The sequence below is a fragment of the Sciurus vulgaris genome, assembly GCF_902686455.1.
Source record: "Sciurus vulgaris genome assembly, chromosome: 13".
Classification (NCBI taxonomy): Eukaryota; Metazoa; Chordata; class Mammalia; order Rodentia; family Sciuridae; genus Sciurus; species Sciurus vulgaris.
The window spans coordinates 960,614-1,022,283 of record NC_136474.1 but is presented as its reverse complement, the minus strand read 5'-3'; the positions used below and the strand labels follow the sequence as shown (position 1 = coordinate 1,022,283).

General features: G+C 36.3%; 1 pseudogene across 1 annotated transcript; it reads left to right on the top strand.

Moving 5' to 3' along the window:
• Nucleotides 1-16,652: 16,652 nt before the first annotated feature.
• Nucleotides 16,653-27,033, top strand: LOC306643303 (5'-AMP-activated protein kinase subunit beta-2-like; annotated as a pseudogene). The gene is made up of 7 exons: nt 16,653-16,770; nt 17,223-17,379; nt 21,525-21,691; nt 22,497-22,591; nt 22,820-22,934; nt 26,123-26,256; nt 26,917-27,033. The product of its transcript is annotated as a 5'-AMP-activated protein kinase subunit beta-2-like (transcript).
• The last annotated feature ends 34,637 nt before the right edge of the window (nt 27,034-61,670 follow it).

Below are 61,670 nucleotides of genomic sequence, written 5' to 3'. Positions count from 1 at the left end.
ATTATGATACCACAGACTGTTAGTATTACTTAAGAAACCACATATGCATTCCTCAAATAAGACTCTTCTTCCTTCACTTCTCCAGTACTTTCCTCTTTCGATGACTTCTAGGGTTCAGCTTTTGCCCTGAAAAGTTGCTGTAAAGTAGAACTGGTATAAAGTAGAACTTTTCCAAATTTCATTGGTAGACCGAGTGGAAGCCATTGACATTGTTTAACCACCTCCACCAAAGCAAAAATTTACTTATATGATTTATTTCTCTCTTTCCCCTTCTTTCCCTCTCTCTTGGTCACTCTCATTTCTCCTCTTCATACAGCTCTGAGCCAGAATCCAACAGTAAATGATGATCTGCCAAATATATAATTTCTGGCTTGGTAACAGTGAAAGGAAATGTGAAGGAATCCACAAAGAGAGCTGTCATATTTGAGGATGGCCCCAGGGAGGATGACATTGATGCTGTTATCTTTGCCACAGGCTGTAGGTTTGCCTTTTTTTATCTTGAAGATTACATCAAAGTGGTCAAAAACAAGATATCCCCATAGAAAAAGGTCTTCTCCCAACCTAGAAAAGTCAATTCTTGCTATCATAGGCCTTACTCAACCTTTAGGAGCCATTCTGTCCATTGCAGAGCTCCAAGGGTGCTGGGCCACTCATGTATTTAGAGGTAAGTGACTGTACAAATTTACTACTTAAATACTTGATGATGTTTAATTGTGTTTATGTACTTGCTTTTAAATAGCAGCATGTATGACTGAAATCATGAGGGTTGCATAATATCTGGCATAAAGTTATTACTAGAACATTTACTTTTAAGTGACTCTAAAGTAGTAATTTATAACCATAAACATATATTAGAATCACCTGGGATATTTTCCAAACTTAGAGATACTTTCATCTCATTCCTGGTGATGATTATTCAGTACTTCTGGGTGGGACAGGCATAAGATTTTAGACAAAATTGTTCCCCAGATGATTCCACTCATCTAAATTTTGGACAACTGCCATGTATTTGTGAAGTAAAAGAACGCCATCTTTCATTATATAGAATGTCAAATATAGAAATGGTGTGACTTGATTTCAGACAGCAAGATAACACCTGGTAGGACACTAGTCCAGAATGTAGAATATTCAATTTTCAAATGCTCACACCCCCTTTACATCCTTCTTTCAGTTTTGGCTAGGAGTACTAGAAAAAAACTTTGAGGTTTGAGATAGTAGGCTCAATATGAGTCAGCAGAGGATAAGGATTCTAAAAGGCATGATTAAATCTACCATCATAAATAAATATTATGTCCCAGAACACATAATTGTTCTCTAAATTGATCAGACTACCACCTGAAAACATTAAAAAAGTGAAACTGGAATTCATTGAATAAGGAGAGAGACAAGAATGATTTAAGAAATGTGAAAACATATCATTTGAAATACAGATGAATTTGCTGGAGAAGTTGAGGCAAAAGAAGTTAAGATCTGGGGGACATCTGAGAGTTCCCTTCAAATATTAGAAGGAATAACCTACTTAGTAGGGCAAAGAGACAAACTAGAACCAATGAGTGAAATCTTGAGGGTTGCATAATATCAGCTTAACATTAAAAAATAAAAAAGACAAGACCTTTTCCTTTTTTGTCCATATAAATTGTTTTTTTCTTAATTTGTTGTTTTTAGATATACATGACAGTAAGGTGTATTTTGACATATTATACATACATGGAGTGCAACCCATTCCAATTTGAATCCCATTCTTGTGGTTGAACATGATGTGGAGTTACACTGGTCTTGTATTCATATATAAGCATAGGAATGTTATATCTAATTCATTCTACTGTATTTCCCATTCTCATCCCTCCTCCTTTCCTCTCATTCCCAGTGAACATCCATACTTTTCCTCCCTACCCTCTCCTGTTATGAGTTATCATCCACATATCAGAGAGTACTTTGGCCTTTTATTACTTGGAACTAGTTAGTCTCTTTTTCTAATTTTTTTTGGTGTAGATGGACATAATATCTTTATATTATTCATTTTTTATGCAGTGTTGAGGATTAAACACAGGACCTCACACATGCTAACCAAGCACTCAAACATTGAGCCATAACCCTAATCTTGATTTATTTCACTTAGCATGATATTCTCTAGTTAAATCCATTTACTGGCAAATGCCATAATTTCATTCTACTTTATGGCTGAATAATATTCCATTGTTTATATATACCACTTTTCTTTATCTATTCATCTGTTGAAGGGCACCTAGGTTGGTTCCATAGCTTTGCTCTCAGAAATTGAGTGCTATAATCATTGATGTGGCTGTGTCACTGTAGTCTGCTGATTTTAATTCCTTTGAGTATAAACCAAGGGGTGGGATAACTGGGTCAAATGGTGGTTCCATTCCAAGTTTTCTGAGGAATCTCCATACTGCTTTCTACAGTGTTTGCACCAGTTTGCAGTACACCAACAATGTATAAGTGAACGTTTTCCCCTACATCCTTGCCAACATTTATTGTTACCTGTATTCTTGATATATTTGTGACTGAGATTAACTCTCAGTATAGTTTTAATTTGCATTTCTTTTATTACTAGAGGTGTTGACCATTTTTTCATATTTTTTGACCATTTGCATTTATTCTGTGAGGTGCCTGTTTGGTTCCTTTGCCCATTTATTGATTGAGTTTTTGGGGATTTTTGGTATTAAGTTTTTTGCGTTCTTTGTATATCCTGGAGATTAATGCTCTGAGGTGTAGATGGTAAAGATTTTATACCATTCTGGGAGCTCTTTTGATTGTTTTATTTGCTGCAAAGAAGCTTTTAATTTGATACCATTGATTCTTGATTTTATTTCTGCTTTAGAAGTCTTAAGGAGGATGTCAGTTCCTGTGCTGTCATGTCAGTGAGTTGGGCCTACTTTTTCTTCTAATAGGGGTAGAGGTTTTATTCTATTGCCTAGATCAACAAGACCTTTACTTGGGCAGCTTCTGAAATTGTGAGAAATCAAACATAATAGCAAAAGAATGTCACATGGCTAGATGGCCATTTGAACAGAGGTGAATGGAGGAGAGTTAAGCCTCAGAATAGAGAGAAGCCAGATGACTTTGAAGTTTCTTTCAAAAGAAGAAATTCTTTGATCCTATAATTATTATAATAAAATTTGTTATTATTACTAGTATTTAATTAAAACTATTCAGTGTTTTCATTGGAATTAAAGCTTACTCTTTACTAGTGAGATCCTCATGATGTCAGAGGGAAAAAATATAGTGCTATAAAGTTAATAGGTAAAAAACATCTTTCCAAATGCCTGACATTTCTTAATTTCTTACATTCTATGCAGTAGTTCATGTACTATTTAAAAGCCCTGGACCACCAAATGCAAGTAACCCATGGTTGGCTTAATTCTAGTCATAGTAAATGGAGATTTTAATTAGCTCAATTAAGTAAGGGGAGCAATTTTTTAACATAGGCCAGAGCATCTTAGTATGCTTGAAGCACATGGGACTTTTATTCCATGCCTAAGTAACTTGCTAAGAGAAATTGGAAACATGAGTATTTGGAAAAATCTGTATTATGGGTATGAGAGTAGGTGATTAGAAGAAAAACGTACAAAAATTTTAGCTTCTTATGGTAGCAGAAGCCTAGCACACATTCTTCCAGCTTTTGCAAAGAAGAAATCTTCAGAAGAATCCCTATGACTTTACCAAACTTCCAACAGGAACCCAGGAACCCTGAGTTTTTTATTCTAGCCATGGCTTACACGTCTACCTACCAAATTCTTGTCTTTCTCATCCTTGAATTTTATCTTCACTAGTTCATCTTTGACCTAGTTTCTCCTATTCTTTCAAGCCTGCCTAGCTCAGTCTGCCCTCTTCTTTGGTCTGTCTTCCCGCTACCAAGTCCCATTTTTCTTCTTCCTTCATTCTCTGGAATTATTGCCCTCTTGTCAAGGGAAATATTCCACCCTTCTCTATAACACTGAACCCACCTTCTTGCCATGAATGAAATCAAGTTTCTTTGTTCTTTGCCTGTTTTGCCAATCTCACAAGGGTTCTTTCATTCAGCAACTTTCTTTCCTTGAAAACCATATCAAGTTATACCAATTCTTTGTATTACCAGAAGGTATAATGTCATAGGGTAATATTTAGGTTCCACCACAGATTGGTATAACCTGCTTTTTCAGTTTCATTTTTTACTAGTCTTTACCACACATCAAGGCTTCTAAAATCACTGAATGACTTACTCACTAAGCAACAATATATCAGATATCATTGTACCCAGAGTTTTTGTTTATGATGTACTCTTCTTAGTATGCCCTCCCTTTACTTTCTGTTTATACAGGACAAACCTTTGAATATTTACTCCCTCCTTTATCAATATATTGAAAGCTCTTTAAATAATCATGTTTATTTACCTTTCTATTTCAAGGCTAGTTGAATGCCTAGCACATAAAAGATATCTTATAAATGTCACTTGTAATGAATACAGTATGGCCTTCAAGCAAATGAAGTTCTGAATTCTGTAGTATAAACTTCATAAGATCTCAGCTTATCAAGTGCCTTGGCCAATTTCTCTTCATGTTAAAAGGCTGAACTGGTCTGGAAGACCAGTACGGCAGCCATATCTCTTTCCTCTTGTAACCTTATACCACAATGTGCAGGGCAAACCAGGATTTCAGAAAGTCAGGATTACACAAATACATCATACCTTACTCCTGAGAGTAGATCTTGAAAGACCCATTACCATGGAGCTTAATTTAAGCTCGCTTCATTTCCACATTGTCTTGGGACCCTGGGAAAATAAACTTCAATTCCTCACTATTCTTCAACAACATCGTTCAGCAAACATTTACTGATATCTCAGTATACAGAATCTCCTAGGTACAAAAACAAAAACAAACAAACAAACAAAAAAAAAACAGAAAAACAGAAAATCCCTATTTTCATGGAACTCAGAGTCATAGAAGGAAAATAGAAACAAACATTTAATGTGTTCATATACATCAAAAAAATCCTTCTTAATTCCAGAAATCAAATAGATCACAACAAAATAATACTAGGTTATTTTAACACACCTCCCTCACCACTGGATAGTAGATCTTCCAAACAAAAATTGAATAAAGAAACCATAGATCTCAATAACACAATCAACAATTTAGACCTAATGGACATATATAGAATATGCCATCCAACCAAGAGTGAATACACTTTCTTCTCAGAAGCACATGGATCCTTCTCTAAAATAGACCATATATTATGCCACAAAGCTAATGTTAGCAAATACAAGAAGATAGAAACATTACCTTGTATTCTGTGAGATCATAATGGATTGAAATTAGAAATAAATGAAAGAGTAAAAAACAGAAACTACTCCAACACCTGGAGATTAAACAATATGCTGTTATATGATGAATGGATAACAAGATATTAGGAAGGAAATTAAAAAAATCTTAGAGGTAAATGAGAACAAAGAAAAATCATATCAAAATCAAAGGGACACTATGAAAGCAGTATTGAGAGGAAAATTTATTTCATGGAGCACATTCAATAAAAGAAGTAAAAAACAAATAAATGACCTAACACTACAGCTCAAAGCACCAGAAAAAGAAGAACACACCAACACAAAAAGTACTAGAAGACAAGAAATATTTAAACTCAGAGCTGAAAAAATGAAACTGAAACAAAGGAAAAAATACAAAAAATTGAGAATATAGTTGGTTCTTTGAAAAATAAACAAAACTGAAAAACCTTTAGTCACATTAACAAAGAGAAGATGAGAGAAAACCCAAATCACTAAAATTTGGAATGAACAAGGAAATATCACAACAGAAATGAGTGAAATATGAAACATTATTAGAACCTATTTTGAAAATCTTTACTCAAACAAAATAGAAATTTCGAAGACATCAACAGGTATCTAGAGACATATGAATTGCCTAAACTGAATGAGGAGGACATAGACAATTTAAATAGTCCAATTCCAAGTAATGAAATAGAAGTCATCAAAAAAAAAAAAAAAAAAAAAAAAAAAAAAAAACCTACCAAAAGAAAAGTAACGGACCAGAGGGGTTCTCAGCCGAGTTCTAGAAAACTTTTAAAGAAGAGCTCATTCCAATACTTCTCAAAATATTCCATGAAATAGAAGAGGAGGGAACCCCCCCAAACTCATTCTATGAAGCCAATATTACCCTGATACCTAAACCAGACAGAGACACATTGAGGAGAGAAAATTTCAAACCAATATCCTTAATGAACATTGACACAAAAAATCTCAACAAAATTTAAGCAAATCACATACAAAAACATATTAAAAAGATAATGCACCATGATCAAGTGGGTTTCATTCCAGGGATGCAAGGTTGGTTCAACATCAGTAATCAATAAATTTAATTCACCATATCAATAGACTTAAAGTTAACAATCACATGATTATTTCAATAGATGCAGAAAAAGCATTTGATAAAGTACAGCACCCCTTCATGCTCAAAACACTAGAAAAAATAGGGATAGTGGGAACATTCCTTAATATTGTAAAGCCCATCTATGTTAAGCCCATGGCTAATTTCATTTTATTTATTTATTTATTTTTGGATTTCTGTCATTTAGTTTCTTTTTTTTATTGTAAACAAATGGGATACATGTTGTTTCTCTGTTTGTACATGGCATAAAGGCATACCATTTGTGTAATCATAAATTTCATACAGTAATGTTGTTTGATTCATAATGTTATTTTTTCCCTTCCCCCCACCCCTCCCACCCCTCTTTACCCTCTATACAGTAGTTCCTTCCTCCATACTTGCCCCGCTCCCTAACCCTAACTCTAACCCTAACCCTCTCTTTGTTAATGTGGCTAAAGGTTTATCAATTTTGTTTATTTTTTCGAAGAACCAACTATTTATTTTGTCAATTTTTTCTATTGTTTCTTTTGTTTCAATTTCATTGATTTCAGCTCTGAGTTTAACTATTTCCTGTCTTCGACTACTTTTGGGGCTGTTCTGTTCTTCTTTTTCTAGGGCTTTGAGCTGTAATGTTAGGTCGTTTATTTGTTGAGTTTTACTTCTTTTATTAAATACGCTCCATGAAATAAATTTTCCTCTAAGTACTGCTTTCATAGTGTCCCAGAGATTTTGATATGATGTTTCTTTGTTCTTATTTACCTCTAAGAATTTTTAATTTCCTTCCTAATATCTTCTGTTATCCATTCATCATATAATAGCATATTGTTTAATCTCCAGATGTTGGAATAGTTTCTGTGTTTTACTCTTTCATTTATTTCTAACTTTAATCCATTATGATCTGATAGAATACGTGCTAGTGTCTCTATCTTCTTGTATTTGCTAACATTAGCTTTGTGGCATAATATATGGTCTATTGTAGAGAAGGATCCATGTGCTGCTGAGAAGAAAGTGTATTCGCTCTTGGTTGGATGGTATATCCTATAAATGTCCGTTAAGTCTAAATTATTGATTGTGTTATTGAGATCTATGGTTTCTTTGTTCAATTTTTGTCTGGAAGATCTGTCCAGTGGTGAGAGAGGCATGTTAAAATCACCTAGTATTATTGTGTTATGGTCTATTTGGTTTCTGAAATTGAGAAGGATTTGTTTGACATACATGGATGAGCCACTGTTTGGGGCATAGATGTTTATGATTGCTATATCTTGCTGGATTATGCTTCCCTTAAGCAGTATGAAATGACCTTATTTATCCCTTCTGACTAACTTTGGCTTGAAGTCCACATTATCAGAAATGAGGATGAATACTCCAGCTTTTTTGCTGAGTCCATGTGCATGGTATGTTTTTCCCCATCCTTTCACCTTTAGTCTATGGGTATCTTTTTCTATGAGGTGAGTCTCTTGCAGGCAACATATTGTAGGATCTTTCTTTTTAATCCAATCTGCCAGTCTATGTCTTTTAATTGATGAATTCAGGCCATTAACATTCAGGGTTATTATAGAGAAATGATTTGGTTTCCCGGTCATTTGGTTCATTTTTAAAATTTTGTTTATTTATTTGTTTGACACAACTTGTTTCCTCCTTTATTTGACAATTCCTTTAGGATAATTCCTCCCTTTGCCGATTTGCTTCTTTATTTTTCATCTCTTCCTCATGGAATATTTTGCTGAGAATAGTCTGCAATGCTATCTTTCTTTTTGTAAATTCTTTTAGCTTTTGTTTATCATGGAAGGATTTTATTTCATCGTCAAATTTGAAGGTAAGTTTTGCTGGGTATAAGATTCTTGGTTGGCATCCATTTTCTTTCAGGGCTTGAAAAATGTTGTTCCAGGCCCTTCTAGCTTTTAGGGTCTGGATTGAAAAATCTGCTGATATCCTTATTGGTTTCCCCCTGAATGTAATTTGGTTCTTTTCTCTCACAGCCTTTAAAATTCTGTCTTTATTTTGTATGTTAGGTATTTTCATTATAATGTGCCTTGGTGTGGGTCTGTTGTAATTTTGTGTATTTGGAGTCCTATAAGCCTCTTGAACTTGATTTTCCATTTCATTCTTCAGATTTGGGAAATTTTCTGATATTATTTCATTGAGTAAATTGTTCATTCCTTTGGCTTGTTTCTCTAGGCCTTCGTCAATCCCAATAATTCTTAAATTTGACCTTTTCATGATATCCCATAGTTCTTGTAGATTCTGTTCATGATTTCTTACCATCTTCTCTGTCTGTTCACCTTTGTTTTCAAGGTTAGATATTTTGTCTTCAATGTCTGAGGTTCTGTCTTCCAGGTGTTCTATCCTATTGGATATGCTTTCTATGGAATTCTCAATTTGGTTTATTGTTTTCTTCATGTCAAGGATTTCTGTTTGGTTTTTTTTCAATATCTCCATCTCTTTATTGAAATGATCTTTTGCTTCCTGTATTTGCTCTTTTAACTGTCGATTGGTGCAATCATTCAATGCTTGTATTTGCTCTTTCATCTCATCGTTTGCTTCTCTGATCATTTTAATTATGTACATTCTGAACTCCTTTTCTGTCATTTCTTCTGCCATGCTGTCATTGGGTTTTATTGATGTAACATCTAGATTTGTTTGCAGCATTTTCTTTCCTTCTTTTCTCATATTGTTCAGGAATCAGTGGACCGCTGAGATATTGCAGATTTTCTCTATTGACTTACAATGTCCCTGAAGATTTCTATATATATATCCCCTCTTAGCCTTCAGTAGGCTGAGTCTTGGAGGAAGTTGATAATGTGGTGCTCCACAAGGAAGCTGCTTCTCCAGGAGTGGTGGCCTTCAGGTGGGGTATAATCCGTGCTAGTGGGCAGAGGTGCCTCCACTTGTTGATCAATGGTCATCCAAAGGGGACCTAGGCTGCAGGCTGAGGCAAGGCCTGTTTGAGCCTGAGTCTCTGGTTTTACCATCCTTGTGGGGAACCTCACCTGACAGGGAAGACTCACCCAGTGGGGAGGTCTCGCTGCTCAGTTCCCTCCTAGAGGTTCCCCTCAATTTACAGCCACTGCCTGGGCTGGGCTGCCTTCCTCTGCAAAGTTCCCATGGGACCGGCCCTACCTCCTGGGCCTGGGAGCCTCACCCTTCGCAGATGAATCTCCTTAGGCTGCCCCTCCTCAGAGAATCTGCCCGCAGGCCTGGAACCTTCGCTCCGCCCTAAGCCTGTCTCTGTGCGGCTGTTCCACCCAGAAGCCTCCTAGATCCTGGGACCCTGCTCTGCACCTAATCGCCTGGCTATGCGGCCCCTCCTCTGAGCAGCCACCTGGGGCCCCGAACAATCGCTCTGAGTCCCAGAGACCCGCCACAGGCCTCTTCCTCCAGACAGTCGCCCAGTATTCCGGTGCGGTCACTAGGAGTCCAAGAAACTCACTTCGTGCCTCCTCCTCCCACCAACCACCCGTAGCCCTGGGCAATCAATCACTTCGAGTCGAAGTGACCCTCCCCTTTCCTCCTCCTTCTCCAGATAACCCCCCGGGTGTTCAGGAGTGGTGGCTCTGAGTTGCTCTGAATCCACGTGATCCGCTGCACAGGTCCTCTGGGCAACCCCCCGGAGCTCTGGTGCAGCCACTCAAGACCAAGCGACCCACCATGCTTCTCCTCTAGGCAGCCCCCTGTGTTCAGGAGCTGTCACTTTAAGTCCAAACAACTCACCACTCGCCTTCTCCTCTGAGCATCCGCCTGGAGTGCTAATGCAGTCACTGCGAGTCCTAACGACCTGCCGTGCTCCTCCTCCTCCTACTCCTCCGGGCAGGCCCCGGTGTTCAGAAGTGGTCTGAGTCCAAACAGCTCGCCACACAGCCCCTTCTCTGGCAACCGCCTGTAGCTCTGGTGTAGTCACCCCGAATCCAAGCGGCCGCGCTCCTCTTCCTCCTCCTCGTCCTCAGGGCAGGCCCCAGTGTTCAGAAGGAGTCGTTCTGAGTCCAAACAGCTCGCAGTGGAGCTTCTCCTCTTGCAACCGCCTGTAGCTCTGGTGCAGTCACTACAAATCCAAGTGGCCACGTTCCTCCTCCTCCTCCTCAGGGCAGGCCCCGGTGTTCTGAGTCCACACAACTCTCCTCGCCACTCCTCCCCTGGGCAGCCGCTGGAGCCCCAGTGGTGGCTCCGAGTCCCAGCGCTGTGCCAAGCGGCCTCCTTTACGGCGCTCCCAGTTGTCCGATTTCACTGCTCCAGAGGGGGGAGGGGTGTCTCGCCGGCAGCTCTACTTCACAAAGTTTCCTGCATTCCGGGACCACCGTCCCATCCGGGATGCCTTCCCAACGGGTGAGAGTCACCCGGCTGCTTTGAATTGGTCCCACGTGTCTCAATATCTCCTCTTTTGAATCCTGAGTCCTGGAGCAACATGAAATGAAGCCACCCTCTAGGCTGCCATCTTGAAACCCGTAATTTCATTTTAAATGATGAAAAACGGAAAGCATTCGTCCTAAAAACTGGAACAAGGCAGGGATGCCCTCTTTCATCACTTGTATTCAATATCATCCTTGAAACTCTAGCCAGAGCAATTAGAGAGACCAAAGAAATTAAAGGGATAGGAACAGGAAAATAAGAACTCAAACTATCCCTATTTGCTGATGATATGATTATATACTTAGAGGAAACAGGAAATTCCACCAGAAAACTTTTAGAACTGATAAGTGAAGTCAGTAATGTAACAGGATATAAGATCAATGCACATAAATCTAATGCATTTTTATACATAAGTGATGAATCTTTGGAAAGAATAATTAGGAAAACTACCCTATTCACAATAGCTTTGAAAATAATAAAATACTTGGGAATCAATCACACAAAAGAGGTGAAAGACCTCTACAATTATAACTACAGAACACTAAAGAAAGAAATTAAAGAAAACCTTAGAAGATGGAAAGATCTCCCATGTTCTTGGATAGGCAGAATTAATATTGTCAAAATGGCCATACTACCAAAAGTGCTATACAGATTCAATGCAATTCCAATTAAAATTCCAATTACGTATCTTACATAAATAGAGCAAGCAATTATGAAATTCTTATGGAAGAATAAGAAAACCAGAATAGCTAAAGCAATCCTTAGCAGAAAGAGCAAAGCAGGGGGAATGCAATACTAGATCTCCAACTCTACTACAGAGCAATAGTAATAAAACGGCATGGTATTATTACCAAAATAGTAAAGTAGATCAATGGTTCAGAATAGAGTACATGGAAAGAAACACAAATAAATACAATTTTCTCATACTAGAGAAAGGGGCCATAAATATGTAATGGAGAAAAGATAGCCTCTTCAACAAATGGTGCTGGGTGAATTGGAAATCCATATGCAACAGAATAAAACTAAACCCATATCTCTCACCATGCTTGAAACTAAACTCAAAATGGATTAAGGACCTCAGAATCAGACCAGAGACCCTGCAGATTATAGAAAAAAAATAGGTCCAAATCTTCTACTTGTTGACTTAGGACCAGACATCCTCAACAGGACTCCCATAGCACAAGAAATAAAAGCAAGAATGAATAACTGGGATAGATTCAAACTAAAAAACTTACTCTTAGCAAAGAAAAACTATCAGCAATGCAAAGAAAGAGCCTACAGAGTGGTAGAAAATTTTTGCCAACCATACTTCAGATAGAGCACTAAACTCCAGAATCTATAAAGAATTCAAAAAACTCTACACCAAGAATGCAAATAACCCAATTGACAAATGGGCTAAGGAAATGAACAGACACTTCACAGAAGAAGATCTACAAGCAATCAACAAATATTTGGAAAAAATGTTTAACATCTTTAGTAATAAGAGAAATGCAAATCAAAACCACCCTAAGATTCCATCTCACCCCAATTAGAATGGGGATTATCAAGAATACAAGCAACAACAGTTGTTTATGAGGATGTGGGGAGAAAGGGACACTCACATATTGCTGGTGGGGCTGCAAATTAATGCAGCCACTCTGGAAAGCAGTGTGGAGATTTCTTAGAAAACTTGGAATGGAACCACCATTTGACCCAGCTATCCAACTCCTTGGCCTATACCCAAAGGACTTAAAATTATCATACTACAAAGATACAGTGACATCAATGTTCATAGCTGCTCATTTCACAATAGCTAGGTTGTGGAACCAACCTAGATGTCCTTTAATTGATGATTAGATAAAGAAACTGTGGTATACAGATGTGCAATGGGATATTACTCAGCCATAAAGAATGATAAAATTATGGCATTTGCAGGCAAATGGATAAAATTGGATAATATCATGCTAAAGTGAGATAAACCAATCTCAAAAAACCAAAGGATGAATGATCTTGCTGATAAGTGGATGATGACACATAATGGAGGGTGGGAGTGTTTAGTGTTAGGGTTAGGGAAGAGGGCAAGAATGGAGGAAAGAAGGACTGTATAGAGGGAAAAGAGCGGTGGGAGGAGTGGTGGGAAGGAAAAAAGTAACAGAATGAACCAAACAATATTACCCTATGTAAATTTATGATTACACAAATGGTATGCCTTTACTCCATGCACAGAGAAACATGTATCCCATTTGTTTACAATAAAATAAATAAATAAATACAGAAAAAAGAAATATTCCTGGCCTATTAAAAAAAAACTATTTCAAAATTAAAAATTTCTTTGAATAACGAAATGTATTTATTTGATTCAGAAATTGACCCAGAGCTACAGTATAGTGAAATTTTCTTGGAGGAAGAACATTAACTATTGCATTCATTTATATTACTGTTTTTAACTGATTACTCTCAAATTAAGTTGATCTAATAAAACATAATCTAACTTACCAGAGCGAATTTTGCCTCCTTTGCTGAGTAAGTATTGACTGTAATTGTATTGACTGAGAAATGGTGATAAAACGTCAAAAGACAGTTTCTTCAATGCACGTAGTTAAGATTTCTTGTATCTGAGAACATGAAGCCAGAGGTCCCCTCAAATGACATTTATATTTAGGGCAACTACATACATAACTAAGGTGATATTACTTAATACTTGGCCTGCCTTTTTATTTGTGGCTAATAGTAATTCAGTAATAACCATTCTCTAGACACCTACTTGGAAATTCCCAAAGTGTACGATTTTCCATGCTTCTGTATATTCTTTTTTTGTACTTTCAGAAACTTCTCCAGCTAAATAATACCTCCATCATCTTCAAGATTCAATTCATCTGTTTTCTCTTCTCTGAACCCTAATATGAAATACTGGGCTCCTTAGTGCTTTTACTACACCTCTTGAATATCCTTTTCAAACTATGTGATAACAGTTCTCTCACATGGTTCCTCTTTTAATTAGTAAACTCTTGGGAGGCAGACAGTTTGCAATCAATTTATGTGTTCTTAGTGTCTAATGTAGTGCCTGGAACACAGTGAAGCATCCATAGATTAATTAATTGAATGAATACATGTAACATGGGATATAAAATCGAGTTTTTAGAGACTTGAATAGTGAACAACACTTTAAGAAAACATTAAGGAGATCAGGGGTGCTTAACATTTTGAAATGTCTGTGGGGCAAACGTTCTTTCAGAAGATATCCTGGAATAGATCACTGATCTAAGTCAGTACATAATATTCTGTTGTGGTTTAAAACACAAGTGTCTTTCTGTAACTTATATACTCAATCAAATAGGTCTTTTAAAAACTCAGGATCAACATAAAAAGCAAAGTGGTGTATATGTCTTCTTCATTCTCATGCTGCCTAGAATTCCTCATTGCTGTTTCTCTTTACTTTCTCATATCCTCCTGCTCCTTAGAAGTACTGGCCACTATCTCTCCTCATTGTAGTTATTTCAGACCCATTTACTACTCTTCATTCTGTAAATATTTTAGTATAAAGCTTTGTGCCTTCTTCTGCAAACATAACTACACCTGCAGTTGACTTTAGTATCTTGGTAATAACTTTTATCAATCCAACATATTAGTTAGGATTAGGTTTGGCTATATATAATAGAAAAGCTCCATAAGATGATGTGAATGAGACTGAAGCTTATTTCCCTCTCATATAAAAAAGTCCAGAGGTAGACAGGCCTGCCTGAAACATAACAGCTCCATAGTTCTTTTTTCTGCTGTACTATTCTCAGCTACCTCATAGTCCAAGGTGAGTGCTGGATTTCAGCCATTATATGAAAAGCCACACAGAAGGAGGAGAAATATAAGAGCACATCTTTATTTTAAGGAGATTTAACAGAAGTTCCATATAGAATTTCCACTTAGATCTCACTGGAAGAATATAGTCACATATCTAGCTCCCAGGGAAGCTAAGAAAAGTGTCTTCATACAGAAAGGCAACATACAAAGGTTATTAAAAAGAAAGAGGAAATGAATATTAAAGTGGGCCTTTAGCACTCTCTGTCATCTCATTTTCAGTTGTGTAACCTTATTCCAATTATTTTATGATCCATCTCACCTCACCTACCTACACTTTGGTCATATCTAAGACAGTGCTAATAACTGCAACAGCACTGAAATCTCAATGTCAAACATCCTACTATCCAAACCATCTCTTACCTACTAAGCTCATCCCCTCTGGTACTTACTGCCATCAGCCAGTTCTTTGATTCCACTGGTTCCTCCATCAATCTGCTCTTCATTTCCAGACCAACATGTTTAAAATCCACCACCCAGCATCATAATCCAACCCTGATATGCACTCTCAACTCCTTTGTTCCCTTCTCCATACCTGCTTGGATAAACTTTACCTTTGGTATATACCCACACCCAAAAAGCTAAATATAATAAGACAAAAATACCACTATGGTGGACTGACTTGTTTTAAATTCATAACCACCAACCATACCTAGACCTTCACTACAGTCTGCCACTCACACTTAGGTTTTCTAGTCAATTCTCTATCCTACTATTTTAGTTGATTATTTCACACCTCCTACTTGTTCAAACTTCAAACACTTGTCTCCTCTCCTCAGTCAGCTAAGTGAGTCCTCCTCCTCACTTTGCTGCTGCTTTTCTTCCTTTAAGAGAACAGAAGCAAGGCTCAGGATATAGTTCAGTTGGTAGAGTGCTTGCCTCACATGCATATAAGCCCTGAGTTCAATCCCCATTCAGTCCCCAGGGAAAGACAAAGGAATTGGAGGTGAGGGGGGAAAAAGTAAGGATAAACAAAAGGAGGTACTCAGGCCATCAAGAATGTGGAGGGGTGAGCAAGCAGTTGTGGTAAAATTGCACCTCTTCCCTTAAACTGTTTTTGATCAACAGCAAGAAGATGAGTTCATAAAGAAAGAGAGCAAAGGATGGGGGATGCAGTGTATATTAAGTAGATTTTTCAACTTCATAATACAAGAACTGACTTTACAACAAACTGCCACTCACTCAGAAACCATGGCCTGTATGACTTGGAGTTCCCCAGCTTTGGCTGCCTTCCCTATCACTACGCCTAAGTGGCATATCTTGTTAGAAATGTAGTGAGCAGTATTCCTGTACTCTTCACTCAGCAAATGTTTACTGATATCTTGCTCTCTACACAGTGTGTGCAGAATATGAAAAGGGATCAAATCTGGATTTATGATGTTATCAGCTGTCAAAGCAGTGATTCTCACACTTTAAAATATACTTGTTAAAATGCAGATTCTGGTTCTCTACATGAGGATGGGATCTTGGATCCTGCTTAGATTGTAACAAGCTCCCAGGTGATATGTGAATGCTGCTGGTCTGTATATATCACATATGTTGAGTAATAAAGGTTTCTTGTAGGGAATGATAAGTCCATTATCATAAAATCTTGGACTCCTCTCAACCCTAGAATTATCTGTGACATTTTTACACATTTTGTGTGCCTTCTAATTTTTTTTTTTTATTGCTTTCTCTTGGAGTTTATTTCTTCTGGAGGTAATCATTGCAAAAATGCTATTTCTTAGCTTATAAGAGCATTTTCCTTCTCTCCTTCTAACAATTCACTAATTTGTCAGGGTCTATCTACTATTAGACACTCCATTTTGAATTATTCCCCAGGACCCCAATTCAGGCTAACTAGTCCATCCTGTGGCTCTGCACAGTATCAGCCTCAAACCTTGACCTCTACTTCCCTCTGCCTGGAGATGAAGTCCATGGTATTGTTCCTCTCCAGGTCACCACTTGGAGAAATGTGTCTCATAAAATGTTTCAGCACACTTGTGGGTGAGTGAGGCAGCCATAGAGAAAGCTACACCTGTCCTGTGGCACCGAGCCCCTGACGTCCTCCCAGCTGTCCACTTGCCAGGCAGTGGGGCCCACAGCTCTGGTGCTTCGGGCATGGCGTCCCCACAGGGCGGTCCCTGTCCAATGCCCCTACATGGCACTGGATGCTGTGCACACCCACCATTGAGGCGGCAACAGCTAGAGAGGCGGGCAGGCGGGCAGGGGAGCCAGGGTGCGTGTGGCAGGAGGGTGCAGGAGTGGCCTCACACCACAGGCCTTGTAGCCATTTTTGGAGGAAACCCAGATCCCTGGCCATGGGTGCGGCTTCAATTTCAATAACTTTATTGCTGGCCTTGCCTGCCCGACAGCCAATGTGCCAGTGGTCCCAGGAAGAGGGAACACATTCCTGGAGGTGATGGGGTGCAGAAGTGGGTGAGGTACTGTGGGGGAGTCCCAAGGGCAGGTTTCCAGAGTGGGGGAGGCAGGAGACACAGGGGACTTGCGGGAGTCCCTGTAGGCCGGGAGGTTTGGGACCACGGGGCACAGTTTTCTGAAGCGGGGATTTCCTTTCCAGGTCCCCAGGTGCAGAGGCGGGACTGGGGTGTCCCTGGCTTGGCCACTGGGGTGTTTGTTTCCCACCGATTGTAGCTCTCTGCACCACGTGGCCCCCGAATTGAGCTGCAGCCATAGGAAAAACCACCAGCAACCGGGTGTCTGGGGAGCGTCACGGCACCAAGGCTGCATACTCGGAGGGTGACACGGTCATGCCCCAGGCAAGGAGCACAAGATCATGGTGGGGAGCATCAGCAACCCAGGCATCTTCAGCTTGCTGGACTCCAAGGTACTCGTCTCCATGTCCCCTACCGTGTTGATGCAGCTACTGCTTGGTTTCCGGACTCCTCCTCCTTTCCTTGGCTCCTTTTTATCACACTGAACTGGGTTACAGGATTTTTCTTTTTTTTTTAATTAAAGGAATATTCCAGGGAGGGAGGCGTTGGATCATAAATTCTTCTTGTGGTGCCGCCTAAATATAAGGCAGACATGGCTTTCTTGTTTTCTTGGTGGTTTGACCAAGACTTGAGCCACATATTTATGGCAGGAACCATAGACATTTCCCCCACCCTAACCATCCTTGGTTCTTTTAGCAATTTATAGGTTGTAATCTTTGGTGGAAAACTTGAGGGTGTAGATTGAGCCACTGCTTAAATTTTCCTTGAAATGTCTAAGTGTTTTTTTTTTTTTTTTTTCCTTGAATTTTCTGTTTGGATCCTTTTTGCTCTTTTAGGAACTCTGCACTTTGGGTCCTTTTCCCCTTTGTCATGGCTGTGAGCACCCACCACTTGTTAACTAGAATAGTTATAATATATAAATATTCTATATAATCATCTAGACTTGGAGATCAATAAAGGGCATCATTTAGTTGATTGTTCAGTTTCTGTCCTATATTTTGTAGTTGTGGTGACTGTGCTTTCAGGCCAGCTTCTCAAGTGGGAGGGCCAGTGATCCCCAGATAGCTCCACTCCACAGTTGTCCTTCAAATTTTTTCCTTAGCCTAAAAACAACAATTCATTACTTCCCTGAAAATCTTGCTTTCAATTGAAGGAGTTACAGGAAGAGGTCAATTGTGTTCCCCTCCTAACAGAAAAGACAGATGGAGCTGACAGCAATGCGATTACATTGTTTCTAATAACTTAGAAGTGTCAGGAAAAATACATTTAATTCTTTCTGGTAGGCTGTTCAGGGGTGAAATAGAAAAATGGAGGGATTGAGGCAATTGGCGAATATGTTTGAGGCTCTAGAGAGAAATTAGTTTTGTTTGCCACAGCAGTAGTACATGGAATTTGGATGCTGTGGTTCATTTTTTTGGATCCCAATTGAGAACATCATCAGAGAGGTAGAAATAAGAGTGGTGGAAAGGAGCATTTTATGGGGCTTTTTCTCCATTTTTTTCTTTCTTCTTCCATTTCAGAACTTCTTCCTCATCATGTGGTCTGTCTACCCAGCCATCTACATTTACTTCTTTAAAGCTTTCCCAAGGTGATCAACCTCATTGCATTTTTACCTCTTTCCCTACTTCAATAACTCAGGATTTAAGTACATTGTATTTGTCAAAACATGACTGAAGTCGTTGGTGTCCTGAATTAAAGTCAAATTGTTCTGTGTGAATTGGGGCCTATTGTGGATCATTCTTTCCCTCACTCCAATCTTGCCATTTGGAAAACAAGAAAATGGTTCATATAATTCTTATGGTCCCACCCAAATCTAAGAGTTTTTGAGCTACCCTTTTCTTCCCTCTGTATTTTACTAAAGCCTCTTCAAACTATAATTTTAAATGTTGTTTTGCCTCTTTTATCAGTGGTTCTGCTGTTTTACTTAAAGCAATCAACCTTTATTCTAGTCAGCTGCATTCAATCCTACCACAGAAATGTCATATAATAAATGGAAGGGCTTTGCTTGAAATGTTGGAGCATTAGTAGTTTGTGGCTTTCAGATTCTAAATGAAAAATCCTAAGTTGTAGAATAACTTATAGAAACAATGGAAGTGAACCCTCCATTGGATGCCAGCCTTTTTCAGCAGACTAATTCAATGGTTCTCAATCTTATTTTTGTATTGGAATCACCTGAGATTTGTTTAAATACTTTATGGAAAATTTGAATCATTTACAAAGTAGGGAGAACAGTATAATGAACTGTGTGTGCCTCTCACCAAGTTTACAGATTGATCAAATCATGAATGAATGCATATCATTTATACCCTAATCTACAATTCCTCCACCAACTTTTTTTCCACCAATTTTTTGAAGCAAATTCCAGATGTTATAACAAATTATGATGTACCTCAAAAGATGAGGTTTTTTCTCCATTTTAACATAATCACAGTCTTATCTGGGATGATTTTAAATATAGATTCCCAGGTCCTATGTCTGAATCAGAATCTTAGGTTATTTTTACGCATATCCAAAATTTCCTGTCAAATGCAGCCAGTCACACAGAATGCAATGCTTTTAGAATGTGGATACTAGATTTTCTTTTATGGTAATTCCATGTAATATTGTAAAAGCCTCTTCAGTTTTCTTTTTTCAGATTTTTTCTTTCTTTTAGTTAATTAAGTAATTAATCTGTGCTTCTGGGGCTGGAACCCAAGGCCTCATGCATTCTAGGCAAGTGCTCTATCACTGAGCAACATCCCCAGAACTTGAATTTTATTTTAGATCATGTGCCTGGTTTCTCAGAGTGTAGTTTTGAAGAATAGTGAGAGACAGTATGGAAAGTGGACTTTTCCATTCCCCACAAATGGAAAAAATCATAAGTAAATAAGCTAGTCTTTTTTTTTTAATGCACTTTATTTTGTTTGATAATATCATTACTTAACAGTGTAAAGTCCCTTTTACCTGTTACCAGTTTAAGGCAGGCCTTAGCAAATATTTTCTGTAAGGGACCACATGGTGAATATTTTAGACTATGTGTTAGGGGCAGTTATGGCCCGTCATTAGCTCCTAGAAAAACGCCCCGCAGACATAGGTCTCACACAAGGAACTTTTATTTTATGTGGATGTTTCATGTCTGCTCAGGGGGAAAGGAAAGAAGAAAAGAGAGAACGTGGCGCAAGATTTCTCTCACACATAGGAATTTCGCGGGCTGAGAGGAACCAATCTCGGAGGAGAATTCTTACAGACTGACTGATGAACCAATGACATATTAGAACATAACATAGGAGGCAGGAAGATTAGGCAGCATAAGCCGGAAATTCCTGTAATGTGAGAGGCAGGAAGAACGCAGACTGACAGGTGATGGGGAGGCTGGAAATTCCTGTAAAGGGAGAGGTGGGCGGAACACAGATTGACAGGTGGTTGGGAGGCCAGATTCCTTACACTATGTAGATAATACAGTCTTTCTCAACTGCTTCCATGGTGGTGTGAACACAGGTGTAGATAATAGGCATACACATGAGTGTAGCTATTTTTCAGTTAAAGTTTTATTAACGCACCTGGCTTACTGGCTGCAGTTTGCCAACGACTGGTCTAAAGGGATGGTAATAAAAAAGAACTAAGGAGTTAATATTTTTCAGAATCCTGCAAACTTTTTTTGATTATAAAATTGTTTTTGTTAAAGGAAAATGATTTTATTGTCTTTTGCTGTTTGAGATGCCAAAATTTGCATTCCTATACCTCAAACAGAATAAACCTGTCACAGGTGAGCAAGTATGATTTCATAATCATTTTTTTGTTCTAGTATTGCCTCTCACTAGCTGGACCAAGTCCTCTACCACTAAGCTACATTCCTACCCACTATTACTACATTTTATAAAATCAATGATCTTTTTTTTTAATTTTAATCAATTAACTGATTAATTTGTGGTTCTGGGGCTTGAACCCACGGCCTCACATAGGCTAAGTAAGTGCTCTGGCACTGAGCTAATTCCCCAGATCTTTAACATAAATTTTTTAATGTCCCCTCTTTGTGTAACTTATTAGCTAAAATAGAGTTTTTAATTTTTTATGAAGTTTGGTATCTGTAACTTTCTTTACAGTTGCTGTTTATAGTTGCTTATGAACAATATATACCTGGCTTAATTTTTAAAAATATAGCCACTTTTGTTTCATTTTTTTCCCTCCCTTAAGAGGTACTCAGAAGCATGTTATAATTGCCTGCCTATGAATTAAACTGGCAGTAGGGAGCAGGGTTTTCTTTTTCTTTCTTTTTTTTTTTTTTAAGGTCAATCTTAAGGATCTGAAAGAGTAAGTAATATATGCAAACTCAAAAGTTAGACTTTGATTATGCAGCACTTGAGCATAAGCCACTTGACCATTTGTGGTTCAAGATGAGCTCTTTTCATATGGTTTGTAAAAATCTGATTTATTCTAATTTTAAGGCTTATTTCCTTAGCTGAATCCTACACCCCTCTCTACTCTAAGAAGGACAATGACCTTTTTAAGAATTCTTGGGTCACAATTCATTCTATGGATAACCTATTCCTTCTTACAGCTCCCTGGGTACAAAGAGTTTGTATCATGGCAGCAGGATTTGGATGATTCCATAAAGCCCACCCAGCAGGACCAGCCTACTGTTATCCACTGGTCTGAAGGAGGCAAGGAGGTCTTCATTTCTGGGTCTTTCAACAACTGGAGCACCAAGATTCTACTGATTAAGAGGTGAAGATAAGTGTTTTGGTTGAGACTGCGGGATCCAGGAATACAGCCTGACCTGTTGTCCTTTCTATTAAGAGTGAACAGGCTGGACTTTCCACCTCCACCCACTAGATGCTTTCTTTGGAATATGTCCTATTCTGTAACCACTTAGTATCTATGGCATTGTTTTTTAACCTCATTGGGAGTCAGATGCTTTACCACTTAGAATATCATTACCTCAAGGGAATTAATAATAGCTTTGTTGGTGCATTTTTTAGGATGGTGTGGCACAGGTCTTTTCTATGTTTGGAGGAAGCCTGTAACTGACAGAATCTGTTGCTGTGACTTCTACACTAAAGCAAAATGCACTGTAAAATTTAAGGTGGTATTGTTATGTGGTACTTGCAGAGTAAAGATGAATTAACTGATTATTAGAATGGCCCAGATAACCAGATAGGTCATTTTTCAGTAATTATTCACCAAAATATGGAAAGTACCTTAAGGTCTCCTATATCCTAAATCTGTTAAGGTGCTTATACTTGTGAGGGATCTGTTCTGCTACAGCAAAATAGTTATACCAAGTTGCACCATTTTGGGAGATTATTGACTATTTTTTTTCTAGGCATTGGTTTAAGAAACAAAGTTGTTGGAAGTGTTAGAAACATATGTCCAAGATGATATAGATAAAGAGATTGGATGTATATATTATTTTTTACACAAGGGACACAGTGGCTTAGGATTATGGGAAGTCATTGGTATAATACTATAATTACCACTTCATTTTCTATATTCTGTCTTCTTAAAGAAGACCTTCTGTTTTCTTCTACAGCCATAATGACTTCATTGCCATCTTGGATCACCCTGTGGGGAGAGAACCAAAACAAGTTTTTTGTAGTTGGACAGTGGGTTCATGATCCATCAGAGGTAAGGCTTTGACCTCCAAAGGTCACCATGACTTAGCAGCCTCATTTTAACTATCATTGCTCTCTGAATTGATGGTAGCAGTTCCCTTACACTAAAGGATTTCTCTCAATAAAAGATGGAGATGCTGAGCATGATTATTTGTAACCTTCAGTAGACTCAGAGAGGAGGATGGGTGGAAGAGGATTTGAAAAGGGAATTCAATATTTTTTTTTCTGCTTATTGTTTCAGCCTATGGTTACCAGTCAAGTTGGCATGATTAACAATTTGACTTATGTCAAGAAATCCAATTTTGAGGAGTTTGGTGCTCTAAAACTAGATTCTATGGAAAGTTCTGAGACATGTTGTTGAGATAATTTTATAATATTTCTTCTCTTTTGCCTTGTCTTTCTTGTAACACAGAAGTGGTTTTAAAATTTCCTTCTTGAAAGTAATCTATTAATTTTTTTTTATTTCCATTTCTTCAGAGGAATCTTCTGAATCCTTTATATATGTGCACATATTTCTTATATAAATATTTAGATTCTATTCTTTATACCAAAAAAGTCTTATTCTAGTGTACCTTAACTTTTTAACCAAGTATCTACAGTAAGACATTTATTTTGCATTGCAGACCAATACACACATACACAGATATACAGAAGTGTAATATGTGGTATAATGTTTGCCTTTATTCCATGTGATGTATTATTTTCTGTTTTTTAAAAATATTTATTTATTTTGGTACTGAAATTGAACTCAGAGACCCTCTACCAACTGAGCCATAATCACAACCCCTTTTATTTTGAAACAGGGTCTCACTTAATTGCTGTCTGGCCTTGAACTTGAGATCCTCTTGTGTCAGTCTTTTGGGTCACTGGGATTACAGGCCTGCCACAGCACATGGCTGCTATTGTATATTTACAGCCTATTAGTAGACTATAACCTATTGTTTGAAAACTCTTTCTAGTAATATTTCAAGTTTTCCATTGACCTTTGGTGGTATCACCCAGCAGAGACTAGATGTGCCTTGTTTGTCTTACTAAGATGCCTCAGCCTAGTCTGCCAGTTTGATAAATTGGTTGGCAGTTCTGAGTTTTCTGAGACCCTACAAGTATAGTAGTCATTGGAGAAAAGTCACTTAAAAAACAACAACCACACACACAATATCAGGCAATTCTTTTGCATATAATCAAAATTTTGGAAATTTTTGATTTAAAAATTCTCCTGGTATGGGAAAAGATCTCTATACACACTTGTTTCTTTTTCTTTTTTTTTTTTCTTGCAGTGCTGAGGATTGAACCCAGGGCCTTGTGATAATATAGCTGAGCTATATCCCTAGTCCCTTTTGTTTCCTATAATATTATTTTTTCCAAGACCTTCATCTCTACTTAATTTACTATGTCAGTAATGCAAATATTCTCCAAACCACATTCATAATTACTGTTTTGCTACTTTACAGTAAGAGCTATGCCTGTCTAAGGAAATGTGCACTGTATTTACACTGAGTATTCTTCTTGCTTTGAGTTCAAAACCTACCTCTGCTACTAAGTAGTTTTACCATTGTGGACAAGGCCCTCAATTCTTTTGATTCTGTATGCCATGACAGTAATATCAGCGGTTGGACTCAGTGTTTCTCAGCAATCACAAGTACTGAAGTGGAACATATTAATAATCACAGGGCATAAGAGTGACATGTTGTTTCTAAAACTGCATAGTATAATAATTCTTTAGAAAATTTTGGATAATAATGTTTTTATTACATAAGCCATCAAAGTTAAGCTACACATTCTTTTTGACTAGTGGGCAGAGAATTAAAAGGGTTTAAAGATACCAAATTAATTTATGAGGCCACTGGTAACTGTATTTTTGCATTATATGATTCTGGCAAAGCAACCAATGAATAGTCAATCATAAATATACAGAGAGAATACCAGCATACTTTTGATATTTCTCACTTTCCTCTTTCTCCTAATTTTCCAATCCATTCAGGTAAACCTTAGGATACATTTTTATTAGGTTCTAATTTGCACTAAGTTTAGTGTAGCCAGTTACTTAACCAATTTGTATTGTTTTGGATGATGATGATGATGATAAGGAAATTTTAAAAAGACTATTCTGTGTACTTCCCAGCAGTGTTTTGTGGATTACATGACATAATAATTGGATGTGCTTTGGAAAGCTTTTAAGATATTGTATAATATTTGTATTTATTGTATAATATTGTATTTATTAATTTTGCTGTGCTTCATATATGTTTAACTGAAATCAGTTCTTTAAATGAACTCTTATAATCTTACAGTGGAGACTATAAACCATTTTTAAAAATCTTTAAACAAAATCAGTTTTCTTTATTGTTAAATTTTTCCTTCTATGATGCATTATTTTTTTCCATTTTTGAAATATAATTTACATACCATAAAATTCATCCTTTTAAATTGTACAGTTTCATAAGTTTTAGTATATTCAGAGTTCTGTTAAATTACCACTAGTTCCAGAGCATTTTTATTATCCTCAGAAGAAACCTTGTACCCATTTGCAGTCACTTTCCATTTCTTCCTCTCTCATGCTCCTATCAACCACAAGTCTACTTTCTGTCTTTATGGATTTGTCTATTCATGGTGTTTTTTGCGAGACTCTTTCACTTAGCTTAATGTTTTCAGGGTTAATCCATATTGAAACATGTATCTATTTATGACAATAATATTCCATGGTATGGACATACCATTTTGTTTGTTATTGATAGACATTTGTATTGTTTCTGGTTTTTGGTACTGTAAACATTAACATACAAGTTTTCATGTGGGCACATATATCTTGGATATATGCCTGGGAATGTAATTGTTGGGTCACATGGTAACTTTCTGTTTAACTCTTTGACGAACTACCAAACTGTTTTCCCATGTGACTATGATATTATAGATTCCCACTGGCAATGGGAATACTGTAGTTTGAAAGTTCCAACTTCTTCATCTTTGCCAGTATTTATAAGTTTATCATTTTAATTATAGCCATCCTAGTGAGTATGAAATGGCATCTTATTGTGGTTTTGATTTTCATTTCCCTAATGGTGATTACATAACTCTTGTTCTTATTGCTGCAGTCACTGTAGTATCAGTAATCTTAGAATTTGTAACCTTGTTATGTGTTGCTTGGGTGGGGGGAAAAATGAAATCTAATTTATTCACATTGTTTGAAAGTTTGCAAGGCCTCTTCACATCCATGATCTCTTTAGTTTCCTCAATAACATTGAAAATAGGACAAGGATATTTTTTTATTTTTATGGATGAGGAAACTGAGTGTGGTAAAGGCATTTTCCAAGGTTGTAAAGCTGATAAATAGGGTAGTTCTTTCCTTAGCTCAAGTCTACGGTCCCTCTCCTTTTCATTGAATCTTGTTGCCAGTGACTTTCCTTGCACTACTTGACACTTGTAGACCCAATGGGTTACAAGTTATGATCCATGACTTCTATATTTAATATTAATGGCCATGTGTTTTTCTATGCATTGTCCTAATTTTTGTACTTTTGCTCATATTTGTGGAAATACCTTTTAGATCTTTCCATCTCACCCCCTGGGCCTTATGGTCAAGAAATGTATGTATTTTGATCTGAAGCGAGATTCAAATTCCCACCCATCCTTCTTCCTCACCTACTCTAAGTTATTCTTAACAAGGACACAAATATTTCTGTAAGTTTTCTGAAAATCTTTCTGGAGGATCTGGGAAACTGTAGGATTAATTTGGCCAAAATTCAGTAATCATAGAGGTTGAGATTACTATAAAGGTATATTGAGATTATAAATCATATACATATGAATAAAACTATAAACCCCTTTTATCAAATCTGGTTTGTTAGCTTATTCAGGAACTAAAATCAAAACTTGTAGTAGTCTCTATTCTTGAAAAAAATCAGGACCACAGTGTATTGTAGAACCAATTTCTGAGAATTCCATTCCAACATGAGATAAGGAATACTTATCATTTGGGGATATACAAAAGAGTTACAATTTTTGTTTTGCATATAATTGACTTCTGTGTTTATTCTCATTGATTCTCACTAAGATTATTTTTGCTATTTAATGTAAATCTTTCATAGTTGTTGTAGGTAAGAATTTTCTTTTAGCTCTATTAAGATTAGCAGATCTTGATAGGGTTTCTGCCATGAACTGAGAATTTTCCAAATTCTCTGTAATAAGAATGTATTATTGATACATACTGAAGTAGATACACTAATGAAAGGAGATAAAGATAAGGTGTTCTTAACAGTCCCAGAAAGCTCTGAGAAAGAGTAAGCTGATGGTTTGTTCATAAAACTAATGTTATTCTTTTTAATTTTCTGTGTCTGTTAGTGTGATACAGCCTTACTTCCTGAGCCCACCCATGTTATGCTGAACCATCTCTATGCATTATCTATTGAGGCAAGTGGTGTCCTTGGTTCTTCACATCTCAGCTATATGAAAGATTAGGGGGTAACATGTTGTGTAGTGGTTACTTGTTCAGTTACTTCATTTTACTTAAAGGTGACAGTAATGGTTAAGAAGAACTTACTTTTTAGCCAGTGGGTCACTTGTTTTTAATTTCATTCTCTCTATCTTTGTTCTGGCAAACTGACTTGTCCAGTGATTGAACAGTCTATTTTATTTCTCAGTTTCTTTTTGGGTGGCTAGAACTTTTATACCACTTACTTATTTGAGTTCATAGCAGTAAGACATCTTTTGCAGAAAGTCAGATTTAGCTTCTAATTCAAAGAATACTTGAATGTGATAGTAAGACTTCTTTCTCTCATTTTAAATGAGGAATTCAGCTACTTTTAGGTGCCACTATTGTATACACCCAAATGATTGCTTCTATCCTGTACAGTAGGTAAAGGAGAAATGTGACCAGACTTGCTCTGTCCCCTCTAGCTCTAGAGTCCTCCTTGCTTTCTCTGCTATTTGAGATTCTGGGATGAAAATTTCTGTTCTGTCTATCTCACCGTGTCTGGGGTTACACTGTTAGAATAGAGTTATATAACTCTGTGACTGTCAAACTAAGCTGATGGTCATCAGAATGACCTAGGAAAGTTTGTGAGCATACGGATTCAGTGGCTCCATCTCCAAAGATTTCAAATGAGAGCATCGAGATCCAATCACATCCCCAACACTTTTGTATTATTTTTACTTTGAAACAGGGTCTCACTAAGTTTCTGAGGCTGTCTTTGAACTTGTAAGCATCCTGCCTCAGCCCCCCAAGTCACTGAGATTATAGCCATGCACCACCATGCATGGCACACTGCTTTTATTTCTTAGATGTGTTTAGCTAAGATTAGGGAAATCACTGGTAGAATGACTGTAATAGATTATATGGTAATATAGAAAATTTTAAAGTATATTTTTGAATTTCATTTTTATAATTACCTTGTGAGCTATTATTTTTAATCCCAGTTTTATAGATAAACTAAGGCTCAGAGAAGGTCAAATTTCTAGTAATTAATAGAAAGGACAGAGGCTCAGTCTCCTTATCCTAATGCCTTGTTATATCCTCTGCATCATCATGCCAGGTTTACCAAATATGTCTTTCTTTGACCTCCTTCTCATTTCTAAAAATTTTTGCTGGGATTGTGTGTGCTGGTGTGTTTTACTAGGGTTCAAATCCAGAGAATGTGCATGCTAGGCAAGCACTCTACCCCTGAGCTCCACCTCAGCATTTTTATTTAATTTACAGGCAGGATCTCGCTTAGTTGTCTAGGCTGACCTCGAACCTGCCTTAGCCTCCTGAGTAACTAGTATTACAGGCATACACCACCATGTCCAACTGAAGTTGAATTTTTACTCACCTTCTGTCATAATTAGGCTATGTGTCTGGATACTCTGGTCAAAATGTTAACCTGAGATGCATTTATTATGTATAATACAGTATGGGAGGGAAGATGGGAAAATGTATTGGTTTCTAAATTAGATTGACTTGGGTTCTTTGGCTACTGAAAAACAAAAATAACACCATGATTCCATCAAAGCCAAACTTGAATTGACTTGTGCTTTCTAAAGCATCTTTTTTCTGTACTACTTGACTTGTGGACTTTTGCTTTATCCATTCTAAACCTACCCCATTTCTCCTGCAGTGACAAGGACCAATGACAGAGGTCGCTCAGGGACATCCTGAATCTCTCTTCCCCTTTCCCTCTGTCCTCTGTGGTAACCATCCAGCAGCACATATGCAGTTCTGGAGTGCCACCTGCCTTTGCCTAACATCCTGTGGCTCCAGGGCACTTAAATTGGATGAAGATGAACTGTTTCATGTTTTATGTCCAGTTAGCACTTTTCATACACTCATTCATATTCTGAAAGAAGTTTCTGTCTTGAGTTTTCCTTTTATCAAAAATCAGAAGGCCTAAGGTAATCTACTATGCATTTTAAGACCCCACATAGTTTTCACATACTTCTGTACTACTTGGGATCTAATTTCCCTTCATTACTGCTTCCAAACTCCTTAATAGTGACAGTTTGTCATAAGATCAAGTAAAGATATTGGGAATCTGAAGGAGTCAAGATTACTGCAGGCCTGTGTACCTGGATCTTAAGGGGGGAAATTCTGACTTTGATTCCCATTGATAATTCAGAACTCTGACACTACAGCTCTTCTTATTTTCGGGGATTTCTGTTATCAATTACAAAATTGAAGTTCTGGGTCACAATTACAAGTTGGAAGTTAGAACTGAATAGTGGCATGGGTGTTGTCCTTAACAGGGCCCTAGAAATAAAAGAAAGGGAATTTGGACAGGCTTTCAAATTATCAGGCCATCAAAGTATCTTACAGACTCAGAAATTTGGATAAGATTATGTAGAGGGAAGTGAGAGGGAGGAGGGGTATGATAAATGGTGGAATGGAACAGACATCATTACCCTATGTACATGTATGATTACATGAATGGTATGAATCTATATCATGCACAATCATAGACACAAAATGATGTACCCCATTTGTGTATAATGTATACCAGATGTGGTGACTCCTAGAATCCAGACTCCCAGCAAATATAGGGTAAGTGCTGGGCCATACATATTGATCCAGTTTCCCCAGAGCAGTCACCACCTCGAAACCTGATTAGACCTCAGCCCCACCTATGGAACCTTCCCTCTTAGAACTCTGCAGCAGCCACACCCTGGGAGTGCAGTGATCTGGTCTGTGTTGACAGAAATCCAGCTGTCAGGACTTCCCATCCCATCCTACCTCATACTGGTGAAAAGGAAAGCAGAGAATTTTTTATCTCCAATTGGCAACTTGGTGACCAACACAAAAAGAGGAATGTTTAAACAACCATTTGCCCTTATGCTATGCTCAGTACATCATTCAAGAACAAATGGAAAGAAGACAGTTGGACATAAACAGTGAATGAAAAGTGAAAAGGCACTCAGACAAACCACTCCCAGTCGTGGGAACTCACACAAGAATTTTTATTAGGCAGACTAACAGTTTCTGCCCTGAAGAGAGAGAGAGAGAGCCTGTGAGAGACAGCGTGGGGGGGAGCTTCACTTATGTACTTGAATTGCCTGGGCTAAGGATGATTGGGTCAATTGCTGAGTAGTTAAAATTTGTGGGCTACAGATTAAGCCAATGACTGCCAAACACAAGCTGACAACTGGGCCAATGGCTGACTAGGATAGTAGACTGACAGCTGGAGATGCTGTCATTCCTCCTTGCCTTCCCCCACAGACATGTTCTGCACCCAACTGCTCAGGAAGAAGCCCCACGAGGTCCTAGGGTTTGCTGTTTGTAGGCAGCTTAAGGCCCGAGGTGAAAGTCAGAATGCATGGCAAACCAAGTGCCTGCCTCCTGTCCACCACAGCCAGGTGACACCTGGCAGGTTCACACTGGCAGAGTGCTGCATCAGCAGCTGTGGACCTGCCGTGCTGAGTCTGCTTGCCAGGCAGCCCACTAAGCACTACAGTGAATATTTATTCTAATTGACAATTTTGACCACCTCAGTGGAAATGATGCCTTAATATTTCTTTAGGAATTTCTTTGTGTGTGTGTGTGTGTGTGTGTATGTGTGTGTGTGTTGTGCCAATTGGTTCATGGACATACATATGTACACGTATTTGTTTGTTTTATTTTTTTTCTGATGTCCTTTTTTATTGCTTTATTTCAAGGATGAGTTTTATGAAGTAGAATTACAAGTAGTAAAATTCATCTTTTTGGGGCACAAATGCATCAGTTGTGTAGCCACCACCACAAACAAGAGATAAGACAGTTTTATCACTCAATCAGGCCCTGGGTGCTACCTCTTTGTGACCAACCCCTCCTATGTCCTGGCAATCACCCATTTGTTTGTTCTATTGCTATAGTTTTGCTTCCCTTGGGCATCATATGAATGGAGTTGTCAGTAGACTTGTTTTTTATATATATTGGAGATTGAACCCAGGGTCTTGCCCATTTGCACCACACTAAGTTACATCCCTTTTTAATCTCTTTGTGCTCAAAATAATAGTATGTTTGAAACAAAAAGTTTCTATTTTTGTGTGTATCACTAGTTGGTTACTTTTTTATTGCATAACATAATTCCATAGTATAGATGCAACAGTTTGTTTATCTGATACTTACCAGTTGAAGGATTCAAATTTGCTTAAATTAAAAAAAAATAATCAATGCACCTCGTGTTGCTGCTGGAATTACTCTCTGACTGTCTGCTCCATGATTGACCAATTAAATTAAGAGGCAAGATGTTGAGTCAAGGAAGGTGACTTTATTTGGAAAGCCAGCTCAACAAGAGAAAAGGGGAACTCTTGTCAAAAAGCCCTTCTTGCCAGGAAGCTGATCCAAGATGGCTTATATAGGTGTCCATTGGTTGTTCCCCAGACTGGTCGGCATCTTCCTGCAGCAGGAGGACTAGATGATGCACATCCTACCAGATTACTTAGTTATGAGGTGTTTTTCACTTTCAGCAAGTCTCAAAAACCATGACCAGGGCTGGGTTGTAGCACAGTGGAATTCGTGCCTAGCATGTGTGGGGTACTGGGTTCAATTCTCAGCACTGCATATAAGTAAACAAATAAAGGTAAGTTGACAACTAAAAAAAAATTAGGAAAAAAAGAATATCCTTTCTCTATTGTTTCATACTACAAACTCCCCCACAATGAATGTAAATCATCCTTCCTCAGTTAGTTGCAAATCCAGCTAAGCCCTGAAACATCTTCATGCATGGTTTCAGTAGTTCGAATGAAGCCATGTGGGTGGGGATATGCATAGCTTCCATTTGTTCCCAGGCCTTCTCCTTGAGGGATGGTGAAGGGTGTAGATGGGATCAAGGCCCTTGCTCTCCGTACCCAGCCTAGACACAGCCATCTCATGTGGGAGAGAGTGTGTGTGTGAAGAAGGGTGGGGTTTAGCCACTGAGGGAAGTTATGATGTGTGAGTAAAGACTGAATGTTGGCTTTAGGAAAGGAATGAACAAGAGAGCACCTGCTTCTGAGAGTAGAGTAAGCCAGAGTGCATAAGTGTGTAAAAACAAACACCCTCAAAAGTTAATCCTTTCCTGGACCTGGAGAAGCCAATGGATGGCGGGTGCCCAGGAGGCTGCAGCTTTTTTGGCTGATAGATGGAGGTGTTGTACCAGGTCTGGGTTCTGCTTCTGCAATCTCCCCATTCAACATCCCTGAAAGACCCATTAACCACTGCATTCTGGCAGTGAAGAACAATAGAGATGACCATCCATGTCCCTGAAACAATGTCTCACAGAACAGGGGGTTTGAATGAGTTTTCCCGAGTTCTCTCCTTGGGAAGCCTCCATCTCTAGAGAAATGAGAGTTTCTTGAAGTGTCAGCCTGAAGAGAGACGTCCAAAGGAGAAGGAACAGCCAGCCATGATCTCCAGGGAACTGATTCTGATCCTGTGACAATTTTATTGATGACCTCAGTCCATTTGCCTTTCCCTGTGGTCCTTTGTGTAATAAAATTACAAATTTCTAGCTTTAAAATACTTGCTTCTAGAGGTACTAAGATGAAAGCATTTACCAACAAATGCCATAATTGTATTATTTTCAATGACTAATATTCCATTGTGTATATATACTAGTTTCTTTACCCATTGAACAATTGAAGGGCATCTCAGTTGGTTTCACAATCTAGCTATTGTGAATTGAGCTGCTATGAACAATGACGTGGCTGCATCACTGTAGTATGCTGATTTTAAGTCCTTTGGGTATAAACCAAGGAGTGGGATAGCTGGGTCAAATGGTGGGTCCATTCCAAGTTTTCTAAGGAATCTCCATACTGCTTTCAGAGTGGCTACTCCAATTTGCAACTCCACCAGCAATGTTTTAATGTGCCTTTTCCTCCACATCCATGCCAACACTTATTGCTTGTGTTCTTGATAATAGCAATTCTAATAGTAGTTAGATAAAATCTTAGGGTGGTTTTTATTTGCATTTATCTAATTACTTTGGATGATGACCACTATTTCATATATTTGTTGATCACCTGTATATCTTCTTCTGTGAAATATCTGCCCAGTTCCTTAGCTCATTTATTGATTGGTTCTTTGTATTTTGAGTGTAAAGTTTTTAAGTTCCTTATAAACTAGCAATTAGTGCTCTGTCTGAAGAATGTGTGGAAAAGATTTTCTCCCACTCTGTAGGCCTTCTTGTCACATTATTGATTTTTTTCTTTGCTGAGAAAAGGCTTTTTAGTTTGAGTCTATTCCATTAATTGATTCTTGCATTTATTTCTTGCACTATGGGTGTCTTGTTAAGGAAGTCTGGTCCTAAGCCAATGTGATGGAGATTTGGGCCTACTTTTCTGTTTGGTGATGGATCTTAAGCCTAATTCCTAGATCCTTGATCCATTTTGAGTTAAATTTTGCACAGAGTGAGAGATGGGGGTTTAATTTCACTTACTGCATATGGATTTCCAGTTTTACCAGTACAATTTGTTGAAGAGGTTATCTTTTCTCCATTGTTTGTTTTTGGTACCTTTGTCTAGTATGAAATAACTGTACTTATGTGGGTATGTCTCTGTGTCTTCTATCCTGTACCATTGGTTTACCTGTTTGTTTTAGTCCCAATACCATGCCGTTTTTGTTACTATTGCTCTATAGTAGAGTTTAAGGTCTGGTATTGTGATACCACCTGCATCAGTCTTCCTGCCCAGGATTACTTTGGCCATTCTGGGTCTTTTACTTTTCCAGATGAATTTCATGATTGATTTTTCTGTTTCTATGAGAAATGTAATTGGGATTTTAATTGGAATTGCATTAAATCTGTATAGCACCTTTGGTAGTATGGCCATTTTGATAATATTAATTCTGCCTATCCAAGAACACGAAAGATCTTTCCATCTTATAAAGTCTTCTTCAATTTCTTTCTTTAATATTCTGTAGTTTTCATTGTAGAGATCTTTCACCTCTTTGATTAGATTGATTCTCAAGTATTTTATTTTAGACCAATATCTCTGATGAATATAGACACAAAAATCCTTAACACAATTCTGGTAAATCACATACAAAAACAACTTCCCAGTACAATGGAGCATCATTGTTTCAGATACTTGTTATATAGCTGAGAGTATCAAAATTTCTCCAACTTTTTTTTTAATTCAAAAGATGAAGATTTTATGAAATAGACTACTTACACTGAGATCAACAAAATATAAAGTAATTAATTAATGGATCAAAATAACTAATCAAACGGTGACTAATGTTCTTTTAGTGTATATGAGAAACTTCCTTTTTAAAATATATTCCAAATGCATAATTTGGAAGAATTTGTACAAATTAGAAAGAATCATTGTTTAATGGCATCTGTGTCAACTGATCCTTTGAGTTTGTGAAAAAACTAAAGATGCTAATATAGGTTATAAACTAATTAATCAACAAGAATTATTCTTAAAAAAGTGATTGGTCTAAAAATTTGCTCAGAACAATTTAACAATGGTTAAACATAATGCAAAGTGCGTTTACTAATATTTTTTAGTTTTCATGATCCTATAGTTACTTACAAATACACAATAAGAATCCTTATTCTTCCTGTCATAACTAATACAGTTTGGATCCAGAATGTCCCTCAAAGTCTCATACGTTAATGGTTGGGTACGTGATACAGCAGTATTCAGAGATGGACCTTCTGTGAAGTGGTTGGATCATGAGGCTCTAACTTCATCAGTGAATTAATCTGTTGATGGATTAGGAAGTGGTAGAAACTGTAGGAAGTGGGGTCTAGTAGGAGGAAGTAGGTGGCTGGGTGTATTCCATGGAAGGGTATGTCTTGTCCTAGGCCATTTTCTCACTCTCTCACTCTGCAACCAATCACTATGAGGTGAGCTGCCTTCTTTGTTACACACTTCTGCCACCATATTTTTTCTTGCCTCAGGCCCAGAAACAATGGAGCCAGCAGGCCATAGATAGAAACATTTGAAACAAAGAGCCAAAACAAGTTTTTCCTCTTCTAATTGATTTTCTCAGGTATTTTGTCACAGCAACAGAAAACTAAAACAATAACAATTAAATATATTATAAACAATTAAACAATTAAATAAAACAATTAAATATATTAAAACAATTAAATATATTATATCCATGGCCAAGGCACAAGTCTTATTTAATTTGGCATAAAAGCTTACTATGAAGGAAAAAGAGCTATGCTTCATCTATAGAAATAATGCCTGCCAGAAATGGTCTCACAGAAATGGCCTCTTACCTGGTGTATTCCTTACAGAATCCCAGACTCTATTATACGTAGTAAAAGATGTTTCTTTATATTGACTTACAACATTGAAGAATGTAAATGGTGAGGGAGGAAGGAGCCTTATGATTTTAGATGAAACAGATAAATCCTGGTAAATACTGCTTCTGAATCCTTAATCTTAGTAAAACTGAAAAGAAAATACTGCTTGCACCCAAAACAGTAAATTTCAAACTATAGACTTATGAAGTTTCCAAAAGAAGTTAATTATCAGTTTTTAGTATCTGGTTATATTGCCTATAAGAATGAATCAAACATTACCCTATGTAAATGTATGATTACACAAATGATATGCCTTTACTCCATGTACAAACAGAGAAACAACATGTATCCCATTTGTTTACAATAAAAATAAATTAAAAAAACAAGGATATTTATATACATAATTAGCACTTCTGTTTTAAAATTTCTTTTTAGTTGTAGATGGACACAATATCTTTATTTTATTTTTATGTGGTGCTGAGGAATGAACCCAGTGCCTCACACCTAGGCAGGCACTGTACCACTGAACTACAACCCAGTCCCATAATTAGCACTTCTATAAATCTATATAAATAAAATTTGTCAAGTAAAAATTCAGAGTAATTATGTTGAATCAGAAAATTGCTAGGAACTTAGGTAAATAAAACCATGCCTCAGGAGTAAAATTTTGGCTACAGAGAGGGACTAGGGTAGCAAAACTAAACTTGTGGACTACTATTACTAGGAATGATCGTGTAAACCATACTTTATAGTGAAAAAAATAAACATAGTTAACAAAATAGATCAGGTGTATCCTGTTTATCACTGGGCTTCTAAAATAAATTAAAACTTGAACATTACTTATAAGCTTGGATTCTTGAACAAAGACAGCCTTATTATTTTCTTCATGATCTAACTGATATTCTTCTATTTAGTAGTTTTCCCTCTTTTCTGTAAGGATGCTACATGGATTCCACTATGTGTGCATAGCATGCATATTATATGGAATAATTTTTTATTCAACATGTTGCAATACCTTATAGTTATTATATTTTTGATGTTCCAGTGATCTTTGATTTGACTAGAGGGACTTCTCCTAGTTGGCATTTGTGACATTAGGAAATGTCCCTATTAATCTTTGGGCACAAGAAGGTGTTCCAAGTTCTTCTTTCAATTTTATTTCCCCAACACCAAAGCACAGATTTTTTTTTTTTTTGGATAAGGAATCTGACTTTCCTTTAGTAGGAAGTGATATTCAGAAACAAAGCTGTGGACACTATATATGATCACTGCTGCTTGGATACCATTGCTTCAAGGCTCTAATAGTGGGTATCATTTATTGATATAGCTATCTACAATGCCAACCCAACAGCATAGGGTTCTTCTCTAACTTTTCCCATTTTATAGTTTTGTCCTCTTCTGTCAAAGTTGATAACCTTGTTCCAGAGAAAATTCAAAGCATTTACTGATTTGCTCTATCCTGTAAGGCTTACAAAACAGATCCAAAATTATTATACCAATTCCTCTGCCACCAATAAACCTACTAAATACAGTTCAAGATGTCCCCAGGATATACTCAACTACAGAGAGACAACCACTGCCTTCTAAATTTACTTGAACTAAATTTTATGTGGTTATATTATTGTTTGATATATTGTTCATTTGTTCTGCTTTTGTTTTAAGGTTAGCCTTTCCACTCTTTTTGGGTACATAAAATATTGATGTGGTTTTAAAAATAACTAGATTAAGATATACTTATAAATGTCAATTTAAAAAATATTCTTAGCTGTAGTTGAACACGATGTCTCCATTGTACATATTTTTCATGTGGTGCTGAGAACAGAATCCATTCACTGCCTTGCACATGCTAGGTGAGTGCTCTACCACTGAGCCACAACTTCAGCCCTGAAAGTTCTTGCTACTTCTATGCCTTAGACCCATTCCCATGTACACTTAGATTAAAAAAAAAAATTTCATTTTCTGCAAAATACTGTTCCTGAAGAAACAATATCTCTAATTAATGTTATCTAACCTCCTTTTCCCTTAATACACTCCTTTGTACCTTGCTTTTTTCTCCTCTCACATAAAAAAACATATCCATGACAGTTCCAAGAGAAGCTCCTCACATCTAAGGCTGCGAAGTGCTCCCTTATGTTTATATATGACTGAGTCATTCTTAATGTGGGAAATAGGGTCAAGTTATTATGAAATAATTAACCAATGTGATCAAATAGTATTTCCACAAGTACAGGCCAACCTCAGGAAGAGGAAGGTGTTTTTGAGAGCCATTTAGAGAAAAAGAAGTTGGGGATGGAGTCCAGAAAAAGACACTTGCAGGAGGAGATTCCTTATTCCAGGGCCCAAATCACCTTCCTCTGTCCCAGCTGTCTGTGTAGAGCTCCAGGTTTATTCCCTAGGATCTTATGAGGACTTCGGCTGCCTCTCAGTATTGTCTCTCTAAATAAATTTCTCACCCTCCCCAATTAAATTACCTTGAATATGCATCTGAATCATCTTTCTTTTTTCTTATTTTCTTCCTTTATCTTTTTAAACACAAAGAACACATAGATGTGTACTTTTTGTAAGTTAATCACATGATACAAGAAAATACATAGACAAAAATTAAATTCTGCTCCTTCATATTCATTTCTCCTAGAAGAACCACTGCTAATCATATATAAACTTCTACTCTTGGATCACTGATTTCCCACTGAACAGACTAGAGGACCTCTCCAAGATCTCAGTCTCCACTCAAGAGTTAGGAATGTCCAAATGCTCTGATGTTGGGTTTGTACACAGGTACTGGCCATACAATTGAAAGTTTAAAGGTAGAAGGGGTAGCAGCAGTATAGAGATCCTTGTAAGTCAGTTTTTATTCTGCCTGCCAATGACTATGGAGACTCATATTCTGAATCCTAAAATGCCAGATTGTTGCTTTCTCAACACTACTTGTACCCAGGAGAAAGGAGCATACCTATTTATTTCTGTATTTTCTCAGTCTTTGTTGGACTCTCCACTTCTCTGCCAGGCAGCTGGCAGCTGCTCTAGCAGCTCTGCTCATTGTACTCCATGCCCGATGTAGCCACAAGGGGAGAATGATAGGAACTATTTCCCTTTCTCAATTGCGGTATTAAAGGAGCATTATGCAAGGTAGATTGATTTTGCTGGACTTGGAAAGTCAGCCTTAAGCTGTGTGGAGCAAAATTTAATTTTTTTCTACGTATGTTCTTGTATCATGTGAGTAACTTACAAAAAGTACACATCCATGTGTTCTGAGGTTCTTCACTTTTGAATCTCCTTAACTCTGGGTTTGTTCTGTGCTGGTCTAAGGCCCACATTGACCAAGGGAGGACTGCCTGGGGATGCTCAGTCACTCACCTAGGACTGCCTCATTCTATCTTCCCAGCAAAGACCTGCACAGTGTTCTGACCTTAGAAGAAGTAGAACTGCTTGTGCTGGTGAACAGCAATTCCTCACCTTCCTTTCAGACCGTGGCACCCTTCCCAATGTTCTGTTAATCTGTGCTGAATAGAGATCAAGGAGCAGGTAGAAGTGAGTAGTAGTAGCAAGGGAGGTGGAGAAAGAGGAAAATGGAGAATAAGATGAAAGGTGAAAAAAGGAATCAGGGATAAAGGAGAGGAAAAGGAGAAATCCCAGTGAATCCCAAATCCACTTCTGAAGGTCATCAGTGCTCTCTGGATAATTAAAATGAAGAAGAAAATTGCAAAGAAGAGTAAAGAAAAACTTTTAAGGGGGTGGGGCAGAAATTTCATGTCATGGTAGAAATTCTAGCAACCTAGGAGGAACGGATGGGTCTGGCAGAGGCCTAAAACACTCTTGCATGTCCTTAATCTCAAAGTGAATTTAATTTCATTCTCTGAAGTACAATCCTAAAGGAATGACCAGAGACAAGTGGAGAAGTGTGGGACATAACTCCTCCTCCCATTGTAGAGTGAAGGTACCTGGATCCTATCTGATAAGGAAAAGCACCAGGGGAAGGAATTCTAGAGTAAAATGGAAGCTGAAGAAAGGATCTACAAATCTATAGTGAGGCGAGCAGGTAAGGTTGTTGTGGTCCCATGGTGTGATGGTGAGCACTCTGGACTCTGAATCCAGTGATCTGAGTTCAAGTCTCTGTGGGACCCTTCCAGTTAGTTGGGATAAAAAACATTTTATTTTATTCTGTAAGTGAGACACAGTTTCTACTTCCACACCCTGTTTACTGGACAGGAGGGTTTCTGTCTAGGGAAGGAAGTAACTGAGGGTAGCAGATATTCCACTTTCCTGTGTCCTATGCACCACATAGCCTTTGTCCCCCGCCCTATTCCTTAGCTCATTAATTCAGATACCTGAGGACCATCCTTAGGCAGCAACCACTTTGAAATTAGGACACATCGATTCTGGGTGTCTGAGCTTGGGATGTCCTGCTTTCAGCAATTCTGCTGGCTCCATGCTCACTGATTTTGGAAGTCCCCAAATCTTGGCCAAGGGGCTGAGCAACTCAGCAACACCCCACCCCCCCCAGGTCCTCAGATTTCTTTCATCCTCTAACCACCAAATCCTTCACCCCGGGTTTTCTCCTACCCCAACTCCTCCTTATATTTGACCTATTTTCCTGTTTCTGTACAAGTAGAAATTACTTGAAATATGAAATACCATTCCTTCCTTAGCTTAGTGGAGGGGTGATGAGACTCCATTTCCTCTTCTGGGTTTGAGAAAGATGGGCGCATTTCAGTTTTTTTCATTGGATTCTTACCTGTCACCATTTTGTCTGAATAATCCTGAGCTTCCTAGTCTCTATTGAGGCCAGTAGGGGCCACAGTTGCCAGAATTTTGCACCACAATGCACAAAATCCACTGAAGCCTCAAACTCTGTGAAGTAGAGACCTGGGCCTGGATTTGTGTGTCCAAGGGGTTGAGTCCCAGGTTATTTAATCTCAGGTGGAGGTGAAAGGAGCCTGAGCATCTCCAGTGCCTTGCCTCAGAATTGCGGTACTCCCCTTGCTTTTGCCAGGCCCTGTACCCAAGACAACACTGGAGAAGATCATGAAAAGTCCTTTGTGATTCATTCCTCTTCATGGAGAAAGTTGGATAATTTTAAAGATCTTCCTACATAGTTAAGATGTTCTTCACCACATGCTTCAGAGAAGTTTTGATTTTTTTTCTTCCTTTTTTAAAACTTTCTGTGGTTACAAAAGACTGGAAAATATGAACCCCTCAAAATAGGGTTAAAGGAGGAGCCCATTTTGAAGTGTTTGAAAAGAAAGTCAGAGGCCAAAGAAGGTCATGAAAGGAGAAAGGAGCAGGGGAAAGAGAAAAAAGAAAGAAGGGGACCAGCAAGGAGCCAAGAGGGTAGTTTTCAGTTGCCAGGTTGGAGACACCACATTTGTCCACTGTGGAATCTCTCTTGCATGCTGTTTTAACCCGACAGATACACCCAAGAACGCTGACCACCCAGAAAGCCTGAAGCTGTTTGCTTCTTTTGTTTTGCTAATTTGTTTTTCAGTCTTCTGAGTGGCATGGGGAAATCCCTTATAATATGTGTAGTCACTAAATCAGAGACCTGCTTTTATTAACCCATTATGTCTTCTCATCTCATTTATGAAACACCAAAAATTTTACATTGAACCATGAATATAGAACTTATGTAACTTTGAAATACATATTTGTGTTTTTAGAGTTCTAATATTCTGAGAAATGTAATAGGCAAATGATTGTTGATATTTAAAAATATTAACAATATTATTAATGATAATAAATTATATAATAAGCTTTAGAATTAACGTTCCTAACTATATTAACACACCTGTGTCAATTTCATTAAAATATTGGAAGAATTGAAAATTTGGAATTTAATGGCTTAAAGTTGACTGGCAGGTACATGTTTTCCTCCTCCCCTCATCATCTTCCCTTTCAGACAGGCTGCCTGCTGGGCTAGGAGAGGTTAGAATGAGAGGAGAGGTTCGGGACTTGAGGACATCAAATCAAGGACTAGTTGTGGCTGGAGATCCAAGGACTGGAGTCCTTTCAGTAGACAGTACACCATGTAAAGAAATGTTTCTCTTCTTTAGGTTTCTCTTAAGAATAGACATTCATAATCTTAAGCCTTCACCCCAGGTCCTCCTCTTACACTCCTTGAGAATTATTTAGTCCTTATTTAATTTTTTAATGCAATTGCAAGTTTGTAATCATGAAATAAAATTCTTACAATTTTTTGAGACTCATTTTACAATTGTTTCAGTCAAAAACTAGTTAAGAAAACAAAAATCTATGAATTTAGAGAAAAATATATAAAGCACAAATATGGCAAAAGTCTTTTGACTAAACTGTATAAAGAACTATAAAAATTAAATGGAAACACACAACAACAAAAACAACACAAAGGCAAAAGTCATAAGCAGACATTTCAGCAGATGAGCACATGTTAAGAAGTTCTACATCATCAGACAGAAGGAAAATGAAAATTAAAATCACAGTGAAACACTGATGCACTTCCATTAGAAATATCAAAAGATGAGCTGTTCAGAGTAGTGAGCAACTTTCCCAAATTAGTGGTATGAGTACAAAATGGTACATTCACTCTGGAAAAGATTTAGAAGTTTCTTATCAAGTTAAGGATACTTGTATGATCCAGAAAGCCCACTCCTGGACATCTGTACTTTAGCAAAATAAAGATATATTCACACAAAATCTTCTACAGGGATGTTCATAGCAGTTATAATAGTAGTAGCCTCACACTAAAATCAACACAAAAGTCTTTCAACTGATAAATAGAAAAACAGTGATATTTCCACTCAATGAAAACCTCAGCAAAATATAAAGAAATGAGCCAGGCATGGTAGCTGACACCTGTAATCCTAGTGTCTCTGGAGGCTGAAACAGGAGGTTCAAAGCCTCATTAACAGTGAGGCACTAGGCAAGTAAGTGAGACCCTGTCTCTAAATAAAATACAAAATAGGACTGGGGATGTGGTTCAATGGTTGAGTGCCCCATAGTTCAATCCCCAGTACCCAAAAATATAAAGAAAGATGTGACCTATTGACAAGTGGAACAATTTGGAAGAATCTCAAAGTCATGTATTGAGTGAAAGAAGCCAGTCATTAATAGTTAGGTATTACGAGATTCTGTTCCTATGACATTGTCAATAAGACAAAACTATGGTGATGAATAGATTGGCAGGTGCCCGGCTTGTTTTGGGGAAAGATGTGATGGTAAAGAGAGAGCATGAGGAAGGTTTTGGAAGAGACAAAACTTGTGATCTGATTATTATGATGACTACACTAACCTTAACATGTTAGTAGTCACAGAGAGTTTTTACCAGAAGTAAACAGCAGTTTCACTTTACAATAATTATACAATGAACAAAAGTCCAAGGACTGAACAAACTGGATGGTGAAAAACAGGGGTTCTGTTGTTTTCTAGCAGAAGGAAGTCAGTTGCTCACACTTTTAGCAACAATCTGCTTTCCATGAAAATGCAGAATTCTTTTCTTGAGTCTTATGCATACGTTACAGTTAGAAATCCCAGGTATATGGTCTCTCTGTTTGCCTTTCCTTGCTCACAGTCTATCCCTGGTGCTTTCTCCCTCAGTTCTGCGTGTAATTAAGTTGGCTATATATATGTGAGATCATCAGTTAATACTAACTAAGATTTTTCCTAAGGTCAAATACTAACGTACTGATATAAACCAAAAGTTTAATCTATATGTTAAAATGATGAGGATTTCTTAGAAACACTAATTTACTCTTAACATCATGTCTGTTAAGTTTTCTTCTTTAGAAAAATTACTCTTAAAAATTGGGATTATACAGTTATGGTTAAACAACAATTGTTAGTGTATTACACTACATTACAGAGTCTAAAGTTTTCATTAAAAAACTAAATTTGGTTAATATAAAGGTATTAAGATAATTAGAATGGTCATTTTTTGTATATTAAATGTGTTCATTTCTTCCAGGTATACAAGTCTTTAAAGCAGAAATTTATCAAGCTGCTCCTCTTCAAATTAAACTTGCCTGTAATGACAATTTTAATTTTTTTTAAAGAAATATTTTAAACATTTTTTCTAAAGAGTAAATTTTACTGGGGATTTTTTTCTATCATTTAATGCTCTATTTTAGGACATATTATCAGTAGGCTATGTGTAAAATTTGTTACTTTTTCCACTGAGATAAAAAATTTCAAATGAAATGTATTTCTAAAAATTAGTAAGTGTTTAATTTCTTTAAAGGTTAATATCATGAAACATAAAACATTTTCTCACTTTTACACACAACAGGAAATTTAAGAGCTCTCTCAGCCTTTCTTTGATTTGTGTTTTGGTCATAATGTTAAATTGCATTGACTAATGCTCATATAGACTCAGGAAACAATGTATGTAAACTTAAAATGATATTTAAGGACATCAAACTCACCATCAGAATTAGAACACTTAAGATTTGTGAGGGGCCATGCCCTACCTCAGAAAAGGCTCTGCCTCCCACCTAAATGCAAGTTACCGTGACTCCAAAATAAGCCAGACTTCAGCTTAAAGTTATAGTCAGGTCAGCAAAGGGAGGAACTACCTTAAATAAAAATCCACTCAAAAGAGAAACCAAGCCAAGTTAAAAACCAAAAATAAGCCCAAATGACTGGGAATAAAAATCATATCTCAATAATAACCCTCAACATTAATGGCCTAAACTCATCAGTCAAAAGACATAGACTGGCAGAATGGATTAAAAAGAAAGACCCAACAATATGCTGCCTGCAAGAGACTTATCTCATAGAAAAAGATGCCCACAGACTAAAGAAGAAAGGATAGGAAAAAGCCTACCATGCAGACAGATTCAGTAAAAAAGCAGGGGTTTCCAACCTTATTTCAGATAAAGTGGACTTCAAGCCAAAGTTAGTCAGAAGGGATAAAGAAGGACATTTCATACAGCTTAAGAGAAACATAAATCAGGAAGACATAATGATGGTAAATATTTATGCCCCAAAGAGTGGTGCATCCATGTACATCAAACAAATCCTTCTCAATTCCAGGAATCAAATAGACCACAACACAATAATTCTGGGTGACTTTAACACACATCTGTCACCACTGAATAGATCTTCCCAAACAAAAATGAACCAAAGAAACCATAGAACTCAATAACACAATCAATAACCTAGACTTAATAGACATATATTGAATATTTCATCCATCAATGAGTGAATTCACTTTCTTCTCAGCAGCACATGGAATCTTCTCTAAAATATACCATATGTTGTGCCACAAAGCAACCCTTAGTAAATGCAAAAACAAAAACAAAAAGAGTTACCACCTTGTGTTCTATCAGATCATAATGAAATGAAATTAGAAATCAATGACAAAATAAAAAACAGAAATTACTCCAACATCTGGAGAGTAAATAATATGCTATTGAATAAAACATAGATAACAAATATGTCAGGGAGAAGATAAAAAAATTCTTAGAGGTAAATAAGAACGATGATACAACATATCAAAATCTCTGGGACACTATGAAAGTAGTACCAAGAGGAAAATTCATTGCATGGAGCACATTCAAGAAAAGAATAAATAGTCAACAACTTAATTACCTAACATTACAGCTCAAAGTCCTAGAAAAAGAACAACAGAATAATAGCAAAAGTAGTAGAAGACAGGAAATAATTAAAATCACATCTGAAATCAATAAAATTGAAACAAAAGAAAAAATCCAAATAATTGATATCATAAAAAGTTGGCTCATTGAAAAAGTAAGCAAAATAGACAAACCCTTATCCACAATAATGAAAAGAAGAGAGAAAACTCAAAATACTAAAATTAATGATAAAAAAGGAAACATCATGACAGACACCACTGAGATACAGAACATAATGAGAAGCTACGTTGCAAATCTGTATTCCAACAAAATAGATACTACCAAAGACATGAACAAATTTGTAGAGACATATGCTCCCCCAAACTGAATCAGAAGGACATACACATTGTAAACAGATGTATATCAAGCAATGAAATACAAGAAGTCATCAAAAGCCTACCATCCAAGAAAAGTCCAGGACCAGATGGATTTTCAGCCAAGTTCTACAAGACCTTCAAAGAAGAACTCAATCCAATACTTCTCAAAGTATTCCAGGAAATAGAAAAGGAGGGAACCCTACCATTCTATGAAGCTAACATCACCCTCATACCCAAACCAAGCAAAGATACATCAATGAAAAAAAATTTTAGATCAATATCTTTGATGAATATAGACACAAAATTCTTAACAAAATATTAGCAAACCGTATCCAAAAACATATTAAGAAAATTGTGGACCACGATCAAGTGGGGTTCATTCCTGGAATGCAAGGATGGTTTAACATCCATGAATCAATAAACGTTATCCATCATGTCAATAGACTCAAGGATAAGAATCATATGGTTATTTCAATTGATGCAGGAAAAAGTGTTCAAAAAAATACAACACCGCTTCATGCTCAAAACACTAGAAAAAATGGGATAGTAAGAACATATCTTAACATTGTAAAGACTATTAATGCTAAGCCCATGGCCATCATTCTTAATGGAGAAAAACTGAAACCATTCCCTTTAAAAATGGGAATAAGACAGGGATGTCCTTTTTCACCACTTCTATTCAAAATTGTCCTTGAAATACTAACCAGCGCAATTAGACAGGCTAAATAAATTAAAAGGATATGAATAGGAGAAGAGGAACTTCAGGTGTCACTATTTACTGCTGACATGATTCTATACTTAGAGGATTCAAAAATTTCCTCCAGAAAACTTCTAGACATCATGAATAAATTCAGCAAATTATCAGCAAAATAAAATCAACATGCATACATCTGAAGCATTTTTATACACATGTGATGAAACATCTGAAAAGGAAATGAGGAAAACAACTCCATTCGCAATATCCTCAAAAAAAAATAAAACAGTTGGGTATCAATCTAACTAAAAGGTAAAAGAGCTCTAAAATGAAAACTACAAAACATTAAAGAAAGAAATTGAGGAAGACCTTAGAAGATGGAAAGATCACCCATGTTCTACGATAGGCAGAATTAATATTGTCAAAATGGCCATACTTCCAAAGGCACTAAACAAATTTAATGCAATTCCAATTAAAATTCCTATGACATTTCTCATGGAAACAGAAAAAGCAATCATGAAATTCATCTAGAAGAACAAAAGACAGAATAGCCAAAATAATCCTGGGCAGAAGAATGATGCTGGAGCTATCACTATACCAGATCTTAAACTCTACTATAGGGCAATAGTAACAAAAATGGCAGTGTATTGGCACCAAAATAGGTGGACCAATGGTACAGGTTAGAAGACATGGAGACATACCCACATAGGTACAGTAACCTCATATTAGACAAGGGTGTCAAGAACTTACAATGGAGAAAAGATAGCCTCTTCAACAAATGGTGCTGTGAAAACTAGAAATCCATATGCAGTAAAATGAAACTAAACCCTATATCTCACACTGTGCAAAACTCAATTCAAAATGGATCGAGGATCTAGGAATTAGACCTGAAACCCTTCACCAAATACAAGAAAAAGTAGGCCCAAATCTCCATCATGTTGGCTTAGGACCAGACTTCCTTAACAAGACACCCATAGTCTAAAAAAATAAAAGCAAGAATCAATTAATGGGATAGATTCAAACTAAAAAGTTTTTTTTTTTTTTTTCTCAGCACAGGAAACAATCAACAATGTGAAAAGAGAGCCTAGAGGGTGGGAGAAAATCTTTTCCACACACACTTCAGACAGAGCACTTATCTCCAAAGTTTGTAATGAACTTAAAAAACTTTACACCCAAAATACAAAGAACCCAATCAATAAATGGTCTAAGGATATGGGCATACAATTCACAGAAGAAGATATACAGGTGATCAACAAATATATGAAAAAGTGCTCGGCATCCCTGGTAATTAGATAAATGCAAATTAAAAACCCCCTAAGATTTCATCTAACTCCTATTTGAATGGCTATTATCAAGAACACAAGCAATAAGTTTTGGCATGGTTGTGTGGGAAAAGGCACACTCATACATTGCTGTTGGAGTTGCAAATTGGTACAGCTACTCTTTAAAGCTCTATGGAGATTCCTCAAAAGCTTGGAATGGACCCACCATTTTACTCAGCTATCCCTGGGTTTATACCCAAAGGACTTAAAATCAGCATACTATAGTGATGCTGTAACATCAATGTCCATATTAGCTCAATTCACATTAGCTCTACTGTGGAACCAACCTAGATGTCCTTCAATTGATGAATGGATAAAGAAACTCAGTGTATATACACAATGGAATATTACTCGGTCATAAAGAACAATAAAATTATGGCATTTGCTGGTAAATGGATGAAGTTGGAAAATATGCTAAGTGAAATAAGCCAAGCCCAAAAAAACCAAAGGCTGAATGTTTTCTCTGATAAGTGCATGACAATATATAAAATGGGGGTAATAGGGGGCAGAGAAGAATGAAGAAACTTTGGAGGGTGAAGAGGAAAAGGGGGTGGGAGGGGGTGGGGATCAAAAAACAGTAGAATGAAACAGTATTACCCTATATATATATGTATAATTACATGAAAGGTGTGAATATACATTGTGTACAACCATAGAAATGAAAAGTTGAACCCCATTTGTGTACAATGAATCAAAGTGTGTCTGTAAAAAATAAAAAATAATGTAATAGTCAGTGGATTGTTTCTTGTTGTGGAATTACTGTGATCTCAAAAGGGGATATATTGTAGAGCCAGAATGCTCAGCCAAAATTCAAGATAGCTTTTTTACAAGCTGAATATATTTTTACATTTGCTAATTTCATTTTGTAAAACTGTTACTGGTTAATGTTTGCAGAAGTACTGATTCAAGAACACACAACCTAGATAACTTGTGATAATAAGCCATCACCTACAGAACAGATAGTATGTAATGGTAAATTCCAGTACTAATACAGACTGCAGTTTAAAAAAAAAAAAAAAAAAGGTAAATAACTGTAAAGTTATAGACACTGACGTTAGAGCCCATTACTCTTACTTTATGACTGGTGAGACTGCCTCGATATTTAAGATCAAACTTAGAGATTGACATTAAATACAGAGGTCAAGAAAAACCAGTATTTGACTCTTGCCCTCAAAGTCAGCCTGAATCCAGGGAACGAGAGGACTTCTATGTGGGGCTTTGCAACTCTGGGTCACACGAACTACCAATCAAGAAAATTGATGAGACCACTGGAGGATGGAAAGCCAATCAGTGAACTTGTTCCAGAGGAGGGTCATTGGAAAAGGGAGACATCCCTGATGCTTCCAAGGGAAGCCGTCTCATCAAGGAGACCTATCTAGTAAATGGCACTAAAGAACCTAAGAAGCTGCTCTCAAGTTCCTCATGAGTGAGCCCTGTGGGAGCTCAGCTAACTCTTAACAATACAGGAACAAGTCAATATGATCAGCTTTATCATAAACATCTAGAAAAACAGTTAAAACCAAAACATTCTTGGGCATTTAAAAGAAACAATAGTTAAATGTAACTTATAAAATACACTTGTGTTAGCCCACTAGAGTAGGTAAAGTTTGGAAGTTACAAAAGAGAGATTCTTAGGCAAATGTGCCTGATAACTATCAAGAGAAACTGCCAGAGTTAGAAATTTTTAGTCAGTTTAAGGCCTATAGACCTCCTAAGATATAAAGGTTGGCTTAATTTATGTTTGTAGTATGATTATCTAGCCATAAGTAACTGAAATATAGAGATCTCTACTAAACACAGGTTATACCAATAAAAGGATAGTTTACAAAATCAGATGACACAAAGTAGTTTAGTTATATTTTCTGGGGATATCAATGACATTAAGAGTTAAATGTGCTGTTTACATTCCTGATAACTTGGACAATGTTAACAATGATAACAAGGCCACATAAAGACCTTGTTTTCTCCAGCCTTTGTTAGGCCTTGTTATGGGAACAATTTCTCAGTTCTACCACCTCCTAGTGAGGGATTATTGGCTTCTGTCATCTTCATGACATGTTCCCAGATGCTGCAACATTTATTCTGTATTAATCTCATTTCAATACTCACATCTTTTGTTTCTCTCTCATAGAAGTACCCACCACCAGATGACTTTTCAACCTGTTCTTCCCCACCCAGACTTCTATCTTGGACCCCTCCATTGACCCAGTTTCTAAAAGGGAACTGCAAACTGCTTGCCCTACATTGCCTCATTCCAGCTCATAGGAGCCAGGCCAGTCATCACTCCATTTCCTTACAGCAGTAAAGAGTTTCCAAACCAAAAGGGGGAAACAAAGCCAGAATTGTGGATAGGCAGTTAGTATAGAAAGAGAGGATCAAATCAAATGGAGAAAATGGAGGCCAACAAAGCCATCTGCTTCTGGAAGTTGGAGACTGCCCCTGGGAGAGTGGAATGTCAAGTATCTGCAGAGGCCATTGATTACCAGACTTATTTGACTGAATCACATTTCCCTTCCCCTGCCCATTTGCTTCTCACTTTGTGCATCTTCCTGCTCAACCAGGCCTAGTCACATAGACAGGAAGGGGAGTCAAGGGGGAAAGAACTGGAGAACAATAGAGACATTAACCTATAAAGGATGTAGGGTGTGCTCGCTTCTTGGGACTTTAGAACATCAGCCATGGCTCCCTTCTCCCTCCTGGGAGAAGTCTTATGTTATTACCTTTAAATAGAACCTGCTTAATATGCTAAATCCTACTATAGTGTTAGGATTACCCTGCATACATTTTATTCTAATACTTGCAGTTATAAAATGTATGTGGTCCACTTTCAACAAAAGAATCACAAGGGTTCAGGTCAATCAAGTCTCCTGAAGGAATCCCTTGTCCAAATTAATAAAATTGGGGGAAATGTTGGGAGAAATCCTAGTTCTTGGCTAGTGGCAGTTAATGTCCCAAGTGTGTAAGGAAATCTTGCAGGGAGGAGCATTCTGCTTTTCTACCTAGGAAGAGTATAAAACTGCCCCAAGTTGACTCAGTGTTACCCAAGGGAACTCGTATAGAAACCGTTGTAGGTCTGATTCCCCATGGCACATTGTGATTGGGTTGAAAGCCTACAAAATGTATGGTTGTTCCCACATTTATTGAGTTTGCAGGCTGCTGACCACAGACCTGCTTCCATCCAACTCCCCTAGTCTGGGGGTCTTGACTCCACATCCTTACCAACTTCGGAACTAGCCTGGCACAACTACACTAGGTGTCTATGGAGGGAGTTCTTTCTACCAATGAAATTTGCCTAGACACTTAAAAAAGAAAGAAAAAGACATTTGCTTTTGTGAAGGGGAAGTTGAAGAAACTGCTCAACTCAGTCAATTCTATAGAGAACTATACAAAAACAACTATTTAAAAGCAATTCTTATTATTTGAATTGGACCAGTGCTTATTTTCTTCCATTTAGTATTTACCTAACAGTTTAAAAAGCATTCATTAAGCAGATAAACATATAAACATGTACATGTACACATTTTCATGAATTTTATATACAGTTATATACTACATAAATAATATGAAATACTAGTGTATGTCTGTACATACATAACATGTATATTGTATAACAAAACACAAGTATGTATTTTTTACATTTGTTTCTATGGTGATCATCTGATTGTGGTATCCTGGTTTATAGCAGACAGTATCAATGTATTTTTGTAAAACTGGTATAATTAAACATCTACACTCTAATCTACTTGGTATGGATTATAAATTGCATGGTTTCCTCATTTTGGGAAACTAATAACCTCATACTAGATTTTACTTAGTTTCACTTTAGTATATTTCAGGGTGTTATATCATAATTACATTAAACTTTGTTTTTCTGGTTGTCATAAATGTGCTATAAGATACTTTAAAGAATCATCAGGAAAATAATTTATATACATTCATATATAGTAATTATCATACGTTTACTACTTTATTCTCATGAAAAAATAATATTTAATAAATAATAAAAACAATAAAAAATAAGAATCTTATTCACAAAAGTATGGAAATAAAAGTGGCAAGATTTTATATCTTACTGATGACATAAATTATAATTATGATTCAATGAAATCTTATTATATTTCAGCCAAATGAATTTTTATGTGTTAACAACATTTGTGCTTATCAGATTGACCAAATTTCAAGGACTTCCTGTGCAAAATAATTAAGGGCTGATTTTATCAGTCCAGTAAATCACTCATTTTAAATATATGTGTTGACTCACATTTTTAGTCTAGAATTTATCAAACAACTTCATTAATTCAAACTATATGCAATAATATGAAATTATTCTGTGTTTTGTTTTGTTTTTCTCTATGGTAAAACCATTATATCCTTCCATTACCTTCAATTTCTTTAATCACAGCAAAGCTTTTAATACTAAATTTAGTCAAATTTTGCAGATTACTGTTTAAATCACACTTGTCAAGTTATCATACAAGTCCAAAATAAAGTTTTTGTGTTTATAATTAAATGAATTATCTTTTATATTTAAAGTCTACTAAAGCTTTCTACTTTTCCTATCATTAACACTTTCTACCTAATATGTAAATTTATCCAATGTAAAATTAATTTTAAAAATTCACGAGCAGCAGAAATCCTATTAGAAATAAAGTGGATGCACCTACAATATTGATAAAAGTACCTCATTGATAGGGTCAGTGACAAATTGAAATGAAAGAAAATAGGGAATTTAATGAGAATGTGTTTGTCCATACTAACAAAAGCATTTATTGAATGTTGCCATTTTCATTAGTAACTTCTAAATATTTTTTTATGATCAATTTGGGTAATTTTTATAACATCACATGTAGTAGATATAGACACTATTTTATTTTACATTTTCAAGATGAGTAACTCACTTCATATTGACAGAAGTAAAATATAGATTGTTAGATTTGAATACAGTTAGAAAATTAGCTGTATAGTTATTAACCCTAGCCAGGTTAGAAATGAATATTGTCAAGAAAGTCACTTATTTGAATATATATCTTTGTGACTTTCTCTAAATCAAATATATTTGTATTGTCAGTAGAATTGCATACATACATTTTTTTATTTTATCAAAGATCTCTAAAATTATATCCAAATTTTAATATTCACTTGGGTGCTTATAGAATTAATTAAATTGAGAAATAATTGTTTAAATTATATGACCAAACTACGTTATGTATGAACACAGAAAATGCTACAAATGTTCCATCTGCTTTTTTCCAATATCCTATAAATTGAAGACATTCTGCTACACCATAGAAGCTTGTGGTGCATACCTCAATATTACAAGACCCATACACTCAACAAATCAGGCCTATTTGCACAATAATATTAACTTTATTTGCTATAAGCTAGGCTATTTGATTTCTTGCACACTAATTTTGGCAGAATTGAAAGCAGAATCAGCCTCTCTCCTGGCCTTCCAAAAGGATGGACTCAAAGAAGATAATATCCTAGTGCCCAACCTGCTCCTTGAAGGCACATGAAAAGTTTCTCTGAGAAAAAATAAGCTGAGTAGAAAGTGCTTGTGGGAAAGAGAGAGAGAAACATGAATTTCTGCTCTACAAGCTGTCAAGACTTGTCTCTTTCTCTTGTCCAGGGATGTGGAAGTTTCTCAGTGTATAAAGTTCTGAGATATTTCTAAGAAGCCAGAGTCCTTGCAGCCTGCTGATTCTCACACTTAAAATTCCAGTGTTCAATATTTGGAATGTGAATACTAAATCCTTAGGGGCATTGGACTAATAAGAATGGGCAAATCAATTTCAAGAGCAAAAATATGGTTCTCTGAACAAATTGGAATGCCAAATACCTTGGATGTTTACAAAATCTAAGGTAAGCCATCAAGGTAGTGTTGCCAAAAGAACAATAAATAATTAAATTTGAATTTAGAGTCAGCTTGGAAAGAGAAATTGGAAAGCAATATCAAGGAGATTTTATAAAAGTTGAAGTTAAATGGTGTTTTCAGCTGAGTCTGTTTTAAATTCACATCCTTTGTAATTGTAAGTAACATAAGTGGATTGATATTTTCTGAAATAGAAGTTTTAGTCTAAAGTTGAAGACAGAATCTGTAACTGATATGGCAACATCTTTAGAGTCTGACTCTTGTCCATCAGTTTTATTCTACCACCTCATTAGAATATCATTTTGTCTTCAAACAAGCCCTTTTTCTTCTATCCATTTTCTTTTTCCATGTCACCTCTCCTTGCCCCCTTTATATAACACTATTCCTATTTTTTCTTTCAAAAAAACCTGCCAACATTATTGTAGTTATCCATTTAAATTGCTGCAAAAGAATTTCAGCTTGATTCAGCTCATCTTTTTTGAGAAAAATCTTGGTCCTAGGTTTTGGGTCACTAAACAATATGTTTTTTCAAAGGTGCTCTCAAAGGTACCCAAATCTGATCGGTCACTGAGAGTAAGGAATTTACATGGTTCAAACACTTCTTCATGCACACAAACAAGCAAACAAATAATCATTGAAATTTTGTGTCAAGTGTGTGTATTGGCAATAAAATAGTAAAGCAAAATCACAATATTTCAATGCCTCCATGAAGCATAAATTAGAAACCCAAAAACTCATATAAAATAAATATATTGAAATTTATGTGGTAGGGGTTACAGAAAAACATTTGATAAAGTACAGGCATTATGATTGTAAATAGGGTAGAAAGGGAAATATTTATTGGAAAGCTAATAATTATAGGAATAAATAATTATAGGAAGCAAGGAAGCAAGTCATGGAAATACAAGGCAGAAAAGCCTTCAAGGAAGAGGGAAGATGAGTACACAAGTTTCTGATAGAACGTTGTCAATGTTCAGAAAACAGAAGTCCTTGGTGGCTAAAGGAAGTTGAACCTTCATGTGGTACACAAGATCAATATTTTATAAACTATCATGGGCTTTTTGTTGTGCTTTTAATCTGAGTCATATAAACAATTGGGATAACTTTTATTATAGGTATCAAATAATTTGTGTTTGGTTTTAGTAGATTTCTACTATAAATACTCTACTTTAAATAAAATCCATGGGTTCTAGATACAAAAGACAAGAAAATTCTGTTTATTGCAGTAATTTAGGTGGGAGATTGAGTGACAAGATCAGAACAATGAGAAGTGATTAAACATGTTTTGAAGTCATATTTTGCTGATGATTATATACATATATCATGTTAAAGAAAGAATATACTAAAATATTCCCTTAAGGAGGATGTTGACCCCTGCAATTGGTAGATAAGTGTTGCTATGAACTTTAGTGGCAGAGACTTGAGAGAAGCAGGTTTGTAGGCAAAATTATCAGAATACCCAGCTTTAATCAGCATATATTTCAAAAATTCAAATGGATATTTAAGAGGGTTTCCATTTAGACTTCAAATAGGTTCATGTAGGAAAAAGAAATTTGGAAGCAATCTTTATATGAATTCAGTTTAAGTTCACACAGACTGAAAGTGCACAAAAGGAAGGTCAGGCAGCAAAGAGAAGAAGCCCAGTGACTTTGTAGGCCTGCATGAGCAGAGAGCACCAGATTGAATAAAAGTAGTGTATATACAGAGATATCACAGGCCAATGATCATCATAGCATTAGCTTATTATTCTCTTAACCCTGTTTATCTCTTTTGAAATACTGCACAGATACTTTCAGAATAATTATTTAGCTCAACTAAAAAACCTAGAATAGAGATGATTTGTGACTTCTTTTACTACATCTTCCCATTGTGTTTGTGTCCAAATGACTCATCTCCATCAATCATTCATCCCATGGACTCTTCTTAATATCTACTGTTAATATCTACTGAAATATCATTATCAGTCCTTGTTCTTTCTTTCTATTCTCCCTGATATTTAATTTAGTATTCACCTCTTTCCATAGAGTCCTAAATCTTTCATTTCCAGTACATTCATCTCTACCAAAAAAAAAAAAAAATCCTAATTATCCCCAATGATTTTATAATGATAACTTGCTGATTCATCCTTATCTTCATGACTGGTGATCCCTTCAAAATGACTTCACTTTCCTTCTTTATCTTCCCTTGACAACTTCCATTGTTTTCTCATTGTTGACTCTCATGGAATGATAACATAGTCATGATTTTTTTGTGAAACATGTTTTCATTTTCAGATCCCTTCTACTGCTCCCACTGTAATGAAGATTCTTTTACCTCAGTTTCTATTTTCCATATGTTAATCTTCACACCTGTGCTTGGCAGTCACTGATGGTAACAGCCGAAGAAGTTGCAGCCTGGAGTGTGCTGTCATGCACCACGTTGTTTTATTCTTTTCCACCTGTGCTTCCACTCTCAAATCCCTCAATACAAAGGACTCCCATCAGTAGCAGCATTTTCCACACATAGTACCTTACCGGCTAGATCACTGACTAAATCCAAATGTTACAACTTGACTTCCCCAGAAATTATTTTAATCTATATTTAAATCATTTTGAGTATTTCAAAAGATGCATAAATATCCTAGGAAATTGGGACTAAAAATCTTTATTCTAAATCTTACTCATAGATTTTATATTTGCATGTTTTAGCTTATGCTTTGATTTCACCTAGTTGTTCAACATTTCCTTATGCACTAGAAATATTATCAAAAATATTTCCTAAATATTTTCCACGAAGCAGAGCATACCATACTCTAGAATATTTATGGTACTACTTATTAAAATGGCTTGAGTAATAAAGAAACTTAAAATATTATTTTGATTGCTTCTTTCACATAGGGTTACTTTGCATTTATTTAATGAAATATTGAATTTACAATGGAAGCATCCACGTGACATATTCAAGGTGCCGTTTGCGGGAAACTAGCTTTGTATAATAGTCTAGATAATGTGGCTGCATGATATGGTCAAATGACAGGAGACTTACTCTTTTTGGCAAAAGAAATATTAAAAACACTGAAGACTTCTGCTCACAGAAATCTAACATGGTTTAGTCCATCTTCTGAGCCTGTTTAATTACAGAAGTCCTTCCTCAAAAATTTATGCTTATTGGCATTCTCAAAAAGTAAAACGACCTTCACCAATGCTAGTTAAGTTTGTAAATAAATTAAGGTTTGCTTATGTGAATTTTGTTCATTCTAAAGTGTGATTCTATCATGTTTAGTATGTACAATATATTCAATTTGGTTTAGTTATTAACATCTTTAAAACCTTCTCCCTTCCAGACAAAAATATTGTACAGAATATATGAAATAATAAATCAACTGAGTGACTAAAATCCTCACACCTGATTTTTAAATATCCTGTTATATATTGTATTTTTTAAGGATAACAGGACAGATGCTACTAATTGGTCCATTATTTTCATAAATACACATAAATATATGTTGTATTATATTCATAATTACACAGTTAAATATTTTTGAATTCATACATTAAAATTTCACTACATTTTACAAAAAGTGGTATGAATATACAAAAGATTCTTAATATTTCAATTACCAATTTCATCAGTAAATAAATTTTTAAAAATTATATTTATATTATATATAATATAAATTATATATATATATATATATATATATGTATACATACACACACACACACATACATATATTTTGTGGAGATACTGGTGATTGAAACCAGGGATGCTTAATCACTGGACTATATCCCCAGAATTCTTAAAATTTGAGATAGTGTCTTCCTACATTACTTAGGGTCTTACTAAGTTGCTGAGGCTAGCTTGAAATTGTTGATCCTCCTGCCTCAGCCTCCTGGGCCATTTGAATTACAGGTATGTGCCATGGAAATAATATATTTTAAAAATTAAAATTTCTGCCTACATGCATTAATATGATCCATTTAGACTTAATAAATTTACAAATGAGTATGTGTAACAAGATTCTCACATAGTTTCAGATACAAGAGTAGATGTACACTCTCCTTCAGGAGTAAAAGCAAAAGAATGGGCATTAAGGAAAAGTGTGAATTATTTAGGTGAGAAAAGAATAGAGGGACATTTTAGATACAGAAATTTTCAGGTGCAATTTCATTGGGGCATGAAACAGAATTATGAGTTCAGGGAACTAAATTTAATTTCATATTACTTACATAAGGGATTGTACTCATATCTACCATTTTGGAGCTTAAACTGACCATTCCAGATGTGAAATTATGTGGGTATCTGGGCAAGGTTGGGGACCTCAGTCTATTATAGGTTTTGGAGAACAACGAATTTGCATGGAATTCCTATTGATCAATTTACATTTTGTGTGATTTGTGGTGTAGGAAGGTAATTAGAGGTGAATACTACAATAGTTTAAATTAAGACTGTGTATACAGTGATGAGAAGGAGAGGATAAAGTATGAGTACATAAAGTTGAAGAGCCATAGCTAGGTTGTTGCTTGGATTTAAATAATCATAAAATAAAATTATGTAAGATTCTCAGGATTCCCATTTACTCAGATTTTTGGTGAATTTTACCTAAATAGAAAACCTTTTGGAAGCACAGGAGGGAACACACCCAAGAAGAAAATTCATCATCCAAGAAAGTTGTCAATAATTAGTAAAGAGCTCCACACTGGTGCTACTGCTTAATTGAAGTGAGTGCTAGAAAACCATAAAAAATCAATCCCAGTGATTTAAATTGAATGGAATCTAGTGTAATCATTGACAAGGAGAAAAATTAGCAAGTTATGGGAAGAAGGTCAAGAACACAAATATATAAAAATACCATTTCAGGATCAGTTAACTTAGGTAGGGACCAAGAGAAAGAGAAGCATTTGGCATAAGAGAGGACTCAATCTAGAAATGATTTGACACACATGACCTCATTTGTGGCTAAGTGAAAATGCGTGATGACATATAAAGCAGTTAATTCATCCACATCTCAGAGAAAATAAATTACATCTCTGAGACCTATTAGCATTGCTTCATGTTTCTGTTTATGAAAGAAAACTCTCCTCTATTTTATGCTCCAGTGTTACAAATAGAGCAAGATAAGTTTCTTTTATAAAAGAAGTTAACAAATAATTCTAGACAGATGCAAATTTTTTGCCATGGCATAATCAAGGCATACACAAAACCAGCATATTCTTACTTGGCAATGAGTGATGGATACTGTTTACACTGTTGAAGTCTATCTCACTGTTTGGAGCTACTACATATCACTACAAGGCTCTCAAAGTGAAACCCATCACTGTGCTCTATAAAATAAAAGTTGGACCACTTTACTGTGCTAATAACTATATAATATAATATCTCTTCAAAGTCTTAAGCCAGAGTTGAGCTATGGAAATTCCTACCCCCTCTTGTCAGTATTGAACTCTATAAATCAGACCTAGATCATTCCAGAGAAGACTGTTATAATTTACACTACCTTCAACATTGTTGGGTGGAAAGAAACCAAATCTCTCTCTCTCTCTCTCTCTCTCTCTCTCTCTCTCTCCTCTCTCTCTCTCTCTCTCTCTCTCTCATAGTGGTGATTTGTACATGGTAACTTCTGTTTTCCTTTGTTGTATGACACTTTTATTTTTTTTGTGTTGGAATTGAAGGGATGATTGGTTGGCAAGGATGCAGCCATTTCTTCCATGATTCTACACCCCAACATTTTAAAACCTAGATTGTTTACTGACTGTAAACAATAATTGAGATAACTCCCTACCTTTCTAGATTGTTAGCCTGAGAACTTCCACTACTTAAGAATAGCTTCCCCACCATTTGCACCCTCTCCCTCTCCCCCTCCCTCTACTTCTTCCTCTTCCCCTCCTTCTTCCCCTCCCCCTCTTCATGTCACTCTTCTCTTCTGCTTCATAAAATCTCTTATGTGAGTTCCTGCATCCAGAATGGTTTTCTGGATGCTTTCAGAAACTCTTGTTTTCTACAGTACTTAGTTTTCTTTTATGTATATTTTATTATTATTTAGTGAAATTTGATACAGAAACTTCCAAACATCCACAATTTAGAGATTTATTTTTTCCAAGTTGCCAAAGCAATTAAATGTAATTTTATTACATTGTTGTCAATTACATTAATATAATTACAAGTTTATGATTGTGTTCTGTTTCTTGTGGATGAATAAAGAATAATATAGCATACACATTAATTGACCTCAGAATAAATGTTGATAATTAAGCAGGTTATATAAATTAATTCATAAAGCTATTTCCAAAACTCTGTACCAACATGTGAAACTATGATAACAGATCTTAAAACCATGTCTAAAGTAAATAACCTGCTGTTTTTCAAAACTTAATTCACTGTAACTCATTTGTGAATTTCTATCCCATGCAAATATGCACAATACAAATACTTACATGGAAGAATTAAGTAATGGTCCTGATTGAAGAATAAAACTTCTTTTGAACATCAAGAAACCATCAAAGTCAAATGAACAAATCAGTTGCTTCAAACATCAAAGTGATATGCTTCTTTACCTTACCAAAAAGAATAAACATTTTGTTTGCACAAATTATTTCTTAATATTTATCTCCTATAGTTAAAAATTCTGTTGTCATCAGGCCAACAGGAAGGTCAGCAAGTTATTCCTCATAGTAGATATTGCTGATGATTTTCTCACCAGAATGACTTCCCTTAACCATTTCTAATGTACTTCAACTTTAATGTGAGGTCTTTAAGGGTCCAGAAAAATTTATCATAGAGTGGAACTTATGTAGTCACTTAGGCCCATGAAGTTTCAGTGTTGAGCATATGTCTAATTGAAAAAATTGAATCTCATAATCTTTGCAGTGAATGCAAAAAGAAAACAGAGAAAACAGTACACATTTCTGAACACTATAGCATGCATTAACCAAACCAAACTTATCCACATATTTGGATGATGGTTCTAACTCAGAAAACAGTAGTTTTTATGTTTTAGTTTGTAGAATTAGGATATTACCTTCTTATAGGAAGAGGCATCTTGGATTCATCCAGACTGGTCTGGCTGTTTTGTGGTTCCTCTGACCTAAAGGTGCAAGCAATAGAGATCAGAGACTCCAAAGAGATGTGGGCACATAGAAACACAGAGAAAGTGGTTAGAGCCAGCAACCTGTGGCCCCAACCTATAATTCAATCCATTGAAGAAGCAGAGGCAAGGGCATCACAAGTTCAAAGTCAGTCTCCATAAATTAGTGAGGCTGTAAATAAATTAGTCTCTAATTTATGCTGGCTCAAAATCGAGTAGACAAAAGCACTAGGGGATGTGGGCCTCAGTGGATAAGTACAACTGGTTAAATCCCCAGGACTAGGAAAAAATAGAAAAATGATAGATGGATAGAGAGATAGATAGATACGAGAGAGATAGATAGATAGAAGATAGATAGATAAAGTGTCTTGCATCCAGAGGGAGGGGAAGAAATTGATCAGAAAAGATTTTCAACACAGGCAGAAGGAAGCCTTATTTCAAAAAATGGGAAGCATTGTGTGCGTAGCTAAATCCTCAGGATGGAAACAAATCAGAAAGCAATTAATTTTACTTCAAACACATAAATAAATTTATCTACTGTTATCACTGATATTATAGGTGCTAGTAATGTATAACACAGTGAAATAAAGACTATTATGGATGGTTAAACGATAAGTTGCTCACAAAAAAATACATATACACAATAACCTTTTAATATGTTATAAGTTTTCAGGACAAAATTAATGGTTTAGCTCCAAATTGAACTTCAACAATAGACTGCATTATGTTTGTACTTTATGTAAATGCATGAGACTCTGATTTGAGAATATGCCCTATTTCATAATATCATAAATAATAACAATTGAAAATTTATATATATAAAATACATATAATCTGAACTGAATATTTCATTGCAATTTCGTATATGTAAATTAAAGGACAAAGTCATTATTTTCCATTGTTTAAAATAAATCCATTTAAAGTATCTGCCAGTATTAGAAGTAATTGCTTCATAAATTAGTTTCAGTATGAAAATAATTATCTCATATTTATTTTTATTCTTTTTTAATTCTCAGTAGTCGAAAAACTTGTACATTTTATGTTCATATAGGATCATAATTCCCAATATTACATTAATTAATTGTAAGCCAAAATCAAAGCAGAGCATTTTTTTTTCTTTCTATAGTGCTGAAGATCAAACCCAAGATCTCATGTATACTAGGTAAGCACTCTACCACTGAGCTATATTGCCAGACCTGAAGCAAGTTATTGGGAATTCATGTAATATTTTTCATAATGTAGAAATACCTGGAAACTCATTTCTAGTTAGACAAATATTTAAAGAAGATTATTTAAATTTGGTGGGGCATTTAACCAGCAATTGAACCCAGAGACACTTAACTACTGAGGTGCATCCCAGCCATTTCTATTTTTTATTTAGAGACAGGTCTTGCTAAGTGCTTGGGGATTTGCTAAGTTGCTGATGATGGTCTTGAACTTGCCATCCTCCTGCCTCACTCTCCCAAGGCTGGGATTGTAGGCAGGCATTACTGCTCTCAGCTTATTTAATTTTTTTTAAAAATTATTTACTTTTAT